The sequence below is a fragment of the Musa acuminata genome, chromosome BXJ1-9 (assembly GCF_036884655.1).
Source record: "Musa acuminata AAA Group cultivar baxijiao chromosome BXJ1-9, Cavendish_Baxijiao_AAA, whole genome shotgun sequence".
NCBI lineage: Eukaryota > Viridiplantae > Streptophyta > Magnoliopsida > Zingiberales > Musaceae > Musa > Musa acuminata.
Genome location: NC_088335.1, coordinates 32,662,461 through 32,734,549, shown reverse-complemented (window position 1 = coordinate 32,734,549; position 72,089 = coordinate 32,662,461). Strand labels below are relative to the sequence as shown.

General features: G+C 37.1%; 1 protein-coding gene across 4 annotated transcripts; it reads left to right on the top strand.

Moving 5' to 3' along the window:
* Window positions 1–41,741: 41,741 nt before the first annotated feature.
* LOC103973521 (uncharacterized) lies at window positions 41,742–58,047 on the top strand. 4 transcript variants are annotated; one of them, XM_065083494.1, is made up of 6 exons: window positions 41,756–42,115; window positions 42,198–42,279; window positions 42,400–42,488; window positions 45,184–45,323; window positions 46,445–47,465; window positions 49,791–50,039. In XM_065083494.1, exons 3-6 carry the CDS (start codon window positions 42,410–42,412, stop codon window positions 49,793–49,795), a joined length of 1,245 nt encoding a protein of 414 aa, XP_064939566.1. In that variant the 5' UTR covers window positions 41,756–42,115; window positions 42,198–42,279; window positions 42,400–42,409; the 3' UTR covers window positions 49,796–50,039. The 4 variants fall into 4 exon arrangements, with proteins under 4 accessions (XP_064939567.1, XP_064939566.1, XP_064939565.1 ...); XM_065083493.1 differs by having other exon boundaries at window positions 41,769–42,115; window positions 42,396–42,488; XM_065083495.1 differs by lacking the exons at window positions 45,184–45,323; window positions 46,445–47,465 and having other exon boundaries at window positions 41,742–42,115; window positions 49,791–58,047.
* The last annotated feature ends 14,042 nt before the right edge of the window (window positions 58,048–72,089 follow it).

Genomic DNA, 72,089 nt, shown 5'->3' with positions numbered 1-72,089 from the left:
AATCAATTGGTGGGTTAATTGATCTAATCCATATTATTGAGTTAAGTGTGCAGGATTAACTACGATAACCAGAAAACATAAAGCAAGGATACCGGAGTCGAGCTCGATGGACGTTTAAGAGACCGAAGAATCATCGGAGATGCTGCCGGAACCATCCAAGAAGAAATCGGGAACGTGTCGGAAGTTCGCCGAAGAAATCGTCGGAGGCTCGCGGAGATCACTAAGAAGGCTCGGCTACTCGTTAAAGTCATCACAAAGATTGGGAGCTTGCAGGGAGTCCGTCGGAAGAAGTTCGTCGGAAAGCTCGCCGGAACAAGACTCGACGTTCGCGGTTAAAAAACTTGCTTAGGATGTTTTTTTTGTGTTATGTAGTTCACCTGTAATTAGGATTAGGATTAAGAGATAATCCTATATCCTGGTTAGGGGCCAACTGGGCCCAAAGTCAGATTTGGTTTGGGCTAAAATTAAGCCAAATCAATGAATCGGAAAGCCAGGCGGTGGCACCGCCTGGCTGGGCGGTGAAACCGCCCAGCACCCGAGTGCTGGGCGGTGACACCTCCTTGGCTGGGCGGTTGCACCGTCCAGCACCCGAGCGTTGGGCGGTGGCACCGCCTGGCTGGGCGGTGGAACCTCCAGCACCGGAAACCCTAAGAGAATTCAAATTTTGAAACCCAAAATTTGAATCCTCTTGAGGCCTATAAATACCCCTCAAATCTTAGCTGAGGTTACAACTTTTGAGAAGCATTTTGATTGAGAGAAAAGTCTTAGAAAGTCTTAGCAAGTCTTATTTTCAATTTGCTAGAGAGTTCTCCTCCTTCTTTCTTATTGAAAATTTGTAAGAGGTTGAGCTGCTTGTAAAAGGTTGTAAGAGGGGTGTTTACCCTTCCATTTCAAGAGACTTGCTAGTGGAAGGTGGGAGCCTCATCGAAGAGGGGCCTCGCAAGTGGAGTAGGTCATTTGACCGAACCACTCTAAAAATCGGTGTAATCTCTGGTTTGCTTTTTATTATTGTCATTTACATTACTGCAAATCTTCTTACTGCTTTAGTTTGTATTACTCTTGCTGCGCAACTTTAAGAATACGCCTTCAAGTTAAATTTCTCAAGTTTCGTTCTTAACGTACGAAAGATTTTGATTAAAATCGAAGTTTTAATCCGCTGCACTAATTCACCCCCCCTCTTAGTGTCGCTCCGATCCTAACAGACTTCTCACGATAGGAAGAAGGAGACTCGGTGGGGTGGATTTCGCACGCCGAATGTTACTTTCGCTACTACCAAATGTCGGATGATGCTATGGTGGAAAATGCTGTCATCAACCTTGAACGAGATGCTATTCAATAGTATAATTGGCTGGAATACAATCATAGGGCTCCGACGTGGAATCAATTTAAGAACGCATTGCTGAATCGTTTCGAACTTACGGAGTATGAAAATATCGATGGCCAACTCGTAAAGATTCAACAAACCTCTATGATTCAAGAGTACCAAACTAAGTTTGAGAAGCTATCCTACCTTGCTTATGATTGGAGTAACCATTAATTGTTAGGAACATTCATCAAAGGACTCCAGCCAGAGATAAAACGGGAGGTTATGGTGGGGCAGCCCCGTACCATGACAATTGTCATTTCTTTCGCCCGAATACAGGAAGAACGGCTCAACCAAGATGCTTGGAGGATGAGAACCTCTCTGATTGAACCTCCTTTTGCTCCCAGCTATCCTTTGCTGCCAAAAAAATTAACAAAAGAAGAACTATGTGACCGGTCAACAAAAGGTCTTTGTTGGCATTACGACGAGCCGTGGAATCGCGATCATTATTGCAAAAGGGGTCGCCTCCTACTGATTGAACCTCTTGAAGACATGGAGGAGGAGGTCTAGGAGTATGAGGAAGAGGTCATGGATGAAGAACAACTGTCGGTCAATATTACGATGCATGCCCTTGTCGGTTACGCGAACCTGCATACGATGAATGTGGGAGGACTTCTGAAGCAACAACCTATCACCGTTCTTATTGACACCGGGAGCACTAATAATTTTATAAATAGTAAGGTTGCAGATGGCCATACCTATCAAGAACTATAGCATGTTTGATGTTAAGATCGCCGATGGATGAATTTTGAAGTGTGGTCATAGGTACTTGCGGGTGAAACTATTACTGCAGGATCAAGAGATAATTGCATATTTCTTCCTCCTCCCTCTTGATGATTATGAAGCCATGCTTAACATCGAATGGCTGACGATATTATTGTTGAATCTCGGATTTTGATGATGAAATCAATTGATGGGTTAATTGATCTAATCCATATTATTGAGTTAAGTGTGCAGGATTAACTACGATAACCAGAAAACACAAAGCAAGAATACCAGAGTCAAGATCGATGGACGTTTAAGAGTCCGAAGAATCGTCGGAGATGCTGCCGGAACCAACCGAGAAGAAATCGGGAACCTATCGGAATTTTCGGAAGTTCGCCGAAGAGATCGTCGGAGGTTCACGGAGATCACCGAGAAGGCTCGGCTACTCGTTAAAGTCATCACAAGATCGGGAGCTTGATGGGAGTCCGTCGGAAGAAGCTCGTCGGAAAGCTCGCAGAAACAAGACTCGACGTTCGCGGTTGAAAGCTTGCTTAGGATGTGTTTTTGTTATGTAGTTCACTTGTAATTAGGATTAGGATTAAGAGATAATCCTATATCCTGGTTAGGGGCCAACTGGGCCCAAAGTCAGATATGGTTTGGGCTAAAATTAAGCCAAACCAGTGAAATCGGAGAGCCAGGCGGTGGCACCGCCTGGCTGGGCGGTAGCACCGCCCAGCACCCGAGAGCTGGGCGGTGACACCTCCTGGGCTGGGCGGTTGCACCTCCCAGCACCCGAACGCTGGGCGGTGGCACCGCCAGTATCGGGAACCCAAAGAGAATTCAAATTTTGGAGCCCAAAATTTGAATCCTCTTGAGGCCTATAAATACCCCTCAAATCTCAGCTGAGGTTACAACTTTTGAGAAGCATTTTGATTGAGAGAAAAGTCTTAGAAAGTCTTAGCAAGTCTTGTTTTCAATTTGCTAGAGAGTTCTCCTCCTTCTTTCTTATTGAAAATTTGTAAGAGGTTGAGCTGTTTGTAAAAGGTTGTAAGAGGGGTATTGACCCTTCCATTTCAAGAGATTTGCTAGTGAAAGGTGGGAGCCTCATCGAAGAGGGGCCTCGCAAGTGGATGTAGGTCATTTGACCGAACAACTCTAAAATCGGCGTAATCTTTGGTTTGCATTTCATTATTGCTGTTTACATTACTGCAAACCTTCTTACATGCTTTAGTTCCTTATTACCTTTGCTGCGCAACTTCAAGAATACGCTTTCAAGTTAAGTCTTTCAAGTTTCGTTCTTATCATACGAAAGATTTTTCTAAAACCGAAGTTTTAATCCGCTGCACTAATTCACCCCCCCCCCCCTCTTAGTGCCGCTCCGATCCTAACAATTATATGATATTTCCTAAAATTTTATAAAACTAATTATGAAATTTTACAATAAGGGAAAACAAGTGATACTGCACGGGAAACATGGGGGTGACATAACAATGATTTGCACGCAATGAATGGAGAAGGTTTTGCACATAGCATGCAGCAGCTTTTTGGTATAACTTGAGTTGCAAACTAAGAGAAAGCCAATAGAATTTGAGATCCAAACCTACTTCCTTTGCTTGCTGAATTTTCAGATATATTTGACGAACCGCGCAACCTACCTCCTACCCGTCGGCATGATCATTGTATACCAATTCTTCCAGGAAAACCTCTAGCAAATATTCGGCCATATCAATATCCATATCTCCAAAAGGTTGAAATAGAAAGGATTGTAAAAGAGATGCTTAAAATAAGAGTTATTTTGCCAAGTTGCAGCCCCTACTCTTCACCGGTGTTCCTCGTACGAAAGGACGAAACATGACAAACATGCGTTGATTACCTAGCTCTCAACTGCATACCGTCAAGGAAAAATATCTTATTCTAGTAGTAGATGAATTGCTTGATAAATTAAAGGGAGCACGAGACTTCACAAAGCTGGACCTTCGATCCAAGTATCATCAAATATGAGTGTGCGAAGAAGACATACCGAAAACCATCTTTCAAACACACAACGGCCACTGTGAATTTTTCTATAACTTTCTTCAATAGAATGTGGAATATCTTGGGCATATCATATCAGAGAAAGGTGTGGCAGTAGACTCCTCCAAAAATTAAAGCAATACAGAATTGGCCGACCCCGACGACAAAGCCACCACCGACCCCAACGACAAACCCTGAAAAAAGATGTTTTCTAATGGTCGGACAAAGCCACCACTGCCTTCGATGAACTTAAAGCCACAATGATGACAACGCCCATACTAGCTCTACCCGACTTTAGCAAGACTTTTGTTATTGAAGTCGATTCCTCCGGAGTTAGAATTAGTATAATACTAATACAAGATGGTTGTCCCCTCACTTATACTAGTAAGGCATTATCTCCTTCCCATCTCAATATGACTATTTACGACAAGAAGATGCTTGCGATTGTGTGTGCGGTGACCAAATGGAGACCATACTTCGATCGGACGATGCTTTCAAATCAAGACTGACCAGAAAAGCCTAAAATATTTCTTGGAGCAAAAGATATCTTCCCCCGAGTACCAAAAACATATAACAAAGCTTCTTAGATATGATTATGAAATAACTTACAAAAAGAGAAAAGAGAATATTATTGTAGATGCACTTTCACAGCTACCAAAGCAAGTTAAATTTTCAGTCGTTTTACTTTCGACTAGCGACTTCTTTGAGGATATTAAAAAGGAATGGCAGGAAGATCTGAAGACCAGTAAGATCATAAAAAAATTAGAGAAAGCACCAAGCTCCGTGGCTTATTACAATTGGGACTCAAAAGAATTATGCTATAAGGGACGCATTATGCTTGCGTCAAATTCTACTTGCATAAGCACCATCCTTCAAGAGATGCATTCTACACCTGCAACCGAGCACTCCGGGTACCTTAGAACCTATAAAAGAATTAAGAAAAAAAAATTTGGGTAGGGATGAAAAATATTATTGCTAAATTTGTGGTACAATGTGATGTATGTTAACGACATAAAGGCAAGACAGTGACAAGCCCCGAAAAGCTGCAACCTCTACCTATTTTGGACTCAATATGGACTGATATATCAATGGACTTTATCGAAGGGCTTCCCTCATCACAAGAAAAAAAGTACAATCTTTGTCGTGGTTGAATAGGTGCTTGGAGACATACCTCAGATGCTTCACTATTGACTAGCCAAAAGAGTGGACAAAGTGGCTTCCCTAGGCCGAGTAGTGGTATAATATAACTTATCATTCATTCACAAAATATACTCCCTATAAGGCTATGTGTGGCCGACCACCTCCTGTGATCCCAAAATATGTGTTGGGCACCTCTAAAGTAGAAGAAGTAGACAGGGACAAAGACAAAATACTAAAGTTACTAAAAGATAATCTCACTACAACCCAAGCAAGGATGAAATAGTAATATTATCAACATCAAGGCAAAAGAGAATTTTCAGTAAGAGATCGAGTCTTCTTACAGCATACAAGCAAACATCAATCCATACCAAAGTATCTATGAAGCTTTCACCCCGGTTCTATGGACCCTACCAAATTTTGGAGCACATCGGAACGGTATCATACAAATTGGACTTACTTGCTAGCTCCCCAATCCATCCAGTTTTCCATATGTCATGTTTAAAGCTTAAGTTAGGATAAAACGAGACAGCCCAAAGCCATCTACCAAATATGACTACCCAAGGAGAACTCCAGACCCAACCGAGTGTCATTATTGATCGACGGATCGTGACTCGACGACGACGACTCACTACTGAAGTGCTAATATTGTGGGCAAACCTACCAACAGAAGATGTCACTTGGGAGAACTATGATGACATAAAAATCAAATTCTCAGAATTCATGGATCGTTAGTCTCGATGATATGGTTGATTTGAAGAAGGTGGGTCTGTTAAGACTGTAGCTATGAGAGTCCTAATTTAATTTTATTGAAAGTGGTATTCATATAAAACCTACCTAGCCGACTCTTATTAAAGAGGTGAAGAGGTCGGCTAGGGTTAGGGTTAGTTGGGATGTTGCTTCTTAGAGTATGAGTCTTATTAGGAGTTGTTTAGAAGTAAGAGTAGGAGTCCTATTAGGAGTTAGGATTTAGAAGTCATTCATTCTCTTTTCAGAGCAGCAACTTGGAGGAAGGAACCCCTATAGAGTTCCAAGGAGGCTGATACCCTAAAGAGATCAACCCTAAGTTTAGAATCCGCTAAGGTTCTAACATAATAGAGCATCAATTTTTGAGTGAGTGTGAAGTTCTCCCCTAAGCCTGTTAAAAGGAGAAAAGCTATAATAAGGGTAATTGATCTTCACTCATTAGAAAGAAGATAGTGAAAATCAATGACATTGAGAGAAGAGAAATCGAGAGTGGACTTAGGTTATAAAGACTAAATCACTATAAATCACTTTGCATTCATTATCTTCCTTTTGATTTGTTGTTACTTACTCATTTACTTTACTTGCAACCCTTATTCATAATTTTGATTAATCATATTTCTTATATAGATTTATCGATCGAACAATTAAACCAGAAAAGAAATTACTATGTCATTAATTCACACCCCCCATTTTGATCATAACAATTATTACCATAATTGTTAATGGGATATCATATGATCGCAAGTGAACCATAGGAAAATAACATTAAGGGGATATCAAGAAAAAATGAGATATGTTATTCTTAATGATTATCTAGTTTATTTACGAAAGTAAGAAATAATCTTCAGTATATATGATGATCCAATTTCATGTTTACATGATATTGAAAGTATAAATTCTAAAAAATAAGATGATACTATAAAAGAAGAATTGAAACCTATAAATGAAAATCAAGTATGGTACTTGTTGAATTGTGTGAAAGATATAAGAAAGATGATTGCAAATGTGCCTTTAAGATCAAACACTACTTAAATGATAATATCAAATGTGTAGGGTCATATATTTCACCAAATATTTTATTTAGAGAGAAAGCATTGACCACGAAGAGAATTTTTAGTAATGTCTAGAAAAGATTATTTTAGAATTATTATTGCTTTGATAGTTCATTATACTCTAAAGTTACACTAAATGTATGTGAAAGAGCTCTCCAACCCGAAGACTTTCCAATTAAAGGTAATGAACATATTATGTGTGAAATTATGAAATCAATATATGACTTAAACAAATTTTCCAACAACAGTATCTCAGGCCTATTGATGCCATAAATTCCTTTGGATATAAGGAAAACATAATTGAATGGGTATTTTTGTTGTTAATCTTCTTCAGTTGGTTGTCATTAATTGGTTGTTAAACCTCTAATCGACACTAAGCCCATTTAAAAATTCTATTCTTGGTTGTAATAATAATTATGAATCATTTAGGCACTCTCTGTTTTTGGCACATGACCGATGTAGATATTGAATGTAAAATAACTGCTGGTTATGTATGCTAAACAAACTTGAGTTAGCGTGCCTTTACCTAAATTTGTACGAGTCCTATGATTGCTACACTACTTAGACAGCTTCAAGTTTATATTTTGTTTGTAGTTATGCTGGCAAAAGTATAAGATCTGAAGTCGGCGGCAAAGAGAAATCAATGAGGTGTGTTTTTGGCATCTTCGAGACCAGGTTAAAAAAGCAAAAATTCAGAAAGAATGACTAAAAGCAGTAGTGGGGTTTGGAAGATGCAAGGCAAAAACTGATTCAGGCGGAACTTAGGTCATGAGGAATGGCTGCAATCTTGCCTTCAAACTGATTCAGCCGAAAGGTAAGTACTTGAAGAAACCTTGATTCTTTAGATGTGGAGATTGCCGTTTTATGTACTAACGCAGAGGAAAAGAGAAAGAAAGAAAGAAAGCGAAAGCACCAGCTTGTTTCTTGCACCATTCCGTGCTCCTCCTATTCGCATGCAAGTGCGAAGTTGCAATCAAGCATGCAAAAGCCATGGACACCAAGACTCCCACATTAAAAGCACATCAAAATTCAAGACAATGCTCACACTCCCCAAAGCCTAAAAGGCATCACTCCCCGCCCCAAGAACTAGCAACAAGAGGCAAAAGGTTACGGTTGACAAGAGTTGTGGTCTAATATTACACTACTATATTTTATGATGATGATGATGACAGTTTTCTGAAAAACTTGTGCATAACCAGTTAAAGTTTCCCTTTTCCCAAAAGCATACACAAGAAGATGGTGGTTTCAAAGAACAAAGGACACGATTAGAGAAAGGTTGCAGGTGATGGGACGTTTGTCATTCTGGTTTCGGCGCCTGCAATGGAAAGTTTTTTGAATTCTTGGTCCCCTTTTTTTCTCTTCAGGAAGAGGTACGAAGACACCCCTAAACTTGAAGTGCTAACCCTAATATGTTTGAAAGCGAGACCTACTCATCTACTGTACGTAGACAACAATTTAAATGACTGTTCCCACGAGCTACAGGCGAATGCAGCAAGCGTGTCTCCATTTCCATGGATGGCTCCTTTTTCTATGGTGCCTTCTTCTGTCTTGGCGCTGGAGATAGTAATAAATGAAGTGACAATGATCCAGACACAAAAAAAAAAAAAAAACATTAGATCATTGATAATTGTTTCAACCAAGCAGCTCAATCCAAAAGAAGGAACGAGTAGGGAACATTGAAATGCTTCTATTACAAGTTCGCGACTTGCAAACAGTCGCTTGGATGCTTTATGATCTCAGTCACATTGATTAAGCATCAAAGAAATTAAGCGCAGAAAAATAGTATAAAATACTATATCATATGGTGTCCCAGTTTGAGGAGTTGCCATGGCTGTCAATAGTGGATCCCATAAAACAACCAATAACAAACTGTGCAGGATATATAGTAATAAATCTTCTGCAAACAAAGTGATAAATGAGAGGTTGGTGTTGTTGAATGTTGCTCATCTCTCAAATACAACTTCAGACATATTTACAGTACGACGATAAGATGCGCCGCCAGCAATATATTGCACCATAAAGGCAGTCTCACAATGTCAATCGTACTGATCAACAGAAAATTTTCAATTCTAAATAGTGTTTTAATAATCAAGTCATGAAGAATAAACACGTTTACACATATTTATGATTATCGTTCAACCTCAGCAAAAGAAGATAACCTTACTCGATTGCTTGTGCCTGAATACGAATTACTCTAGAAACCTAAAAGCTTCAAAAGAATCGAAAGACCAAAATAACAACTTGGAAGAAACTTGGGTCGGTTTTCAACCACAACTTAGAGATAAATGTTATATATTCATACAAGGACATGAAAATTATCAAGATAAAGCTAGCATAGGAAACAAGAAATGTTGAAGAACAAATTATTCCATGTTCAGCAAAGAAAAGAAGCAAATTTCTAGTGCTTCATTCTTTCAAACAAAGAAAAAAAGAGAAGTCAGCCACTCCCACAATGTTGCAATCATAAACAAGCATGCAGCCAGCAGTACATATCGAAAAAAAATCTTATGTGGCGTTCACTACAAGATAAGGCCGACTCCGACATAACGCGTAGCAAAATAAAGAAGAACACGAGCCTGGTTACAGCGACCTACTTCGTGGAACAGCGAGCCAGGAGAAAACCAGATGGATCTCGGTCTCGAGATAAATCACAAGATCCTTGAAATCTATCCCAAAAGAGCTTTAAAAACAAACAAAAAAAAAAAAAAAAAACTGGTTCGTAAAGTAATCATAGGGGAATGATGACAAACTTTTAACCTTGTGTCAGAGGGGGAAAAAAAAGGAAGCCAACGGAAACCAAAAGAAAGCCAGAGCAAGATAGCAGCCGGTCAAAATCGACATCATTACACCAATCTGCAGCACCACATGTTTCCTTCGACATGAATCATGTTAAATCAAAAAACCGTTGGGAAAGGTGACCAAATCGTAAAACTAAGAATAGGGAGAATAGATTATAGGCCATCCAACCTGCAGATTTTAAATATGTATGCCACCTTTAGACAGCGGAGATGGAAGCTATGATTGGGGGGAATGAAGCCTGGTCCGAGATCTCTTCCACAAAATGAAGCAGTCACAGCAACCTCGAGCCAGACGACATTCCCCTCAAAGGAAAAGCTTCCCGTTTCTTAATCTTTCAGGCCCTTTAGGTTCGGCTTCTTTCGAGTGGAAGAAATCAGTCCATGGGTGGTTATAGATAGATGCAGACCTGAGAGAGATAGGATGCGATGCATGATGCCCTTGAAAAGAGAATGAGGAAGGAAGATAAATAACAGTAGGGAAGAGGTGTCGAGGGAGAAAGGAGGACGAGAGACATGATAAACAAAGAAGCAGCGGCCCAAAAAAACCTACAACTGGTGTTTGGGATAAGACCACGACCACTTGAGAGCCTCTCCCACTCTCTTTTTTATAGGTGATTGACATCCCTTGATCCATGGGGCAGTGCAGATTCTATCGACCGTTGGGTTGGATCTGGACGGTGGAGAGATCAACAACAGCTGAAAATGGAGGCCAAACCCTAAGAGATGGATAGGGATGGGAGTGTGGGGAGAAGACGGAGGGCGGGAGTGGTTGAGTTAATGCGCGTCCTGGAAAAGGAAGAACACGTTACCTGTTGTGTTATTATTGCGCTCTGGTGGTTGTCATCATGGGATAATTATTGGGGGATTTTACTGTTTTTGTTTGTTGTTCTTGTTGGCGATTGAAAATAAACATTTAAATACAAAGTTCTATTCACCCTCGAAAATTGTTAATATCATTTTAGAAAGTAAAAAAAAGAAGAAAATATGACGCATGGAGAATACATAAAATAGTACATATTAAAGAGGTATCAAGGTATCAAGTGATAGAAATAATAGAAGATAAGAATAAATATTGAATGAAGTTTTATTAAATAGTTAAAGATGTTCAATACATTAACATGTTCCCTCTCCTATTTATACAAATTAGGAGGAAGTATTTCCCTAACATAATAGAGGATTTTCCTCAACAGAATAGAGAAATTTTCTCATATAGTTAGGAAAATCTTATCTTCTATCATGCCCTCGCAAGATGGTGGTCCTGACAAGGATACCAATCTTGGATCGATGCAAAAAATTGTTTACAAGCGAAAAGCTTCATGAGTAAGATAAGTGTAGATCGCTATTGCTGCTACTGTGATTGTTGTTGCTGTGATGGCACAGGCGTTCCCTTCATTCTCCTTAAGTCTGTCGAATGTTGGCAGATCAGCGAAGACTACCGCGGTGAGAAAGATGAGGATTGACCACGGAGCCTCTTAGGAATGCAACGACGTTGGTCGTTGGCCGAAGGGTGAAGCTTCACTTTTCTCAGCGATCTACAGCAAAGGAGGAAATTGCTGCAACAGAGGAGGAAGCTGTAGCAGAAGAGGAGGAAGAAAAATAACTACAACGAGGAAGAAAGGTGGGGCAGTGCTGATGGCGGAAGAGAATGGACGTTGGCGATAGTTACCGCGAGAAGAGAGCTTGCTAAGCGACTCTGATACCATGATATAAATAATAGAAGATAAGAACAAATATTGAATGAAGCTTTATTGAATATTTGAAGATGCTTCAATACATTAACATGTCCCTCTCCTATTTATACAAATTAGAAGGAAGGATTTCCCTAACATAATAGAGGATTTTCCTCAACAGAATAGAGAAATTTCCTCATATAGTTAGGAAAATCTTATCTTCTATCATCAAGAAAGTATATATATGAAATATAAAAAATAATAAACTATCAAATATGGTGCCATTTTTTAGAAGAGTTGCCCAATTCGAAACTATCACAATAGTAGTAAATCATAGTCTCCTAATTATTTGGGGTCGCTTAAATGATTTTTCTTCCATCTCAAGCTGAATACTATACAATCAATTATCTTTTATTGAAATTAAGAATGTTATATTTCTTTTATCTCTTTTATACCATAATGATAAATAAATTGTGTTGTCTAATTGTACCATTTTTACCTTAATTATATTAATTTTATGTAAAACTTATTTTTTAATTATCAAGTGTCATGATCAATAATGCATCTCTGCCCTTACAATTGTCTTATAGATTTTTTCATTAATTATATCAACTAAAATTTCTTTTATTCTAAACATTCCCAAGCGAAAATAAAATTGATTTCTGAAAACACTGATCTTGCGTATTATCCTTTTCCAAAGTTTTGTAGTATGATATATTTTCTTAATCTCTCTATATCAAAGCAACTTATATTTCCATTATTCTTATATATCAATATAAAACAAGGTCTCCAGTCATCATATATCTTTTTTGTTATCTGAATTGTTTTAAATAAAATACTAAACCAAACTAACATTTTATCTCCCAAACTTCTTGAAACCTCAATGGCAAAACATAATCATGTTTCACATTCTCACACTTATTTCTCCTTTTTAACACTTTATCTACTCAATTGATCTAATGTTATGAATAAACTTATGATAATTAATTTACCAGGATTTCCTATCTCAAAAACTAAGTAATGTATTAACTATGTATATCAAACAAACAAAATAAATTTGTCAATTTTCCTTAATTATCATATCACTGGCAAGTGCCTTTCCATCTTCATTCTTTATAAACTTAATGTTTCATAATATTTTATTATTTTCTTCCATGAATTTGATCATAAGTTAACTTCTTTTCCAATGAGGTTTAGAAGAAGCTACAAAATGAAATCAGGAATATTAGCAAATTAGAAGTGCTTTGAAAGTAGGAAACTTGCTAATCAAAACTCTGCATGTGAGATATATCTAAGAAATTGTATCAAATACAATTCGCCTAGATTATAATACTTATGTATAGCAAGATCATGAGCTTTAAAGTTTAAGTCCCTGTGGATATGCTTAATGGCTACATCTCTAATGTCCATAACTAGTTATTTCAAAAACCAAAGAACACCAACTGTTCCTTCAACACAGTTGATAACGCTCTGCATCCTTTTGCACTAAATTAATATTTCTTTTGAAATTAGCTTTGTTGTTTTGCCTTTGCTTGCCTAAAAAATTTTATGCATTGAGCACCTAGTTTGCTTGTAGTTGTCACACCTCCAAAATAATATTCAAAAGGTGTGAACCTATCTTAAATTAAAAAAATTATTAATCATCTACGATCCAAGCTCAAAATCCAAGACAAAATTTAAGGACGCCCAAAAGCATTAAATTCTTATTCACATCTATATAGTTTATAATCATTCAACACATCGCTCGATAACTTCATAAAACCCAAAAAACCTATGAGGTTTATAATCATTCAACACATTGCTCAACAACTTCATAAAACCCAAGATCAACTAACAAATCATTAACCATCACTTATAAGACTCATATGAACAAGAATTATCATAATTATGAAATCACCCATTTACCACAAGTTCACATCAATATAAAAATTTATACTTAACATCTTAAACTTTCAAAATGTGAGAGGTCCTTTAACTTTTACAAGACATATCAATTCAGATTTTTTTTAATAACATTACAAGCAAAGTATACTTTTATGATAACATCATATCAAATCATAAAAAATTTACCAAATTCTTGTAGAATTCCACTATCTCAACTTGAACTTAATGTTATGGTGAGTGACAATCTAACATAAAAAATTTATGTAGTAATAAGGTGAGCTACAAAGCTTAGCAAATGACTAACATATTTATAACAAAGAGATAATAGATCATATGACCTAAAAATCAAGGTACAAGGCATGGATATAATAGTTATTTATATAATTTTATTATAAGCATACTTTACAAAGAAGCAAAAAATAGCATATAAATTACTCATATTCAAGATGTAAGAGTGTCGATATTTTATTTATTTCATTCATATCTAAATAATATATAGGAACACATAAGCATGTACTTTAAAAAACATATCAAATGAGCATAGAGCATGAAGTAAGATAATAACATAATATGTTCTATTCAATTCTAGATGACTATTAACATTAGTCTCCTACGTTTGGGAGATTGATCTACCTACGTTAAGATGAAGTCATTAGGACCAACAAGAGCATCAAAGGCTCTACAAATAACTTCCTTTTCATTTTTGGTAAGAGTTTATATTATCTCATAAATACCAAAGTACAAAAAGAATATTCTGATTAAGAAAGTTAAAATGTATAGAAAGCAAATTTGAAATAATAAAAGCATACATATGCATAATTCATTCAAACTAATAAAATTCAAAGATAAAAAATATAAGAAATTAAAGTAGTAATGCATGGCTCATTTAAGGGAGGAATTTTACCTGTAATCAAGTTTAAAAAAGTAGAGGCAAGAATTGGTAAATTTGAGAATAAATATATTCTAATAGAACCTATAAGGTATATTATAATAGATATTTGGATAAGAAATTATGCTACAATTTATTAAAGTAAGATATTATTAGAAAGATATACGAGTATACTTCTAGATGAAATATGTTTTGTATAAATTAGTATTATATACAAAAATTTACATATAATTTAGTATAGAAAAGTCAGAACATATTATCTATATTTAGCAAAATTTATCAGATTAAAAGAAATAAATATTTGAATAGTCATTTGTATTTCAAATCAGTCAAATAAGATATTGTAGGATAAGATATATTTAAGAGTTTAGATATTTTGCTTAAATCCAAATTTTGTATAGAACACTATAACTAAAACAATGTAGATTGGTTAGGTTATTTTGTCTCTATTTGATATAATTGAAATGATAAATTGAAATAATTGTTTGGGTAGACATCTGTATTCTAAATTATTCAAGTAAGGTATTGAAAGAAAGATCTAAGAATCTAGTCTTTTAAAAAAATTAGTTTTATCTAAATTAAAATTTTACATAAAATATTATAGGTTAAATAAGGTAGATAAGTTAGAATTCTCAAAAATTCTAGATTAACAAGTTTTTTGTAGCTCAATTGAAGTTGATGTCATTAGAAAGGATAAAACTTCATAAATTATTTATAAACAAGAATGAATTAGAGATAAAAATCATTATAGAATGGGCTAGAATACTTGTCTTCAAAAAAGTTAGTCCCAAGGGTGATGAATTGGCCTAAAATCCTCTAGCCAAAGTAACATGTCTCCTTCTTCTCCTTCAATTCTTTTTCTCTTCTCTAGCCTAAGTTAGGTTGTAGCAAGATTCTAATTTTAGTAATTTTTTTAGCTTTTCTTCTTTAATTATTTAGGTTTAGCCAACACAAAATATGACAATGTGACAAGCATGCAACAAAAAAGATCAAAGATGTAAAAAATATAGCAAATATGAGTGAAACACTCGGTAGGTTAGTTAGTTACATATATACTTCACTTTCTAACTTTTTTTTCCCTTAGTATGAATCTTTCACAAATCACATTCAAATTCTAGGATTCACAATTAGGTCCCCAGCACTAAGCCTCCAATATAACATTATTTAATGTAAAAATTATTAAATAAATCTTGGTATTAAAATAATAAAAAATTATGGATATTATAAATAATTCAAAAATAAAGGATATTACAATAGTGGTTCTTGTTGGTTGTGGAAATCAGATACTAATAGTGTTGTTTCTATCGATTCGGTTTTTAGATTTTTGTAATGATCTTTTTCTTTTTCTATTGGTATCCAGGATTAATAGTGTTGTGGAGGCTCCTAGTGTCTCACAAGATTAAAATTTTTTATTAGAAGCTTTCGCACCATCACTTCTTAACTATAGATAGAATGAAGATAGTATTCCTTGAAAGACCTTGTATCCATTGTGTAATAGCCGTTTGGAATATATCGATCACTTGTTTTATCAGTATTTTTTTTCTTTGAGGTTGTGAGATCTTTCGATGAGCAATTGTTTATTCAATTTACTTGAGAGATGATCGGATAGATGATGCTTGGTTGAAGGCTGATCAAGCTCACCTGGGGGAGTGTTGCCAAAATATATAATATAAGTTTTGAGTGCATTTATACTATGATAGATTTAAAAGTTCAGAAATGATGATTTATTTAACAATGCTAACTGTAGGATAGATATTGTTTTCTTTAAAATTGTGGTTTACATGCAGATATTAGCATTGTTTTCTTCTTCTACAGGGCCTGAAGCGATTACTCAAGTATTGTGAAGTGGAAAAAAGAAACCCACAATGGAATGATGTAGAATCAGTAATTACGACTTGTGTGATCAATAATATAATTGAGCCAAAGGCTTTGTTGCTCGGGATTCTCATTTATTTGCAGCATCGGGGTTTGTGGACGATACTTACAGTTCATTTTGTGAAGCAACGGTGGTTTGGGAGGGGCAATGTAAGGTTTTACCAAAAGACATCTATTTCATTTAGGTGGAGCTTAACTCCAGATAATTTGTGGAGATCATCAATAGGAATTGTACTCCTTGGAGAATTGAGATTGCGACTAATGATATAATACTACTATCAGATTTTTTATTTTTATTTTTTGATGATTTTTGTATTATCATATCTTTAGGGAATGCAACAAAGTCGTCCATTAGACGACAAATTTTGGTAGGATGAATTGTTAGATTTTCTTTTTTAACGATACCTCACCTCTAAATTATAATGAGCTGAGTGATTCTTGTAACTACTATATGTCTAGTTAAATAGACATTTCTATTTAAAAAAAAAAAAACAATTAGCTTTGTTATAGACCAGCCAATAACGCGCAACATTCCAAACATCAAATCTTTTTTGCTTTTAGAGGGAGGAGTGTCCTCACGCTTTAATATTTTGATTCATTTTGACGCGAACGATTGTATTCACTTTCGTTGTTATCTAATTAAATCCTTTTTTTTTCTTGTTTAAAAGAAAAACACCTTATTGGTTACATCTCATTTTCAGTTGCACTGTTGTCGGTCTTGAGAACTTTTAATACACATGCAGATAGTGAGAGAGGACCCATTGCTTTTAGACCTTTCTTCCGCTATAAATTAAGCAAAGATGCTCGCACTTGAGCATGCACATATATAGCACCAACGCCCACGTTGTTTACACATGCCATCTACAGTGAAAGACACATGAACATGCTCGCTCCCCTACGCGTACATACATACACACATGAATGTGCACGTACGATTACATACACGTTGTTTTTTTGGTTCCCTGCGGGGGGGAGAGAGAGAGGGGAACGGCTAAAAGAACATAAAATCAATATTTTCATGGTGAAAAGCACTGCCTAATATGTTATGACACAACTGAATGAGAAGATGGTACCATGCATGAGCCATCTTCATTCAAAAAATCGTTATTACACAATTATAAATCAATAAAATCTCTATTTCTAGCACTCTTCCACTATCTCTGATGAATCATGGCAATTTCTAGCTAAATATTTAATAGATTCAATCTGCCATCTCCAGTGCACAAATCAATTCCTTCTTCACTCTCTACCTCTAACCAAGTCATTCCCTTTTCTAGCTCTTAAGCTCTAGATCGCCTCTAAATTATAAAATTTGTTTTGGGCATTTAGTTCATTAGGATTTTAAAATCAACACTAATAATAAACCAATTGATACAATCTTGCATCTCATGCAATCTTAACTCAACCTAAATAATAAGGATGCGAAAAATATCAATTGGAACATCAGCAAGATCATAACCTAAAAACTTGCATGCTCATCGTATGAAACATATGGATTGGATTTATACAGAACCAGAAGAATAATCCCTCTCATAAACTGAGCGATGATTTGTTGGTGTTGGGTCTAGCCCATATACGGGCTTGGACATATTGGGCAGTTTGAACCCAAATGAAAGAAATTAAAAAAGATGAGAGAAAAGGTGAGGAAAATAGATCAGATTGCAGCGTGTGTCTGTGCGTGTGCAGTGAACGCGTGCAGCGTGCGGCGGCGTACAGAGAAAAGAGGAGAGAGAAATAGAGAGAGAAAATAAGGTTTGTGAGTTTTTTACTTGACGATCGGTGGTCAAACGTTATCAGTTTCGGCCCAAATTTTATATGGAGAATCCTTGCAGTAAACTCTACAATCCTAACAGTGTTGATCTGCAGTTTACCCTCTCTAAGATACTTTCCTGTGATATCCACTTTGTGAGACCTAAAATTCTCTTTTGAGGAGATCCATTCTATACGATGAAGATATGCTATTCTTGAGCTAAGATCTATGATCTTGATGTTATACTGATCCTCTAGTTATTCTAGAGAAGACATACCGTAAACCTGTTATCATTATTATTGATAGTGGAAGTTTGAGGTGGACTACGGTCCCGTGATTTTTTTCACATTGGGTTTTCCACGTTAAAAAGATTTGGTCTCACTGTGTGATTGATTTTTGCTCTATTGTTTATGTTGTGCTGATTGATATTTTCATTTGGATATCAAGTTGGTATTTTGATAAGGAACCCATTTTGATACACAAAGAGGGAAAATAATATTCCGCTTTAACAGGTTTTTCCCAACAAGTGGTATCAGAGCGTCAGGTTGATTGGTGCTAGTTTTTCTTGTGTGATTGAAATGGAGCAGTCAGATGGTATGTTTAAATTGAACTCATCAAATTATTCCACTTGGAGGCGTTTGATGGAAGATTTGCTCTATTGCAAAGATTTGTATAAGCCTATCAAGGTTAAAGATAAACCTTCTACTATGGACGATGAAGAATTGGAAGTTCAACATAGAAAAGCTATTGCCTATATTAGAAGATAGATGGATATAAACTTGCATGAGCATATTTCAGATGAAATCAAAGCTGATGTTGTTTGGCAAAGGTTAGAAAATCTCTTTGCGAAAAAGACAGTGGGAAATAGAATTTCTCTCTTCAAAAGGCTTGTAAATTTGAAGTATAAAGATGGTGATAACATTGTTGAGCACATAAGCCTATTTCAGAGTCTTGCAAACAAGTTGGTTGCTATGAAAATGAATATAGATGATGAGATGCAAGGATTGTTACTTCTCAGCTCTTTACCAAAAAGTTGGGAAACATATGTGGTGACTATTTGTAACTCCACGCTAGAGGGAACTCTAACTATTGATATGGTTAAAGACAGTTTGCTAAATTAAGATGCTAGAAGGAAAGAATAGGGTGAATCTTCTTCTGGTGCATTTGTTACTGAAAAACAAGAAAGACGTGGAAGAAGTCATAGCAGAAATTCACATGGATATAGAGGAAGATCTAAGTCTAGAAGAGATATCAAATGTTTTCACTATAACAGGCTAGGTCACATGAAGAAAGAGTGTAGGTTTTGGAAGCGAGAACAGAATGAAATGAAGAAAAATGAGAAAGAGACCAATACAATTGCTGCTGAAGGTAATATCACTATTGTCTGTGATGAAGGTTGTGTTAGTCTTGTAGCTCAGGACAGTAATTGGGTAATTGACTCTAGTGCTTCATTTCATGTTACTTCTCATGGTGATTTTTTTAGATCTTACACTGCTGGTGATTTTGGTAATGTCAGAATGGGAAACAATGGTACATCTAAGATTGTGGGTATTGGAGATATTTGCTTGGAGACCAGTATTGAGAGCAAATTGATACTCAAAGATGTAAGACATGTTCCAGATATTCGTCTTAACTTGATATCTACAGGTAGACTTGATGATGAGGGCTTTGCATACTATTTTGGTGAAAGTAAATGGAAACTCACTAAAGGTTCTCTAATTGTGGAAAAAGGAAAGAAGATTAATTCTTTTTATGTCATGAAAGCTAAGCTACAGAAATGAGAGATTAATGCAATTCAAAAAGGTGAAAGTATAGATCTTTGGCATAAGAGGCTTGGACAACATATCAGCGAGAAGGGACTTCAAACTCTTGCTAGAAAGCAGTTCTTACCAGAGTTACAAGGTACATCTCTTAAATCTTGTGATCATTGCTTAGTTGGAAAAACACATAGTGTTGCATTTCAGACATATCCATCATATAGAAGATCAGATGTTATTGATTCAGTTCATACTGATGTTTGTACTATGCAAACTAGAACTCTTGGAGGTGCTCTTTATTTTGTTACTTTTATTGATGACCATTCTAGAAAAGTGTGGGCTTTTGCTTTGAAATCTAAAGACCAGGTACTCGATGTTTTCAAGGAGTTTCATGTTAGTGTTGAAAGAGAAACTAGCAGAAAACTAAAGTGTATTTGATCAGATAATGGTGGCGAGTACAGGGGTCCTTTTAAGAATTATTGTAGGTTCTATAGTATCAGGCTTGAGAAAACAGTTCCTAAAACTCCTCAGCAGAACGGTGTGGCAGAAAGGATGAACAGAACCATTGAAGAAAGGATTAGGTGTATGCTTTCCCACGCCAAGTTACCAAAGTCATTTTGGGGGGAGGCTATGAGAACTATAGTTGATCTGATAAATCTTTCTCCATCAGTTCCTCTGCAAGGTGATGTTCCAGAGAGAGTATAGAGAGGAAAAGATATATCTTATAATCATTTGAGAGTCTTTAGGTGTAAAGCATTTGTTTATATTCCCAAAGATGAGAGGTCCAAGCTTGATAATAAGGCAAAAGCATGTATCTTCTTGGGATATGGTCATGAAGAGTTTGGGCACAGATTATGGGATCCAGTGAACAAGAAGATTATTAGAAGCAGAGATGTTGTGTTTCTTGAAGACCAATTGTTTGATGATGGTGATAATATTGAGAAGCCAGAAACCTCTGTTTATATTCCTTGGAGTTTGGGTCCAGTTCCTTCACCTATAGTTCATGATCATCATGGGGGAGATGAACAAGAAGATTGTGATGAGAATACCAGTGATGATACACCTACAATTGATGATGTTGAACCAACTGAACAGCTACCTCCACCACCAATTGAGATTCTATTGAGAAGATCTACTAGAGAGCGACAACCATCTACCAGATATCCTCCACATGAGTATGTTATGCTTACTAATGGGGGAGAGCCAGAAACTTACCAAGAAGCTATTCTACATGAGAATAAGAATGAGTGGGTTAAAGCCATGCAAGAAGAGATGGGATCCTTGCTTGAGAACCACACCTATGACTTGGTAAAGTTGCCTAAAGAGAAGAAAGCTCTCAAGAATAAGTGGGTTTATAAATTGAAGACTGAAAATAATAGCTCACAACAGAGATACAAGGCACGACTAGTTGTAAAAGGATTCAATCAGAAGAAAGGTATTGAATTTGAAGAAATATTTTCTCCAATTGTAAAAATGTCCTCTATCCGAGTTGTTCTTGGTTTGGCTGCCCGCTTGAAGCAACCAGAAGGTTTCAAAGTCAAAGGAAAAGAAAATATAGTGTGTAAGCTTAGGAAAAGCTTATATGGACTCAAACAGGCACCTAGATAGTGGTACAAGAAGTTTGATTCCTTTATGATGAGCCAAGGGTATGATAGAACCACATCTGATCATTGTGTGTTTATGAAGAAATTTTCAGATGATGATTTTATTATTTTACTGCTATATGTTGATGATATGCTGATTGTTAACCATGATGTTAGAAAAATTGTAAAGCTTAAAAGAGAGCTAAGTAAGTCTTTTGCCATGAAAGACTTGGGATCGGTGAAACAAATACTTGGCATGAAGATTCTTCGTGATAGGAAGAAAAGGAAGATTTGGCTATCTCAGGAGACCTACATTGAAAAGGTTCTTGAAAGATTCAACATGAGTAAAGCCAAAGCAGTTTGTTCCCCACTTGCAGGTTATTTCAAGCTTAATTCGAAACAATGTCCTACAAGTGAGAAAGAAAAAGAAGAAATGTCTAGAGTGCCTTACTCATCTGCAGTAGGCTGTTTGATGTATGCTATTGTTTGTACTAGGCCAGATATAGCTCATGCAGTTGGAGTTGTCAGCCGATTTCTTTCAAATCCTGGAAAGAAATATTGGGCAGCACTGAAATGGATATTAAGATATCTAAGAGGTACTTCCAGGTTGTGTTTATGTTTTGACAGTGATGAACCTATGTTAGAAGGCTACACAGATGCAAACATGGCAGGTGATACTGATTCCAAGAAGTCCACTTCGGGATTCTTGATGACATTTGTAAGAGGAGCAGTCTCTTGGCAGTCTAAGTTACAGAAGTGTGTTGCTCTATCAACCACAGAAGCATAATACATAGTAGTTACTGAAGCCTGCAAGGAAGCTTTATGGATGAAAAAGTTTTTACATGAATTGGGCTTAAAACAGGAAGGATATACTGTTTACTGTGATAGTCAGAGCGTCATTCACCTCTCCAAGAATTCAACATACCATTCTAGATCTAAGCATATTGATGTGAGATATCACTGGATTCGTGATGTGCTCGAGTGAAAGAATTACAGTTGGAAAAAGTACATACCAATGATAATGGTTCAGATATGTTGACAAAGTCTTTGCCTAAGGAGAAGCTTGAAGTATGTAGGCGAAGAGTGGGCTTGGTATAGTCCACCATATGAGGTGGAGGGGGAGAATTGTAGGGCCCAACCCATATGTGGGCTTGGACATATTGGGCAGTTTGAGCCCAAATGAAAGAAATTAAAAAAGAGGAGAGAGAAGGTGAGGAAAATAGATCAGATTGCAGCGTGTGTGTGTGCGTGCACAGTGAACACGTGCAGCGTGCGGCGACGTACAGAGAAAAGAGGAGAGAGAAATAAAAAGAGAAAGTAAGGTTTCTGAGTTTTCTACTTGACGATCGGTGGCCAAAAGTTATCAGTTTCGGCCCAAATTTTATGTGGAGAATCCTTGCAGAAACTCTACAATCCTAACGGTGTTGATCTGCAGTTTACCCTCTCTAAGGTACTTTCCTGTGATATCCACTTTGTAAGACCTAGAATTCTCTTTTGAGGAGATTCATTCTATATGATGAAGATATGTTATTCTTGAGCCAAGATCTATGATCTTGATGTTATACCGATTCTCTAGTTATTCTAGAGAAGACATACCATAAACCTGTTATCATTATTATTGATAGTGGAAATTTGAGGTGGACTACGGTCCCGTGGTTTTTCCCACATTGGGTTTTCCACGTTAAAAAGATTTGGTCTTACTGTGTGATAGATTTTTGCTCTATTATTTATGCTGTGCTGATTGATATTTTCATTTGGATATCAAGTTGGTATTTTGATGAGAAACCCATTTTGATACACAAAGAGGGAAAAGAATATTCCGCTTTAATAGGTTTTTCCCAACAATTGGAGGTAATGATCACAAAAAAAAATAACTAAAATTTCCTAGTGAAATTTATTTATACATAATGAGGAAATTACTTTCCCGTACCATTTCAAGCAAAATATAAATATGAGAAGTGTCAGGTCCAGTCCATATGGGTTTGGACAAATGGGCCTATTGAGCAATTAAAAGAGAAAGATGTGAGATAAGGCAAAACACGAGAAAGAGGAAAGTTTTTTCGTACGTGGTGTGAACAGTCGCAGCACACGACAAGAGAGAGAAAAGAAGAGAGAGAAAAAGATTAGGTTTTTGAGTTTTTTGCTTGACGATCGGTGGTCAAACATTATCAGTTTTGACCCAAATTTTATGTGGAGAATCCTTGTAGCAAACTCTATAATCCTAACGGTGTTGATCTACAATTTATCCTCTTTAAGGTACTTTCCTATTATATCCACTTTGTGAGACCTAAAATTCTCTTATGAGGAGCTCCACCCTATGTGATGATGATTTACTATTCTTGAGCCAAGATCTATGATCTTGATGTTATTATGATCCTCTAGTTATTCTAGAGAAGATTTATTGTAAACCTATTATCATTACTATTGATAGTAGAAGTTTGAGGTGGACCACGGTCCCGTAGTTTTTCCCACATTGGGTTTTCCATGTTAAAAGATTTTATCTCACTATGTGATTGATTTTTTGCTCTATTGTTTATACTATGCTAATTGATATTTTTATTTGGATATCAAGTTGGTATTTTGATGAGGAACCCATTTTGATACATAAAGAGGGAAAAGAATATTCCGCTTTAATAGGTTTTTCCCAACAAGTGGTATCAGAGCAACAAGTTGTTTGGTGTTAGTTTTTCTTGTGTGATTGAAATTGAGCAGTCAGATGGTATGATTAAATTGAACTCATCAAATTATTTCACTTAGAGACATCTGATGGAAGATTTGTTATATTACAAATATTTGTATAAGCCTATCAAGGTTAAAGATAAACCTTCTACTATGGACGATGAAGAATGGAAAGTTCAACATAGAAAAGCTATTGCCTATATTAGAAGATGGATGGATATAAACTTACATGAGTATATTTCTAATGAAACCAGAGCTGATGTTGTTTGGCAAAGGTTAGAAAACCTCTTTGCGAAAAAGATAGTGGGAAATAGAATTTCTCTCCTTAGAAGGCTTGTAAATTTGAAGTATAAAGATGGTGGTAACATTGTTGAGTATATAAGCCTATTTCAGAGTCTTTCAAACAAGCTAGTTGCTTTGAAAATGAATATAGATGATGAGATGCAAGGATTATTATTTCTCAGCTCTTTACCAGAAAGTTGGGAAATATATGTGGTGACAATTTGTAACTCCACGCTAGAGGGGACTCTAACTATAGATATAGTTAAAGATAGTTTGCTAAATTAAGATGCTAGAAGGAAAGAACAGGGTGAATCTTCTTCTAGTACATTTGTTACTGAAAAACAAGAAAGACGTGGAAGAAGTCATAGTAGAAATCCACATGGTTATAGAGGAAGATCCAAGTCTAAAAGAGATATCAAATGTTTTCACTGTAACAAGTCAAGTCACATAAAGAAAGAGTATAGGTTTTGGAAGCGAGAACAGAATGAAATGAAGAAAAATAAGAAAGAGACCAATATAGTTGCTACTGAAAGTAATATCACTATTGTTTGTGGTAAGGGTTGTGTTAATCTTGTAGCTCAGGACAGTAATTGGGTAATTGACTCTGGTGCTTCATTTCATGCTACTTCTCATGGTGATTTCTTTAGATCTTACACTGCTAGTGATTTTGGTAATGTCAGAATGGGAAACTGTGGTACATCTAAGATTGTGGGTATTGGAGATATTTGCTTGGAGACCAATATTGGGAGCAAATTGATACTCAAATATGTAAGGCATATTCCAGATATTCGTCTTAACTTGATATCTACAAGTAGACTTGATGATGAGGGCTTTGCACACTATTTTGGTGAAGGCAAATGGAAACTCACTAAAGGTTCTCTGATTGTGGCAAGAGTAAATAAGCTAACTCTTTTTATGTCATGGAAGCTAAGCTACACAAAGGAGAGATTAATGCAATTCAAAAATGTGAAAGTATAGATCTTTGGCACAAGAGGCTTGGATATATTAGCGAGAAGGGACTTTAAACTCTTGCTAAAAAGTAGTTTTTACCAGAGTTGCAATGTGCATCTCTTAAATCTTGTGATCATTGCTTAGCTAAAAAAACCCATAGAGTTACATTTCATACATATTCATCATCTAGAAGATTAGATATTATTGATTTAGTTCATACTGATGTTTATACTATGTAAACTAGAACTCTTGGAGGTGCCCTTTATTTTGTTACTTTTATTGATGACCATTCTAGAAAAGTGTGGGCTTTTGCTTTGAAATTTAAAGATCAGGTACTCGATATTTTCAAGGAGTTTCATGTCAGTGTTGAAAGAGAAACTAGCAGAAAACTAAAGTGTATTTGATCAGATAATGGTGGTGAGTACAGGGGTCCTTTTGAGAATTATTGTAGGCTCCATGGTATCAGGCTTGAGAAAACAATTCCTAAAACTCCTCAGCAGAACGGTGTGGCAGAAAGGATGAACAGAACCATTGAAGAAAGGATTAGGTGTATGCTTTCCCACGCCAAGTTACCAAAGTCATTTTGGGGGGAGGCTATGAGAACTATAGTTGATCTGATAAATCTTTCTCCATCAGTTCCTCTGCAAGGTGATGTTCCAGAGAGAGTGTGGAGAGGAAAAGATATATCTTATAATCATTTGAGAGTCTTTAGGTGTAAAGCATTTGTTCATATTCCCAAAGATGAGAGGTCCAAGCTTGATAATAAGGCAAAAGTATGTATCTTCTTGGGATATGGTCATGAAGAGTTTGGGTATAGATTATGGGATCCAGTGAACAAGAAGATTATTAGAAGTAGAGATGTTATCTTTGTTGAAGACTAATTGTTTGATGATGGTGATAATATTGAGAAGCCAGAAACCTCTATTTATATTCCTTGGAGTTTGGGTCCAGTTCCTTCACTTGTAGTTCATGATGCTCATGGGGGAGATGAACAAGAAGATTATGGTGAGAATACCAGTGATGATATATATACAGTTGATGATGCTGAACCAACTGAATAAGCACCTCCACCACTAGTTGAGATTCCATTGAGAAGATCCACTAGAGAGCGACAACCATCCACCAGATATCATCCATATGAGTATGTTATGCTTACTAATGGAGGAGAGCCAGAAACTTACCAAGAAGCTATTCTACATGAGAATAAGAATGAGCGGGTTAAAGCTATGCAAAAAGAGATAAGATCCTTGCTTGAGAACCACACCTATGACTTGGTAAAATTACCTAAAGAGAAGAAAGCTCTCAAGAATAAATGGGTTTACAAATTGAAGACCGAAAACAATAGCTCACAACAAAGATACAAAGCACGACTAGTTGTGAAAAGATTCAGTCAAAAGAAATGTATTGACTTTGAAGAAATATTTTCTCTAATTGTGAAAATGTCCTCTATCCGAGTTGTTCTTGGTTTAGTTGCCGGCTTGAATTTAGAAGTTGAGCAACTTGATGTAAAAATAGTATTTTTTCATGGTGACTTAGAAGAAGAAATTTACATGGAGCAACCAGAATGTTTCAAAGTCAAAGGAAAAGAAAAAATGGTGTGTAAGCTTAGGAAAAGCTTATATGGACTCAAACAGGCACCTAGACAGTGGTATAAGAAGTTTGATTCCTTTATGATGAGCCAAGGGTATGATAGAATCACATCTGATCATTGTGTGAATATGAAAAAATTTTCAGATGATGATTTTATTATTTTACTGCTATATGTTGATGATATGCTGATTGTTGACCATGATGTTGGAAAAATTGGAAAGCTTAAATGAAAGCTAAGTATGTCTTTTGCCATGAAAGACTTGGGATCGGTGAAACAAATACTTGGCATGAAGATTCTTCGTGATAGGAAGAAAATGAAGATTTGGCTATCTCAGGAGACTTACATTGAAAAGGTTCTTGAAAGATTCAACATGAGTAAAGCCAAAGCAGTTTGTTCTCCACTTGTAGGTCATTTCAAGCTTAGTTCAAAATAATGTCCTATAAGTGAGAGAGAAAAAGAAAAAATGTCTAGAGTGTCTTACTCATCTGCAGTAGGCAGTTTGATGTATGCCATAGTTTGTACTAGGCCAGATATAGCTTATGCAGTTGGAGTTGTTAGCCGATTTTTCTCTAATCCTGTAAAGGAACATTGGGTAATAGTGAAATGGATATTAAGATATCTAAGAGGTACTTCCAGGTTATGTTTATGTTTTGGTACTGACGAACCTGTGTTAGAAGGGTACATAGATGCAGACATGGTAGGTGATACTGATTCCAAGAAGTCTACTTCGGGGTTTTTGATGACATTTGCAGGGGGAGCAGTCTCTTGGCAATCAAAGTTACAGAATTGTGTTGCTCTATCAACTATAGAAGCAGAATACATAGCAATTACTGAAGCCTGCAAGGAAGCTTTATGGATGAAAAAGTTTTCATAGAAATTGGGCTTGAAATAGGAAGGATATACTATTTACTGTGATAGTCAGAGTGCTATTCACCTCTCCAAGAATTTAACATACAATTCTAGATCCAAGCATATTGATGTGAGATATCATTGGATTCGTGATGTGCTTGAGATGAAAAATTTACAGTTGGAAAAAGTGCATACTAATGATAATGGATCAGATATGTTGACAAAATCTTTGCCTAAGGAGAAGCTTGAAGCATGTAGGCGAAGAGCGGGCTTAGTATAGCCCACCATATAAGCTGGAGGGAGAGAATTGTTAGATCCAACCCATATGTAGGCTTGGACAATTGGGTCTATTGAGCCCAAATCAGCAATTAAAAGAGAAAGATGTAAGATAGGGCAAAACACAAGAGAGAGGAAAGTTTTTTCGTATGTGGTGTGAACTATGGTGGCACACGATAAGAGAGAGAAAAGAAGAGAGAGAAAAAGATTAGATTTCTGAGTTTTCTGCTTGACGATCGGTGGCCAAACTGTCACGGACTTAGCTGGTTTTGCCTAAGTCGTGCGGCACCCTTGCGTGTCCCTCCGCAAAGGCTAGTCTCCCCAAAGCCTCCTATTGTCCCTTAGGACCAACAAAAGAGAGAACGGGTTAGAGAGAACGCCTTAATCGGGATCCACAAGCAAACATCTCCGAAAAATACTTCATAGACAATGCAAATTACAAACATACTTTACAAGCTCTGAACAGTTGCACAACAAAGGGTAAAATGATCCATTATAGACTGAAAATCTCTCACACGTGTCCACATGACACAACCTTTATTTACAAGCCTAAAGAGGGCACCAACCTAACTAAAATAGGATTATTAAGCCTTCTGTCGTCCCTCTGCATGCTGTACAAGGCATGAACATACCAAAAGACACGGACATACATAAGCATTACTTCAAATATCATGTTTAGAAGTTTGTCCGCAACATTCTCCCCCACTTATTCCTTCGACGTCCTCGTTGAAGCCTTTGTGAACATTACAACTCCTCGCCTTTGCTGAGTCTTCAATCTTTCGCTCCAGCTGCAATTCGCCTCTTGGCTCCCAACTACTCTTCGCTGCTGTTTTTGAGTAGTCGAACCTTTGATCCGCCATGCTGCTTCAACTCACTAATGACTCTGACTCTGGTGTGGGGTTGGTTGAGTTGTGTTGATCCTTGTTGATTCCTGCGGATCCTCCAAATGAAGGAAAAGACCATCCTTACTGCGCCAATCTCTCAAATGCCTCATGCTGCTTGAACTGGGTGGATGCTTGTTGGAGCTTTAACAAGCATCGTCTCACAAACTTCTGAAGTTTTGGGTCCTTCCTCCACAAAATTTGCTCATTGACTCTTCTTTCACTTAGTTGTCACATCCAAGTAGGTTCGTATCACTTCCGCTTTCGATTGGTATTTTATTGGAAAATGAAGCGGACAATCTACTCTCAATAGCACTGATCACCGTTGGTGAGGATTTGACAACTATTATCTTCCATTATCTTTGAAGAGTCTTTGAACTTGTGCAGAGCTCCACTACTGGATAGATAAGAGAATTGGGGTACTCGGTTTCGCCGATTCTGTTAAGGGTTGAGAAGGCAAAGGTTACTTGACTTCGCCCGCCTCCTCCAGGTTGTACTCCATGCATCGAGCTGGTTACTAGCCTTCGCCTGCTCTTTGCTCACACTTCTGAAGCACTTGAAGTGTTTGCACTCCTTGCGTTGAGTTAATTACTGTGATTCACCTTCTCAATGCCATCGAACTTCTGGAATGCAGGAAGTTTTCACCCCAACTTAGAGTAATTCTCTCATAGGTTTGGTTGCCTCTAGGATTGTATCGTCTTCTCCATCAACCCTACCGCCTACTCCACTGAGTAGCAAAGGTACAGCACCGCGTACTGCCTGCTTCGTTCCTTGGTTATGCACTCTTGCATGACCCGAAGTCCTTCACTTTCGGCTATCTTGATGAGAAGCTCATTGACACCGGTCTTACGAAGTTCCTCGGCCTCTGCCCTTCAGCCTTGTCTCGGTACTTGGAGATTGCCTCTGCATGCTCCACCTCCTCGGCCCCTTTCACGACCAAGTGCTCTCCCTCCATGAGAGCAAGGGATCAATGACTTTCACGGAAGTCCCGCCTCTGCGGTACCATGGCGCTGCCATGCCCATGGCACTACTATCCGTCGCCTCCATCTGCATCCCTTTTCTTCACAATCAGTAGATATGCCTCTGTGGCACTCCTCCGAGTCCACCTCCATTCTAACTGATGCTTGATTTTGAGTAGCTAAGTCCCTCTGGACTCGTTGTCGCTTCCTCGCCTCTTTCGACCCCCTGCTTCAACACCTCTGCGTTCTACAAGTAGTCTATTTGGTCGATGGAAAGACAGACTACAACTCCCATGCATGGCCTCTGCCATCACGTTGTAGGGTTTGCACCGATTCTGTTCTCCTTAGCTTCTTTGGTAGCAACGTTCGCTTACTCGACCTTATCCTCTGACTTGCCGGGCTCCCTTAAGCGAATATAAGCTCTAGAGTAGTCTAACTCTCCAACTGCTTCGATCATGCTAGTCATAAGTGCCCAGCAAGCCAATCACGTGAGTGATGGCACGTGTGACTTGATACAGAATCTTTTTGCTTATTATATTTTGGCGTATATCACTTTATAACTATTGCATAAATGCATATATATTGTGATGTCCTTGGATTTGTGCAATGGGAATCGGATCGTGATGAGATCACGATAATGAGATCGATTCACCTTTAAACACATATCCTAAATAATCCCGGTCATAGGTTACTCGAGAGGGACATCGTGATAACCGGATAGACTGGTGTGCTGTATACCCGTCCATATGATGGATGCAGCTGGTCTCATAGCTGCTCGTGTAGGGACACTAGGGATACAGTACAGGTGCTCATTGGAGAATGAGTTCACTAATTGATCCGCTTACGGAATGCTGGATGGTTGATGATGCCTTATTGTCAGACAACAATTCCGTAGTCCTAGTGGTGTATCTGGTTCTTAGACTTGAGACACCAAGGATGTCCTGTATGAGTGCTCCACTCTTTGATACCGGACTTATAGGTTTGGCTGTTCCCAGATCTAGTACAGCTGGTCATTGGGAGTGGTAGTCGACCTTACGAGGGCTATTGAGTGTCGATAGAGGATCATCCACTCTCGGTATCATGAGAGGAATATCCCATGTGTTCTTGCTCAGACAAATCCCTGGCCAGGGTCATTCGGGTTGAGAGAGAAAGAGTTCTCCGGGAGAATCCGATTAGAGCGAGACTCGAGAAGAAACCGTATGGGTCTGACAGCACCATGCTCGATATACGGTCTCTGGGATATTAGATGGATGAGGGACTATAGGTACATGGTAACTGAGGACAGACAGGTCCAATGGATTGGATTCCCCTGTATCGTCTGGGGACTACGGCGTAGTGGCCTAGTACTTCCGTAGTCGATGAGTCGAGTGAATTATTACAGAGATAATAATTCACTTAGTTAGAAGGAGTTCTGATAGGTATGACTCACGACCAGCTCGATATTGGGTCTAGAGGGTCACACACATATGGTAGGCATTGCGATGAGTAGAGGTTCGGATATGAGATATCCGACGGAGCCCTTGTCTTATTGGATGCAGATCCAATACCCACTAGGGAAAGGACCCATTAGGGTTTTTGACACGGGATCTCTATAAATAGGAGGGATTCACAGCCTCATAGGCTAGAGTCTTTGCTTGCCCTTCCTATTCTCCTCTCCCTCTCCACCTCAGAGTAGGCCTGGAGTTTTGAGGAGCGTCGTCGCAACCCTGCTGTGTGGATCACCGCTAGAGAGGAGGACGCTTGACCTCCTTCACCCTCTCCTAAGGATCTGCAAGGAAACAGGGATATACGATCTCCCTAGGTAACACAATCTCTATACGCAGTTTTTGTGTTTTTACGGATTTTGCGCACCAATCTTCGCACGACGATGAACATCTTTTTGGGAATCGGGGATTTTTGTTTTCTTGTTCTTCCGCTGCGCATATGATGTCGCCCCCCCCCTATGATTTCCCAACAGATCATACCTTTGCATGATCAAGTCTCTCCCATGGGACTCACTGGTACTTGCATTCGAACTTTTCCCTTGGTGGAACCCAGCCCCCATATGCTGATGACCAAGGTTTTCATCCGATGCAACCTTCGATGCACGCACGGAAGACCTGCCTCTGTGGTATCATGGCCTTCACTCCTTGAATCCATAGCCCTTCTTGCCGTTGTGTTGTTCACCGAAGTGGAGCTTCCAAGAGCTCCTGATCATACCTCCGTATTATCTAGTCCCTCTCAGGACTAGGTTGTATGTATCGCATTGCCATGAACTGTTCCACCATGATTCGCTGCACCATGTCGCCTCCTGGTGACATCTCTATTGCATTCTGATCCTGTGTGTTGAACTCGAATTGTGAACCCTTCATGTGTGGCCTCTGCCAATACATCGCAGGGTCTCTTCCACCTTCGATTTTGTTTGCTCCTTTGGCAATCGACCTTCATCCACCTACTCTTGGGTCACACCTAGATGAAGCACCGCTTTAGGACAGTTCATCGCCTAGTAGCTCCCGAAGTCCCCTTACTTCGCTGTAATTAGTTCCCCATTGTCTGGATCCTGGGCCTTTGCCCCTACCAGTACAATCTCCGCTGCGTACCGCTTCCTGCCTAGCAACTTGATTTGCAACACTACGACATATTCTTCAAGAGTACCTGCCTCTGCGTCCTCTTGCCCCGTGCTAAGGTCTTCTGAACCCAACTTCGCCTCCGCAAATTGAGTCGCCTTAGTTCCTCCATCAAATGCTTTTCTGAGATAAGGTGCATGTGCCCAGAAGCTCCCTTCGTCTTTGGCACCATGCAAGATAAGTCCACTCCATTAGAATGAAGGACCCATGGAACAACATGATCCTACTCTTGCCTCTGCAAGAGTTCATGTCCTCTACCTCTGTCTATGGAAAGCACAGTGCCTCTGCTCCATGTTCCAACTTCTATGCTAGCTCCCTTCATGCGGCTTGGGTACTTCGCCAAGTTACACCCAAGTTGCTCCGCTCCTCATTTTTGCATTGAGTCAATAGTGGCCCTCGCGCCCACCATTCCACGGGTCAGCCCTCCCTTGAGTCCGATCTCCACATCGACTCCAAGTGTGCCTTCATTTAAGTTGTTTTGGGTCACTCCCCCACTTGATCTCGCAATGTATCCACCAATGCATTCTCTCAAGCGAGATCATGCGACGACTCCTCGCCGCTTGCTCAGTCCATTGAGCTTTATGGAGTTGTTGTTTGTTGAGGTACTCCTCCTCAACTTGTGAGGTCCGTCCCACATGATTCTCCCTCTGGAGAGCCGGGACTTATCCCTCCTGGATAACTGTCCTATTGGAGCAACATCTCTATTCATTTTGGAGACCACCATCCCCTTGGACTACTCCAATCTGCTGAACAAACTGTGCATTGTTCTGCCTCCTGCAAACGCACTTGCTAGATTGCGACTCCACGTCAATACAGCCCCCGCTGCACCACTCAAGGCCTAGCAACATGCTGAACTCGTTGCACACTTCAGCCTCCTATGGACGTATCCTTCACATGCCAAAGAGAAAGTTTTAATGCTCTATGACGCCGAGTTTCGGTCGCCTTGGGATGGCCATGAACATTCCATCGTCCGCATACAAGCCCATGCATGAGTACCAAATTCTTCGAGTGAACATTCCATCATCCGCATACAAGCCCATACAAGCCCATGCATGAACATTCCATCGTCCGCATACAAGCCCATGAACATTCCATCGTCCGCATACCAAATTCCCCTCACCTCTGTGAGCTTTGCATAACTCTTTTGGTCTTTGAGCAACTCATTCCACCTTGCATGGTCTCATCTTTTACCAAGCGTCTCGCCTGTCTTGAGCACCATCAAGTATAGTTGTCAACGTTGAGTCGTAGCTCAAACTCAGCCATCCCAACCTTTGTGCGCTCTGCATTCTTCCAAGCTTGCCTGTTCTCGTGGTGCCTCTTGCGTGAAGGGTTGGCCATTCCTCTGAATGCCAATGTCAGATGCCCGCTCCTCCGAGCGACTATTTTTCCCTACATCTCCATGCCCGTTTTCCCCCAAACGATCGCGCGTGTGCTGACTGCCCTCAACGCAGCCCCGCTAGGTCCCCCATGTTTGATTGCTAAGTGTTTCTATGAGTGCTTGTCCTGCTCTGATACTATCTGTCACGAACTTAGTTGGTTTTGCCTAAATCGTGCGGCACCCTTGCGTGTCCGTCCGCAAAGGTCAGCCTCCCCGAAGCCTCCCATTGTCTCTTAGGACCAACAAAAGAGAGAACGGGTTAGAGAGAACACCTCAATCGGGATCCACAAGCAAACATCTCCGAAAAACACTTCATAGATAATGCAAATTATAAACAGACTTTACAAGCTCTGAACAGTTGCACAATAAAGGGTAAAATGGTCCATTATAGATCGAAAATCTCTCACACGTGTCCAGATGACACAACCTTTATTTACAAGCCTAAAGAGGCCACCAACCTAACTAAAATGGGACTATTAAGCCTTCGGTCATCCCTCTACATGTTGTACAAGACATGAACATACCAAAAGACACGGACATACATAAGCATTACATCAAACATCATGTTTAGAAGTTTGTCCGTGACAAAACGTTGTCAGTTTTCACCTAAATTTTATGTGAAGAATCCTTGCAGCAAACTCTACAATCCTAACAGTGTTAATCTATAATTTACCCTCTTTAAGGTACTTTCTTGTTATATCTATTTTTGAGACCTAAAATTCTCTTATGAGGAGATCCACCATATGTAATGATGATTTACTATTTTTGAGCCAAGATCTATGATCTTAATGTTATTGTGATCCTCTAGTTATTCTAGAGAAGATCTATTGTAAAACTGTTATCATTATTATTGATAGTGGAAGTTTGAGGTGGACTACGGTCCCGTGGTTTTTCCCACATTGGGTTTTCCACGTTAAAAGATTTGGTCTCGCTGTGTGATTGATTTTTTATTCTATTGTTTATACTGTGCTAGTTGATATTTTTATTTGGATATCAAGTTGGTATTTCGACGAGGAATCCATTTTGATACATAAAGAGGAAAAAAAATATTCCGTTTTTAACATGTTTTTTCCTAACAAAAAAATATTTCAACCATTTGTGACACTTTTTTCAATTGCTTTTTATTTACATTTCTTCTTCAATCGTTAGTTACTCCATCGACATGGCCATCAGGCCTCCTTATCTGGGATTTGATAGACGTTTCCACTGTGATGTGTCCACCGAGAGATGACTACTCATTTTTTTATTTTACTAAAAAAATTTCTTTCTCCATTCTATTTTTGATTCCATTCCAATTACTTTGTTACTTGTATAATGAATGAAAGAGTAGTTGTATCTCTGGATGAGGATATCATCACACCAAAGTCGAGATTCAAACTAGTTTTTTACATATGATTATTCAACAACATCTTGCTCTTCTCCAAAAGGTTATTATTATTTTTCAGTTTTTTGCTTAATATATGGGTAATCCGAATTAATAGGAGACGCATGCAGAAAGTTATCAAACCTCACTGTTATGTGGACATATATAGGTTATCACAAACTTCATAAGGGTAAAAACTACTTCCAGTTTGATGATGTTTGGCACATAAGTCGATAACCATCACATGGAAACGTTTAAAATCTTAGGTCCCTTAGAACTATATCAAGTCAAAATATAACTTCTCAAAGAAAAATCAACAATATTTTTGTTTCTTCATTTTCATTTTAGTTTCCTACTAGCAACACAAACTTTAATGGACATTATTTCTCAAAGTCTCCATTGGCTATGTCTAAAAATATTAGTTGGTTTTCACCTATCGTAGGCATCATAAACTGATGTTGCCTTCGACTAAAGAACTCTTAACCCATTATTTTTGGTAAAATTAATTTTTCCTACTATCATTTGGATTTACTATTTTCTAACATCTTGGACATAATTTTTCTTGATTATCCAAGATTTTACCTGCTAAAATCTACTTAGTTGACTAACTAAGAACCTCAAATGCATGTAAAAAAAATTTATTTATTTTTGCATCTAGTAGGTGAAGAGTGACATATAGATACAACACCATGACGTGATGACACGTGATCGATTGACCAATAAACCTATAGGCTAATGAGAAAAGGGACAAATAGGTTGATCACTAAAGAACATGGGGATCATACTTGGTTAACAAGTGATAGTTGGATCGTGAGATATGTACTCATTGTAGGGTGATACTTGACTGAATGATCGATCGTCTAAACTCATGATTGGCACGACCAGTCTACATGGGTACCAAGTTCATCGAATATTAAGCCAAGTCTCCACTTGAAAACATCGCACGTTACCCTCTTGTCATTGATTATTTCAGGGATAACCATCAGATCACTTAAAAAAGGGGAATCTAGGTATGCTTTTATGAACTATATTACTTATGTATTGGACAATCGATTTGACCAATTTGATCAGATCGATCCCAAAAACTGACTTGACCATCAAATGGACATTTGTCATGCTTGCCCTAACCTAGTTTTACAGCTTTAGTATTTTGTGAATAGTAATATGGAGTGAAATAAACTTGGAACGAACCTCAATTAGACCTGAATCACTATCTTGGACAATCAAAATCTACACTAACAGTATCTAGTATATGTTTGAAGAACGATTATATAAAAGTTACATTAAATTACGATTAAAAATTACAATCAACAACTTGGATCCCTATTTATTCAAATATGTTTTAATTATCTACGCGAGAAAGTATTCTAATAAAGATATCACCTAATCTTTGAAAAGTTCAAACAAGTTTGTCATGGTCCAGATTAAATATATTCTATCAAACCTTTATAACTCAATTTAAGTTTTTAAATACTCCAAATATGGGATGAAACTGGAACGGTACAGATAAGTGACTAAAATGTTGGAATTGTTTCTCTTGTGCGTGTTTCATCAATTCTTCATGGATCATTTTCACCATTTTTATTTATTCGGAGACATTTTTCTGTAGTAAATTACAATATCATTCTCTTCATTATCATCATTTTTTTTTGGTGTTGTATGTTTAACTGTTGTTAACAACCATCTTTCGTTCACATCCATTTATCTGAATGATTCGATCTTTCGTGCACGGAGATTAAAGAAGAGGGAGTTATTTCCATGACTAGGATCCTATTTTACGTTTATTATTTGGGAGGAACATGCATGGAACTTCATAATCTTAAGAAATTGGTTATCCAAGCCTCAAATTGATGAGTGCAAACTTCTAAATTGCTTCAACTTGTGCAGAGATTTATGTCACGCATAATTGCTACTGTTTATTCTATGTTCATTGTGAATGCGCAGTCAAATCACATAACTATAACCGTGCGCGTTGATTTCGAAGCTGAATGAAGAACCATTCAGCAGACAGGTTGACTCAGACATTGAAGGTTGACTGAACAGTCAACAAATAAAATATGCTCGTTAAAGTTAGTTAATTTTTCTACCCCGACATTTTCTACAAGATTTTTAAGCAGTTCTTGATATCTTTATTTCTCTATATCGAAGTTGACCTGAATTTCAGGAGGTGATTTAATTTGTAGAGTAACTTGTTATTATTAATTGCTTCTGCTTTTTTTAGTGTAGTGATCATTTGTTGGTGAGAGTTTAGATTCATGGACCACTGATGTCCCTCTCCAAAATTTACTCCTTTTTAGATGGCCAGTTATATGAGTCATTTGGTTTCTGTATTCCTTCACAGAACTTACAAGTAATCTTAAGGCGATTAAGATCACCACCGTTTTTTAGATACTATAACACCCCTATACATGTATCGGCACAAGGAGATTATCATTTTACAACTCATGAGAAAGATGAATACAGGCACGAAAGATTGAAGATAGATGGATGATTAAGAGTATGCATAAGCATACTTATTGTTCAAAAAAATTGTGAAATAAAATATGTTATATATTAAAATATATTTATTTTTGAGAATATTATACGACAAGATGGCCAACCAAAAGCAATCAAGTGTACAACATGCAATATGTTTGCAAATATAATCAAATGGCTTAATATGTATGTAATCCACTTTTGCCGACAAGCAATGAATCTATCAGTTCTTCGAAACCCTTTTGTCTCTTGGATTATGATGATAGCCCGTTCGGAACGATGGTCATCCGAATCACATAATGATAATATGAGATAATCACAACAACATTGAAGGTAAGTGAAGATTCAAACCCCAAAATGTTCATACCTGAAAACCACCCATAGTTCCCTCGATCTTTTCTGCATTGATGATTTGCTGAACAGATTAAGAGTCCTTAACAAGTTTAGATGGATTTATGATGGATCGAGATAAGGAATGTCAAGTAGGACTATTTTTTACTCCAATCTAAATCTATGTAAAAGTTGGTCCAACTCCGACACAAGCGAAAATAGGCAATTAACGAAGGCGTCTAGGTATGTTGGAGTCACTTATGTGGCATCCAAGGCTTTCACCTGAGCTTACCTTCCAAGTAGTCTTGGAAGGTCAATCAGCCAACTGCCCTTTTGGATAAACCCAGGCTTACTCGAACCTGGGAATATGATTAGTTGGATCCAAAAGTTAGTCGATATAAAATAGCTGCCTTATATCTTTATTAGAAATCTTCCAAATAGCTATGGATTCAGTTCCGATCATATCTGAATTACTAAAAATATCTATGCCCATGCTAGTCAAAGAAAAGTTATTAATTAGTTGATCATTTTCTATATCTTTAGTATCTTGCAGTAGAATTTTTTGTCCAAAAATATAATTAATATATTGTTTCAGGTTATCATATTACCTAAAATGTTAGATAAATTAGTTGCAAAATGTAGTATCCATATATGATCCCAGCTGAATTTGTATATGCTAACATAATAGTGGATACGGATATGTTTCTTCTACTATCAAATCCACATCCTATCACAGTCAACGACTCGAATGGATTGGATACAGGGCGAGTCGTTTTATGAGTAGGAAATTTTGTGTGAACTCATGCAGGTAAGTCGCACTAATTTTTATCCCGTTGCATCCGTGGTTGTGAACAATAAAAATAAATTAATCTGATTAGCAATTTGGAAAAAAAAAAAAAACATAGGGTGGCAATTTACTTCAAACCAAGTTTCAGAAAGTAACACGGTCAAACAGTCAATGACCAGGGACAGTCGGCAGTCCTTGACGATGGGGTTGACAAGTGGTAGTCAGTAGTATATCATTGTCACCTTCAAAAAAACGTATGAGCAGGCAAATGGCACGCTCTTCATTGATTAATTTTGACCGAGAGAAGCATGCGGAAGACGATACCACTATCTGGACCAGCGCGGCTAATTCCAGTCAATCGGGCATCTCCATCATCGTGCTAGTGCCCGATATAAGTGCAAATCAACGTCTATTGTTCCATCAAATCCATCAGCACTTCTCTCCGGCAAAGAAGAAGACACTTCTCTTCTTCTTCTTCCCTCTCCGTGTACGTGTAGTGTATTCCATCGCAGCGACGAACGGCACGCGGAAACAACATCATCTCCACAGTGATCGCTCCTCGGGAACGCAGCCCGTCATCCATCCATCACCCGTCCACAGCACAACCCAACAACACGTAAACGTCGATTCCTCCTCGATCCCCTGCCTGTCTTTACTACGCCTGGGGGCAGTACCCACCGACTAGATATTATCATGTCATTCCATCTGTGGGGGCGACGTGACAGTGTTCAAGAAGGGACGACCTTTTCGCTCTTGGTGTCTTTCCTGCAGCCCGGAATCCGAAACCTCCCATTGTTCTTAGGAATCCGTTCTCCTCCTCCATAAATGACCATTGTCCGCTCTCTGAGGAAAAGCTGTGCAGGAGTGGTTGAAGAGAGGGCCGAACAGCAGGCAGAGCACGTACGTACACCGCCCTGTCTTAATGGCTTTTTGGACTCCCACCTGTGGCAGACCCCAGTGATGGCTGTACGTGGGGATTAAATGGAAGATTTTAGTGTTATCGAGTTGGCATGAACTCGGTCTAACGAGGCTTCCACGGCAAGCCTCGAAAGAAGTACCTGAGAGAGCGAGAGAGAGAGGTATCAGTGTCAGTTTGACTCATGGCTGTTGCCTCGCTTTCCGGTGGGTGGAGGGACGGTACCTCATGTGCCACATCAAAAGGAGTGTTACTTTTGATGCATGCTGCGCTTTAATTAGTTCTACGGGACGCGTGTGGGATCGGATTTGAGTTTCCTAGCATTTGGACGTATGCTGAATCTGCTTGTAAAGAGAGTTAACAACACATTTGTTTAAACTAAATCAGAAATAACGCAACTTTCACAAATAATACTTGCAAAAGAAAAACTAGTCCTACATGAGGCCTGTTGATCTGAAAAATGGGCAACAACATTCTTATAATCTCTGGGAACATTTCTCATTTCGAACATGAAAATTACCCATCCTATTATATCATCGACAATTGTTTACCGACATCAGTAAGATAAATTTTGCATAGCTCTAAACGCAATGGTTTCAGCCTCTTGCCGCATGACATTCTCCCATCAGTTTGTGATCCCAGCATATTTGATCCAAGCCCACAACCCTTCCTGGGCGACAAAGCTCCTTCGCATCTCCTTCAGCTGTAAATACGCCTACTTCCCTCTGATTTGTGTCATGTTTGATTGTCTGGAATTAGCTGGTATCTGATTAATGAATAAATCTTCTTTTTTTTTCGTTTAATCAATTAATATATTTGTTCCTTAACGGACGCCAAAAACCCTGCTCTTCTTCGTCCAAAAGAGCTCCACAAAATGAGCCAACCACTTTTGAAGCAGCAGAAACATCCTACATCATACCTAAGCGCATCGGAGTGCCGCACAGGAGGCTTCTTCTGGCCCACCTTTTCCTCGAGCATGTGCAACTCAGACTCCATTTCCTGACCACATTTATGGCGCCTATTTTCAGTGGCAACACGACAACAACTTTTAAAATGAATGAATGAATGAATGAATGCTTACAGGGATGTTCTTGATTAGCAAGCTAACAGTTGGCAACAAATGCCCAATTAGCTCTGCTTTCCAGGTTCTGAATTCATGACTAAATAATTCTGCAACACTGGCATTCTCATTCAAAATCTTGTAAGCTATGGCTTCAGACTCTTCTGAAACCTACCTTCTCAGTCAAGCAGAAGTCTTTTCAGATCCTTATTTTCTTACCAATCCACCTTGCTCCCTTTTTTTATTTTGCAAGAGGCCTTTGCTTCCCAGATACTCCAAACATGACCAGCTTTCTGAGACGAAGTTACAGAGTTCAGAAATCACCCTTCACGTTGTCAACAGTGCATTCCAAGATAGTGTAAGTGCTACATCGTGTTTAAGGACGATTCTAAACCAATTCAACAATTAAATTCTCAGATCATAGTTGAATCCGAACCGAACTTGGACTGAGGCTTCTCTACACCGCGATCTAAGTTTCAGATTGTCGAATTGAGCCACACAATCGATCTAAGTTTCAGGCTTCTCTAAGTTGGACCGAATTGAGCCACACAATTGAATATTTCAGATTGTCGAATTGGGTTGAGTCGGATGAATTTTAGATGGAACTTGCATTAATACCAGGTGCTTAGTTTAGTTTCCTAACCCAAATTTCGGGAAACACAATCTAATCGTATCACGGATTCAATGGGCTCTAGTTTTTTTATTAAAACCTAATAGCCACATCACAATCTACGAATTTTAATTTACCTATTCTTTGGACATGACTAAGTATCGATTAACAGTTATCTCCATTCAGTTCACCAATTTGGTATGCACAAATCCTTTAATCACGAGTGATAACACTTCCAGAACAAGTGTATTGTGGTTCCATAGATAATGACTACGCAAATATCGAACTTACCCACTGGTATCAGTGGGCTCTGAATCTGCCAGGCCCATCCATGTAACTTCTTGTCCAGCTAACCCCTGCTACTAACTGGATAGGCGGTGGACTGGCCTGGCCCCAACGTAGGCAGGCCGCCTTTCTGACACGTGCACTGTATTTCCACACACAATCGGAAGATAAGGAAGGAATGTGGGCCTTGGTTTGCCAACCCCTTCTTCACACTCAAAGCGGTCGTCGGTAGCCGCCACGTTTATTATTTTCATTTGTTATTTTAATCCCTCTCATAGTCTCATCCCCAAAAGAAAGGCACGAATATTTTCAGTTGTTTTTTTAATCTCTTATATTCTCATCCACAAATCGGCGCTCGTTTTCTCTATGTTATTCCCCTTCCCGCCGCTCTCTGTGAGCGAAGGACAACGCCGCGGGCGCCAACGGCGGCGAGGGACTTGCCGACGAGGCTGCGCGGCTGGCTGACCGGGCCCGCGAGCTACACGACGCCGCTGCCACCTTCATCTCCAGGTCCTCCGCCGACGAGCAATCCCTCCGCCACCGCGCGCAAGCTAAGATACTCCGTCGAAACTTCCCTCAAGAACTCCGCCGTCGATGCGATGGTAGTTACGAAGGTGATCGGAATTCCTTCTTAGTGCTTCTGGAATATGTGCACGGTAAATGTTTCACGAGCAATTTGGTTTGTTTATAACACAGGTAGAGGAAGAATTGAACAGGGCAAGAAGGTATGCCCTTAATGATGATGATGCCGCGTCCCTTCTTCCTAGCAAGGCTCAGGGTACTGTTCTAGATCTTTGCCCTAGCTGGTTCTAATTTTGGTTTTATCTTTTTTCTTTTATTGTCTCAATGAGGTCATGCGTGTGCGTGTATGATTTCGTATGATTACTGTAATAGGTAGGTTCCTGAAGATGTTTCTTGGCGCTGTGAATGTACGCGCGACGAGGAAGGAGGTTCAACTCAAAGTGAAGGAGTACAACAACTATAAGAGTATTCTTCTTGCTCGTTTTATTGCTACATCAATAATTCATTTACATTTTTTCCTAGGTTTTGATTGGCTATGTGGATTATATATATTAATCTTTCATTCATGGTCATGTTATATGTTACTAATCATAGTGCGACGACCTAGATATGGTTGCACATTAAGTGTTTCTGAGCTATTCGTAGTTGTTTTGAACAATTTGTGTCCACCATAAAATGTGGACCATTAGACAGGCTGCTCAACCATCCTTTTTCATAATGGTATCACTTATAGGGGCTAATCATTAGATGCTAGGTCTGTGTACATATGCAGTATAAACATGGTTGATTAGATGCAAAGTTTTGTTGATCTATGAAAATGATCGCCTCCTCCTCTTCTTCTCATCGTCTCATCTACGACATTCGACGAAGAAGGCGGCGAAGACATTGAAGGTCGCAAACGTCTTCGGCCTTCAATGAAGAAGGCCATAGAGTCGTAGACAAGGCGATGAAGGAGCCCGCTTCTTCTGCTACTCTAGCTGCCGCCTCCCTTGATTCCCGCGCCTTCGGACCCTCCTCTTTACGACTCTCCTCGCCTCCTGGATCGAGATTGTCAAGGGAGGGCGGTACCGGATCAAGAGCGAGAAAGGTCATGGAAACAAGTTTGCATCGAGATTTTGTCGATTCTCCCTATTCTTTGAATGCCCTTTCCTTCTTCTTCCTTCTTCGATACTTTTCCCTTAGCCTCGCCCTAGCCAGGCCACTATATCGAGCGGACCGCCTGTTACTGTACAATTCAAAATCGTAAACCTTGCTCACAACTATGTGAACCAACCAAAAAAAATAAAAGAATGAAAAGAATGATGGAATGTCATGGTTACTTTTTCAAAAACTTGAACAAATTAATCAATTAGTTCCTTTCTTTCCGTCAACACATACAACTCATGAAGAAAAAATATATAAGCAACATAATAAACAAATTACTTGGTGATAAAATGCAAACTTTTAGATATTAGAAACTTATGTAGCCAGCTCATTCAGAAAAACATATAAAATATAAACATGGAAAAATGATGAATAAAAAAATAGATATAATGGTGGACTAAGTATATGATCAATATGCAAAAAAATTAATAAAGATAAGAGGCAATTCAACAATGAGAAGCAACTTAACTTGAATCAGCTAGATTTAGGAACTTGACAGTTTCAGGTAAACTTTCATCTGCAATACAATATCTACAGAAGTATATAAGTTATGTAACATCCCCCATTTAAAAAAAAAAAATTAGTAAATGCTTGTTTGTAAATATGAGGATTATTTAATAATTTTTTTTATTAAATAATATTATATTAAAGTTTATGGCTAAGGACCTAAGAGTAAATATTAAATGTTTGAGATGATTTATAAAATATTCAGAATTGAGTAAATAAAAATAAAATAAAATAAAATAAAATAAAATGTAGGACATGTGTCATTAACAAGGATGAGCCACTTAGCATTTATTCTAAAGATGACACCTAAACCCCCATGCATGCTTGCCACCTCACTATTTTGGTATGAGCCAAACCTAAGTAATTTAAGGCACCATTAAAAAGAAAGTTTTCAGCCAACGTTAGTTTGAGGAGAAGAAGAAGGAGAAGAAAAAGAAGGAGAAGAAGAAGAGGAAACTTTGTTTGAGGTTTTGCATCAACTCCCTATATTTGGGAATTAAACTCATCTAAGACAAGTGTTCTAACCTCTTCCTACAGAATTCCTAATCTCTGTTTTCCTTTTAATATTTCATAATTCAAAAGATTTCAGCTTAGTACCAAACCGTTCTTTCCTTTTGATACAAAGCCATGAATCTGAAATTTTTTTGGTAATCTGAATTCTATACATTGTTTTGAATCTAACTTTTAGCACTAAACTCTGATTTAGGCAAAACCTAATCCATTTGAAAGTAGCCTCAAATATCTTTATTTTGACACTGAGATTGAATGATTTGGAGTTTAAATGCCTACTAAGACTTCTGTTTCAATTAACCCTATAGATTCTGCAAAATAGGGACTGAAATTTCTGACATTCTGTTACTAAATTGCTCATAACTCTCTAGAGAAAATTCTGAATTATACAAAGCTTAGTTCTTTGGAAACTAGATTCGCATATCTTTCTTTTGACACCTAGTTGGAAATTTTGAAGTATGTTTGCTTTCTGAAACATCTGTTTAAATTAATTCTATCAAGTCTGCAAAACAGGGATGATCAATTCTGACCTTCCTTTACTCTATTTGTTGTAACTTCCTGTCAAGAACTCAAAAAATTATAAATATAAGTTCATCGGAAAATAGATTGATACAGCTTTCCAATGACACCTATTTTTAGTGATTTGGAGCATATTTGGTCACTCAAACAATTCAGAAAATATACCATTCAAATTCTGTCATAATTGAAAACTTTGTTGGGTTTTGCCTATTCAATTTTCATCCTATTGGAAATATGATTTCTGCTAAATTCTTTTTTAATTGAGCTTTATATTAGTCCTTTGAAGTTCTTGTATTGTTCATCCTGAAATTATTGTATAACTGAAATTTATTATGTAATGCTTTGTTTGCATTTCCTTGTTTGATAAAGGCACATGCATATCTTCGTTGTTCCGCATGTGCTTCTAATATGTGTCAATGTTATTGTTCATACTACCCTTTTGTACTCTGGTGTCTTGTGGGATATTGTGAACCTTTGCCAGAAATGGTAAAGGGAGTTATGCTTAGAGCCCGCGATTGCTTTGCCGGCCCCATTGACTTCACTCAGACGTGGGTGGATGGAGCTCCCAAACGTGGGAGACTTATGCTTGGTGGTCATCTAGAAATGGATGAATCACATTATGTATGTGGTCCCACAGCGCCCTTTATGTTTATTGATATGATATCCAAAGCTTTGTTTATGAGTTCATATTATGCTTTGGATAAAAATGGAATGCATGCTACGTCAAAAATGACATACAGCTTGTGTTTATTATTCGGTTCACTTGTTATACTTTGAAGTGTTTCGTTTGTCATTATTATGCCCCCAAACACTCTTACGCCTTTGATATGCGCCTAAATGCTTCATGTGCCATTTGATACATGCCTAAATGCTTCTTTTGCCAATGAAATGCTCCAATTTTCTTTCTCCTATTGTTATGTCTAATGCTTGTTTTTGAACGAGGTAAACCTTTGTGATTTTATATCAAATGAGATGACTTCAAATGAACACTTGTATTTCTACTTTTGTAACTTGATACTAAGCCTGCTTGAACTTCTCCTATCGCCATGGATGTGTTAGACGCTTGCTGAGCTCTTTATGCTCACCCTATTGCTATATAAATTTTTCAGGGTAGCTTGTCACGCACTGAAAAGCTAGAATTGGGTTAAAGCAGTGAAAGGCTAGAAGATTTTTGAGCTAATTTTGTTGGATGATGGTTTTTGTTGTATAGTAAACTTTACTTCTGATGTAATGTTAAGGATCTGTTGATACTTATGTATTGTAAAAGTTTAAAGGACCGCTCATGTGTATGGAATGATAAGTTTAAGTTGTATAAGGATAAGAACTCATTGTAAATAATTATCTTTTTTGTGATTGTATATATTTCTATGATTATGGATTTGTGTTGTGGTTGATGTTTAGTTGAGTTGCTTTTAGATTTCTCGAATCTTTGATTGAAGTGGATTATGATTTATGTAACGTATAGGTTTATGAATTGTGAATATTGATTTTGAATGATTCTTAGTATCCTCAAATTTTTAGATTGAATCCTGGATTGAATTGATAATGAATTATAATATTATTGATTTTAGACAGGGTCACACTTCCTGAATGTGATAATTCGGTGGGGGCGTGACAGAGTTGGTATCAGAGCATGATTTGAGAATTTCTAAGAATTTTGATATGCTAGATGTGTAATAAATTTTGAGGTTTAGTGATTTCTATTTAGAGACTGATCAAAAGTTTTCTTTTGTTGTTTTTAGGAAGCACGGATGACGAGGTCATCTGGTTCTCCTGTTGCATCTACTTCTGATCAATTGAGTGGAATTATGAAAACTCTAGAGTCAATGACACAAGTAATGCAACAACAAGTCCGACAAGGAAGAAATGATGAAGTTGGGAATTCAAACCAGACTGGGTTGGGAATTGAACAGTTTAAAAATCTTAGTCCTCCAAGTTTTAGTGGTGAGCCCGATCCAATGGTAGCAGAACAATGGATGATGCGGATGGAGAAAATAGTTGATGTTTTAAATTTCCCAGATGATAAGAAGGTTTCTCTTGCTACCTTCATGCTAGAAGGAGAGGCTGAGCACTGGTGGCGAACTATGAAGAGGATTTCTGAAGCTCGACAGGAGCCAATCACTTGGAAGTTATTTACAGAAAAGTTCAATGATAAATATTTTCTGGATTGTATCAGAGAGCAGAAAGAATTGGAGTTCCTGAATCTCATCCAGGGAAATTTGACAGTAGCCAAATATGAGTCTAAATTCACCGAGCTCTCTAAATTTGCCACACATATGATTGATGATGAATATAGGAAAGCAAGAAGATTTGAAAGAGGATTAAGGCCGGCAATAAGAAGCCGGATATCAGCTTTAAAACTCCAAGTATACACTGAAGTAGTAGAAAGAGCTTTTATACTTGAAAAAGACTTAGAGGAGATCCAAGAAATCAGGGACAAGAATAGAAAGGATAAGTTTGTTGGTAAAAGTAAGAGAGGAAATGAAGCAGAAAGAAGTAACGAGAAGGTAAAGGTACCTAGATTTGAGGAAGGAACTCCATCGCAAAGAATTCTATCGTGTACAAAATGTGGACGTAATCATGAAACTAGTGAGTGTTTTCGGGTGACTGGAGCCTGTTTTGCCTGTGGAAAGTTAGATCATAAAGTCAGAGGCTGCCCACTAAACAAGAAGAAAGAGCCGCTACTCCCTAAGCTGACAGCCCATGCTAAAGTATATGCTATCACAGAACAAGATTCCAGAGCCTCTAAATCAGTGGTTGAAGGTATTCTATATGTTTCTAATAGAAATGCAAAAGTTTTGTTTGATCCTGGCTCCAACTTGTCTTTTGTTTCACAATATTTTGCTTGTCACTTGGGCATTCAACCTAAACCACTGGATTATTTGCTACACGTAACTACTGCTGTTGGGGATTCCTTGACTACAAATCTGGTTTATCCTTATCTTTTCGCCGAAAGAGATATGACAAATTTAGAGGTCTAAATTTTCTTTTAAGGAGGGGAGAGTGTAACATCCCCCATTTAAAAAAAAAAAATTAGTAAATGCTTGTTTGTAAATATGAGGATTATTTAATAATTTTTTTTATTAAATAATATTATATTAAAGTTTATGGCTAAGGACCTAAGAGTAAATAATAAATGTTTGAGATGATTTATAGAATATTCAGAATTGAGTAAATAAAAATAAAATAAAATAAAATGGAGGACATGTGTCATTAACAAAGATGAGCCACTTAGCATTTATTCTAAAGTTGACACCTAAACCCCCATGTATGCTTGCCACCTCATTATTTTAGCATGAGCCAAACCTAAGTAATTTAAGGCACCATTAAAAAGAAAGTTTTCAGCCAACGTTAGTTTGAGGAGAAGAAGAAGGAGAAGAAGAAGAAGGAGAAGAAGAAGAGGAAACTTTGTTTGAGGTTTCGCATCAACTCCCTATATTTGGGAATCAAACTCATCTAAGACAAGTGTTTTAACCTCTTCCTACAGAATTCCTAATCTCTGTTTTCCTTTTAATACTTAATAATTCAAAAGATTTCAGCTTAGTACCAAACCGTTCTTTTCTTTTGATACAAAGCCATGAATCTGAAATTTTTTCGGTAATCTGACTTCTATACATTGTTTTGGATCTAACTTTTAGCACTAAACTCTGATTTAGGTAAAACCTAATCCATTTGAAAGTAGACTCAAATATCTTTATTTTGACACTGAGATTGAATGATTTGGAGTTTAAATGCCTACTAAGACTTCTGTTTCAATTAACCCTACAGATTCTGCAAAATAGGGATTGAAATTTCTGACCTTCTGTTACTAAATTGCTCATAACTCTCTAGAGAAAATTCTGAATTATACAAAGCATAGTTCTTTGGAAACTAGATTCGCATATCTTTCTTTTGACACCTAGTTGGAAATTTTGAAGTATGTTTGCCTTCTGAAACATCTGTTTAAATTGATTCTATCAAGTCTGCAAAACAGGGATGATCAATTCTGACCTTCCTTTACTCTATTTGTTGTAACTTCCTGTCAAGAACTCAAAAAATTATAAATCTGAGTTCATCGGAAAATAGATTGATACAGCTTTCCAATGACACCTATTTTTAGTGATTTGGAGCATATTTGGTCACTCAAACAATTCAGAAAATATACCATTCAAATTCTGTCATAATTGAAAACTTTGTTGGGTTTTGCCTATTCAATTTTCATCATATTGGAAATATGATTTCTGCTAAATTCTTCTTCAACTGAGCTTTATATTAGTCCTTTGAAGTTCTTGTATTGTTCATCCTGAAATTATTGTATAACTGAAATTTATTATGTAATGCTTTGTTTGCATTTCCTTGTTTGATAACGGCACATGCATATTTTCGTTGTTCCGCATGTGCTTCTGATATGTATCAATGTTTTTGTTCATATTACCCTTTTGTACTCTGGTGTCATGTGGGATATTGTGAACCTTTGCCAGAAATGGTAAAGGGAGTTATGCTTAGAGCCCGCGATTGCTCTGCCGGCCCCATTGACTTCACTCAGACGTGGGTGGATAGAGCTCCCAGACGTGGGAGACTTATGCTTGGTGGTCATCCAGAAATGGATGAATCACATTATGTATGTGGTCCCACAGCGCCCTCTATGTTTATTGATATGATATCCAAAGCTTTGTTTATGAGTTCATATTATGCTTTGGATAAAAATGGAATGCATGCTACATAAAAAATGACATACAGCTTGTGTTTATTATTCGGTTCACTTGTTATACTTTGAAGTGTTTCGTTTGTCATTATTATGCCCCCAAACACTTTTACGCCTTTGATATGCGCCTAAATGCTTCATGTGCCATTTGATACATGCCTAAATGCTTCTTTTGCCAATGAAATGCTCCAATTTCCTTTCTCCTATTGTTATGTCTAATGCCTGTTTTTGAACGAGGTAAACCTTTGTGATTTTATATCAAATGAGATGACTTCAAATGAACACTTGTATTTCTACTTTTGTAACTTGATACTAAGCCTGCTTGAACTTCTCCTATCGCCATGGATATGTTAGACGCTTGCTGAGCTCTTTATGCTAACCCCGTTGCTATATAAATTTTTCAGGGTAGCTTGTCACGCACTGAAAAGCTAGAATTGGATTAAAGCAGTGAAAGGCTAGAAGAGTTTTGAGCTAATTTTGTTGGATGATGGTTTTTGTTGTATAGTAAACTTTACTTCTGATGTAATGTTAAGGATCTGTTGATACTTATGTGTTGTAAAAGTTTAAAGGACCGCTCATGTGTATGGAATGATAAGTTTAAGTTGTATAAGGATAAGAACTCATGGTAAATAATTATCTTTTTTGTGATTGTATATATTTCTATGATTATGGATTTGTGTTGTGGTTGATGTTTAGTTGAGTTGCCTTTAGATTTCTCGAATCTTTGAGTGAAGTGGATTATGATTTATGTAACGTATAGGTTTATGAATTGTGAATATTGATTTTGAATGATTCTTAGTATCCTCAAATTGTTAGATTGGATCCTGGATTGAATTGATGATAAATTATAATATTATTGATTTTAGACAGGGTCACACTTCCTGTGATAATTAGGTGGGGGCGTGATAGAGTTGGTATCAGAGCATGATTTGAGAATTTCTAAGAATTTTGATATGCTAGATGTGTAATAAATTTTGAGGTTTAGTGATTGCTATTTAGAGACTGATCAAAAGTTTTCTTTTGTTATTTTTAGGAAGCACGGATGACGAGGTCATCTGGTTCTCCTATTGCATCTACTTCTGATCAATTGAGTGGAATTATGAAAACTCTAGAGTCGATGAAACAAGTAATGCAACAACAAGTCCGACAAGGAAGAAATGATGAAGTTGGGAATTCAAACCAGACTAGGTTGGGAATTGAACAGTTTAAGAAGCTTAGTCCTCCCAGTTTTAGTGGTGAGCCTAATCCAATGGTAGCAGAACAATGGATGATGCAGATGGAGAAAATATTTGATGTTTTAAATTTCCCAGATGATAAGAAGGTTTCTCTTGCTACCTTCATGCTAGAAGGAGAGGCTGAGCACTGGTGGCGAACTATGAAGAGGATTTTTGAAGCTCGACAAGAGCCAATCACTTGGAAGTTATTTACAGAAAAGTTCAATGATAAATATTTTCCGGATTGTATCAGAGAGCAGAAAGAATTGGAGTTCCTGAATCTCATCCAGGGAAATTTGATAGTAGCCAAATATGAGTCTAAATTCACCGAGCTCTCTAAATTTGCCACACATATGATTGATGATGAATATAGGAAAGCAAGAAGATTTGAAAGAGGATTAAGGACGGCAATAAGAAGCCGGATATCAGCTTTAAAACTCCAAGTATACACTGAAGTAGTAGAAAGAGCTTTCATACTTGAAAAAGACTTGGAGGAGATCCAAGAAATCAGGGACAAGAAAAGAAAGGATAAGTTTGTTGGTAAAAGTAAGAGAGGAAATGAAGCAGAAAGAAGTAACGAGAAGGTAAAGGTACCTAGATTTGAGGAAGGAACTCCATCGCAAAGAACTCTATCGTGTACAAAATGTGGACGTAATCATGAAACTAGTGAGTGTTTTCGGGTGATTGGAGCCTGTTTTGCCTGTGGAAAGTTAGATCATAAAGTCAGAGACTGCCCACTAAACAAGAAGAAAGAGCCGCTACTCCCTAAGCTGACAGCCCATGCTAGAGTATATGCTATCACAGAACAAGATTCCAGAGCCTCTAAATCAGTGGTTGAAGGTATTCTATATGTTTCTAATAGAAATGCAAAAGTTTTGTTTGATCCTGGCTCCAACTTATCTTTTGTTTCACAATATTTTGCTTGTCACTTGGGCATTCAACCTAACCCACTGGATTATTTGCTACACGTAACTACTGTTGTTGGGGATTCCTTGACTACAAATCTGGTTTATCCTTATCTTTTCGCCGAAAAAGATATGACAAATTTAGATGACTAAATTTTCTTTTAAGGCGGGGAGAGTGTAACATCCCCCATTTAAAAAAAAAAAAATAGTAAATGCTTGTTTGTAAATATGAGGATTATTTAATAATTTTTTTATTAAATAATATTATATTAAAGTTTATGGCTAAGGACCTAAGAGTAAATATTAAATATTTGAGACGATTTATAGAATATTCAGAATTGAGTAAATAAAAATAAAATAAAATAAAATGGAGGACATGTGTCATTAACAAGGATGAGCCACTTAGCATTTATTCTAAAGTTGACACCTAAACCCCCATGTATACTTGCCACCTCACTATTTTAGCATGAGCCAAACCTAAGTAATTTAAGGCACCATTAAAAAGAAAGTTTTCAGCCAACGTTAGTTTGAGGAGAAGAAGAAGAAGAGAAGAAGAAGGAGAAGAAGAAGAAGGAGAAGAAGAGGAAACTTTGTTTGAGGTTTTGCATCAACTCCCTATATTTGGGAATCAAACTCATCTAAGGCAAGTGTTCTAACCTCTTCCTACAGAATTCCTAATCTCTGTTTTCCTTTTAATACTTCATAATTCAAAAGATTTTAGCTTAGTACCAAACCGTTCTTTCCTTTTGATACAAAGCCATGAATCTGAAATTTTTTCGATAATCTAACTTCTATACATTGTTTTGGATCTAACTTTTAGCACTAAACTCTGATTTAGGCAAAACCTAATCCATTTGAAAGTAGACTCAAATATCTTTATTTTGACACTAAGATTGAATGATTTGGAGTTTAAATGCCTACTAAAACTTCTGTTTCAATTAACCCTACAGATTCTGCAAAATAGGGACTGAAATTTCTGACATTCTGTTACTAAATTGCTCATAACTCTCTAGAGAAAATTCTAAATTATACAAAGCTTAGTTCTTTGGAAACTAGATTCGCATATCTTTCTTTTGACACCTAGTTGGAAATTTTGAAGTATGTTTGCCTTCTGTAACATCTGTTTAAATTGATTCTATCAAGTCTGCAAAACAGGGATGATCAATTCTGACCTTCCTTTACTTTATTTGTTGTAACTTCCTGTCAAGAACTCAAAAAATTATAAATCTGAGTTCATCGGAAAATAGATTGATACAGCTTTCCAATGACACCTATTTTTAGTGATTTAGAGCATATTTGGTCACTCAAACAATTCAGAAAATATACCATTCAAATTCTGTCATAATTGAAAACTTTGTCGGGTTTTGCCTATTCAATTTTCATCATATTGGAAATATGATTTCTGCTAAATTCTTCTTCAACTGAGCTTTATATTAGTCCTTTGAAGTTCTTGTATTGTTCATCCTGAAATTATTGTATAACTGAAATTTATTATGTAATGTTTTGTTTGCATTTCCTTGTTTGATAAAGGCACATGCATATCTTCGTTGTTCCGCATGTGCTTCTGATATGTGTCAATGTTATTGTTCATATTACCCTTTTGTACTCTGGTGTCTTGTGGGATATTGTGAACCTTTGCCAGAAATGGTAAAGGGAGTTATGCTTAGAGCCCACGATTGCTCTGTCGGCCCCATTGACTTCACTCAGACGTGGGTGGATGGAGCTCCCAGACGTGGGAGACTTATGTTTGGTGGTCATCCAGAAATGGATGAATCACATTATGTATGTGGTCCCACGGCGCCCTCTATGTTTATTTATATGATATCCAAAGCTTTGTTTATGAGTTTATATTATGCTTTGGATAAAAATGGAATGCATGCTACATCAAAAATGACATACAGCTTGTGTTTATTATTCGGTTCACTTGTTATACTTTGAAGTGTTTCGTTTGTCATTATTATGCCCCCTAACACTCTTACGCCTTTGATATGCACCTAAATGCTTCATGTGCCATTTGATACATGCCTAAATGCTTCTTTTGCCAATGAAATGCTCCAATTTCCTTTCTCCTATTGTTATGTCTAATGCCTGTTTTTGAACGAGGTAAACCTTTGTGATTTTATATCAAATGAGATGACTTCAAATAAACACTTGTATTTCTACTTTTGTAACTTGATACTAAGCCTGCTTGAACTTCTCTTATCGCCATGGATATGTTAGACGCTTGCTGAGCTCTTTATGCTCACCCCGTTGCTATATAAATTTTTCAGGGTAGCTTGTTACGCACTGAAAAGCTAGAATTGGGTTAAAGCAGTGAAAGGCTAGAAGATTTTTGAGATAATTTTGTTGGATGATGATTTTTGTTGTATAGTAAACTTTACTTCTGATGTAATGTTAAGGATCTGTTGATACTTATGTGTTGTAAAAGTTTAAAAGACCGCTCATGTGTATGAAATGATAAGTTTAAGTTTTATAAGGATAAGAACTCATGGTAAATAATTATCTTTTTTGTGATTGTATATATTTATATGATTATGGATTTGTGTTGTGGTTGATGTTTAGTTGAGTTGCCTTTAGATTTCTCGAATCTTTGAGTGAAGTGGATTATGATTTATGTAACGTATAGGTTTATGAATTGTGAATATTGATTTTGAAAGATTCTTAGTATCCTCAAATTGCTAGATTGGATCCTGGATTGAATTGATAATGAATTATAATATTATTGATTTTAGACAGGGTCACACTTCCTGAATGTGATAATTCGGTGGGGGCGTGACAGAGTTGGTATCAGAGCATGATTTGAGAATTTCTAAGAATTTTGATATGCTAGATGTGTAATAAATTTTGAGGTTTAGTGATTTCTATTTAGAGACTGATCAAAAGTTTTCTTTTGTTATTTTTAGGAAGCACGGATGACGAGGTCATCTGGTTCTCCTGTTGCATCTACTTCTGATCAATTGAGTGTAATTATGAAAACTCTAGAGTCGATGAGACAAGTAATGCAACAACAAGTCCGACAAGGAAGAAATGATGAAGTTGGGAATTCAAACCAGACTGGGTTGGGAATTGAACAGTTTAAGAAGCTTAGTCCTCCCAGTTTTAGTGGTGTGCCTGATCCAATGGTAGCAGAACAATGGATGATGCGGATGGAGAAAATATTTGATGTTTTAAATTTCCCAGATGATAAGAAGGTTTCTCTTGCTACCTTCATGCTAGAAGGAGAGGCTGAGCACTGGTGGCGAACTATGAAGAGGATTTCTGAAGCTCGACAGGAGCCAATCACTTGGAAGTTATTTACAGAAAAGTTCAATGATAAATATTTTCCGGATTGTATCAGAGAGCAGAAAGAATTGGAGTTCCTGAATCTCATCCAGGGAAATTTGACAGTAGCCAAATATGAGTCAAAATTCACCGAGCTCTCTAAATTTGCCACACATATGATTGATGATGAATATAGGAAAGCAAGAAGATTTGAAAGAGGATTAAGGCCGACAATAAGAAGCCGGATATCAGCTTTAAAACTCCAAGTATACACTGAAGTAGTAGAAAGAGCTTTCATACTTGAAAAAGACTTGGAGGAGATCCAAGAAATCAGGGACAAGAATAGAAAGGATAAGTTTGTTGGTAAAAGTAAGAGAGGAAATGAAGCAGAAAGAAGTAACGAGAAGGTAAAGGTACCTAGATTTGAGGAAGGAACTCCATCGCAAAGAACTCTATCGTGTACAAAATGTGGACGTAATCATGAAACTAGGGAGTGTTTTCGGGTGACTGGAGCCTGTTTTGCTTGTGGAAAGTTAGATCATAAAGTCAGAGACTGTGGTTGAAGGTATTCTATATGTTTCTAATAGAAATGCAAAAGTTTTGTTTGATACTGGCTCCAACTTATCTTTTGTTTCACAATATTTTGCTTGTCACTTGGGCATTCAACCTAAACCACTGGATTATTTGCTACACGTAACTACTGTTGTTGGGGATTCCTTGACTACAAATCTGGTTTATCCTTATCTTTTCGCCGAAAGAGATATGACAAATTTATAGGACTAAATTTTCTTTTAAGGAGGGGAGAGTGTAACATCCCCCATTTAAAAAAAAAAATTAGTAAATGCTTGTTTGTAAATATGAGGATTATTTAATAAATTTTTTTATTAAATAATATTATATTAAAGTTTATGGCTAAGGACCTAAGAGTAAATATTAAATATTTGAGATGATTTATAGAATATTCAGAATTGAGTAAATAAAAATAAAATAAAATAAAATGGAGGACATGTGTCATTAACAAGGATGAGTCACTTAGTATTTATTCTAAAGTTGACACCTAAACCCCCATGTATGCTTGCCACCTCACTATTTTAGCATGAGCCAAACCTAAGTAATTTAAGGCACCGTTAAAAAGAAAGTTTTCAGCCAACGTTAGTTTGAGGAGAAGAAGAAGGAGAAGAAGAAGAAGGAGAAGAAGAAGAGGAAACTTTGTTTGAGGTTTTGCATCAACTCCCTATATTTGGGAATCAAACTCATCTAAGGCAAGTGTTCTAACCTCTTCCTACAGAATTCCTAATCTCTGTTTTCCTTTTAATACTTCATAATTCAAAATATTTCAGCTTAGTACCAAACCGTTCTTTCCTTTTGATACAAAGCCATAAATCTGAAATTTTTTCGGTAATCTGACTTCTATACATTGTTTTTGATCTAACTTTTAGCACTAAACTCTGATTTAGGCAAAACCTAATCCATTTGAAAGTAGACTCAAATATCTTTATTTTGACACTGAGATTGAATGATTTGGAGTTTAAATGCCTACTAAGACTTCTGTTTCAATTAACCCTATAGATTCTGCAAAATAGGGACTAAAATTTCTGACCTTCTGTTACTAAATTGCTCATAACTCTCTAGAGAAAATTCTGAATTATACAAAGCTTAGTTCTTTGGAAACTAGATTCGCATATCTTTCTTTTGACACCTAGTTGGAAATTTTGAAGTATGTTTGCCTTCTGTAACATCTGTTTAAATTGATTCTATCAAGTCTGCAAAACAGGGATGATCAATTCTGACCTTCCTTTACTCTATTTGTTGTAACTTCCTGTCAAGAACTCAAAAAATTATAAATATGAGTTCATCGGAAAATAGATTGATACAGCTTTCCAATGACACCTATTTTTAGTGATTTGGAGCATATTTGGTCACTCAAACAATTCAGAAAATATACCATTCAAATTCTGTCATAATTGAAAACTTTGTTGGGTTTTGCCTATTCAATTTTCATCCTATTGGAAATATGATTTCTGATAAATTCTTCTTCAACTGAGCTTTATATTAGTCCTTTGAAGTTCTTGTATTGTTCATCTTGAAATTATTGTATAACTGAAATTTATTATGTAATGCTTTGTTTGCATTTCCTTGTTTGATAAAGGCACATGCATATCTTCGTTGTTCCGCATGTGCTTCTGATATGTGTCAATGTTATTGTTCATATTACCCTTTTGTACTATGGTGTCTTGTGGGATATTGTGAACCTTTGCCAGAAATGATAAAGGGAGTTATGCTTAGAGCCCGCGATTGCTCTGCCGGCCCCATTGACTTCACTCAGACGTGGGTGGATGGAGCTCCCAGATGTGGGAGACTTATGCTTGGTGGTCATCCAGAAATGGATGAATCACATTATGTATGTGGTCCCACAGCGCCCTCTATGTTTATTGATATGATATCCAAAGCTTTGTTTATGAGTTCATATTATGCTTTGGATAAAAATGGAATGCATGCTACATAAAAAATGACATACAGCTTGTGTTTATTATTCGGTTCATTTGTTATACTTTGAAGTGTTTCGTTTGTCATTATTATGCCCCCAAACACTCTTACGCCTTTGATATGCGCCTAAATGCTTCATGTGCCATTTGATATATGCCTAAATGCTTCTTTTGCCAATGAAATGCTCCAATTTCCTTTCTCCTATTGTTATGTCTAATGCCTGTTTTTGAACGAGGTAAACTTTTGTGATTTTATATCAAATGAGATGACTTTAAATGAACACTTGTATTTCTACTTTTGTAACTTGATACTAGGCCTGTTTGAACTTCTCCTATCGCCATGGATATGTTAGACGCTTGCTGAGCTCTTTATGCTCACCCCGTTGTTATATAAATTTTTCAGGGTAGCTTGTCACGCACTGAAAAGCTAGAATTGGGTTAAAGCAGTGAAAGGCTAGAAGATTTTTGAGCTAATTTTGTTGGATGATGATTTTTGTTGTATAGTAAACTTTACTTCTGATGTAATGTTAAGGATCTGTTGATACTTATGTGTTGTAAAAGTTTAAAGGATCGCTCATGTGTATGGAATGATAAGTTTAAGTTGTATAAGGATAAGAACTCATGGTAAATAATTATCTTTTTTGTGATTGTATATATTTCTATGATTATGGATTTGTGTTGTGGTTGATGTTTAGTTGAGTTGCCTTTAGATTTCTCGAATCTTTGAGTGAAGTGGATTATGATTTATGTAACGTATAGGTTTATGAATTGTGAATATTGATTTTGAATGATTCTTAGTATCCTCAAATTATTAGATTGGATCCTGGATTGAATTGATTATGAATTATAATATTATTGATTTTAGACAGGGTCACACTTCCTGAATGTGATAATTCGGGGGAGGGGCGTGACAAGTTAACCCTCCCTTATCATGTCATAAACAACAATAACATGGGTATATTATTTAAAATAGATCCTACTAGAACTTAATCACAACCATCAAATGAATCAGGAATCTACCTAAAACTAAATATCATTTAATACATTGTTATATTTAGCAAAAAATCGTGATTCTATTTACGTGCTGATAGTCCACGGACCATTGCTTAGCGAAGAATAGTCATTTATATTATTGTATTCTCTTCAAAGTTCCCAGTTCCCGATTCCCAATTTTCATATTTGGTCACATGGATCCTTTATTGGCCAATGACAGCATCACTAGTCACGGACAATTAAATCCCTTTTTATTAATTTAATAGGGTCTTCTAAGTTGTTCCTCTCTCTCTCTCTCTCTCTCTCTCTCTCTCTCTCTCTCTCTCCTGTAATCATTAACATAATTTTATTCACCTCTCTTGGTGAACTAAGTTACCTTAAAACATGTCCAAAATATCTTAACATATTTATGGATACTAGTTCCATCTTTACTTATAATCAGATAGGAAAACCCAACTTATGTCACAAATACCCCAGGCATGATTCTATTGTTTCCTTCTATTTTGTTTCTTTTATCTAGTTTACCCAAGTGTCATATATTTAACATTTATGAATCCCTATATACTTCATTTTCTAGTGAAATTGTTTCTTCCTTGACTCTAACACTCTCAAAAGTTCCTCCAAACATATAGTGCTCTAACCAATTTGTAATGACTTGTCATCGCAGTGAAAGACAACTTATTCAAATTTTGAGTTGTAAGTTTGTGTCAGACAATAGAATTACAAAGAATTAAATTACATGGAGAAATCCATATAGCCCACAAATAACTAGACCTAAAATGATTCAACATAGTTCAAACAAAAGCAAACATACAAAACCTAAAGTTGGATTATCATTAAACATAGTTATGATTAGGAAGCAACTAAATTCTTTACTATTGTTCACCCAAATACCATAGGAAGTCAATCATTAATTTCTCTTAGAAGACCAAAGAAAAACATTAGCTCATTATATCAGAACAATATATGAAGAAATAAGATTTGCAGAAACTATATCAAGACCAATTTATTACTCTCTTGTAACATGGAGATTCAGCTAGAATGTATTTCCAAAAAGCCTATGTAGGGTGCATTCTATAATAATAAATATCAGCTTACTTGCAAGGGGAAATGCTCTATGCAATATCTATCACACAAAATGAAAGAAAACATCAAGTATGCAAAAATAAGCCTTGCTCCATATCCGTTTATGTGAGAACTATTATTTTAGGAGTGACTTGTTCCATATACACAATTTCTTCAACAGATTATAGACAGAAACACAAATGTCATTCACTATTCCATAAGCTTGTTCCCCACAGAAGTGAAAGTCCCGGCTGTAAAGCCCATCACTATAGTAGTTCTTCTAACACTGCACTGAGAGCTGCTCCTATAGATGAAAACCTATCAAATCTTTTGTCAATAAAATATATTACGAATTATATTAATTACTTTATTTATAAGAGAGTCTAATGCACCCCGAACAAATAGAACAAAGGAACTAAAGAGGGATAATGTAGAGCAGCCTCCCGGCATTCAAGGCTAGTTATAATTATTTAGGGTTTCAAATTTTAGCTGGTACAAAAATTTATCAGAAAATGTTAGTATGCATTTCCAAGATTAGCCAAGATCAAACCAGGCTTTTTCACTGTGATAATATAGTCTGCCTAGGAGTTGAGCTTCTTCTTTCAGAGTCCAAGCCCTTGTCTGACTAGGCTTGTTGGCTTCAAGTTCGAATTTTTCATTTTCAGTCCTCCTAAGGTTCAATATCTTATCTTGATCTAGTATACAGAAGTCTTTTCTTCTTCATGATCTCAGGAACAAAGAAATCAGCCATATCAAAGGGTAATTAGCACATTGGCAGATATCATGTCTGCTTCAATGCCACCAACTTGTTGTCCAGGATGTACCTCAATAAACATTATACTAGCTCATAAGAACAAAAAGAACTGTGAACTAAAATTTTGTTATGATATACAGGATACATACAAAGTCTATTTTGACAGGCCAAATAGAAGACCCAATATGTTACAATGTCGCAAACCAAGTTCAGGTCGATCAATTGTATACCTTGTTCAATACATTATGATTCAGTTATATTTGGGATAGATAAGTAGCTAATGCAAACTTCTCAATGAAAAAGGTCACTGTTCTATCCATATATAAGACTGTACCCAAGATATGCAGATCTACCAGTTAGCAATACACTCAATCTTTAACAAAGGCACGAGGTAGTGAAACAAGTAATAGGATAAACACATTCAGGAAGAAACAAAAGAGTAAATGAAATGACATTTGGTGAAGTTCAAGTAATATTAAAGAGGGAAAATTAGGTAAAGTGGGATGAAGAAACGAACGAGTTCCATAGTATCCATAGCCGATGGCAGCCTGCATGTCACAAACGTGTATACCAACTTTAATATATTCATAAGAAAGCCATTGACAGTATCATTAGGTAAGATCTGCAATTTAAGATGTAGGAATCTTCTTTGCTTCCTAAAACTGAGTCACACATGTCACACATTTTGCTCATGTAATTAAGTGATCCATTTCAATTTGCATTAGTACAATTGATCAATTTATTAGATTATGCTTCCAGAAAACTTTTGACTTGTAAAAGCTCAAGTCAGATTTAAAGAAAAACCAACATAATTAATCTGTGACTCAGATAAAGTTAAAATTTGCCATAGTAGCAATTTTGCTACTTCTTCATGTTCATGCTAAACAAGAAGACGATAGTTCTATCATGATGGGAAATACTTAATTTGAAGCTAACAAGGGAGTGTAAATAATAAGACAGCGAAATCACTCACATACAGAACAATGAAGTAGTAAATTCCAAATAAAATAAAAAAGAGTGGTCGAATCAATGGTCCTTTGACTCATTCCTGTAAAGCCTGAAATGTGGTGCGAGATTACATTATTATCAGTAAACAAAAAGCAAATGCAACTAAAAACCAGCAAAGCATTAATCTTCACTCGGCCCTCTCCAACAGCTAAATTTGTGAGACATATTAGCATTAGAAAACCTCCTGTTAGAAGTGATGAGTAGTTGATAAATTTGGGCACACCAGTCATATTAAACCAAGCCAGAAAAGACAAAGAACATATAAGTTGGAGGCCTCATAATTGATTAAAACATATTCCTTGGTTCACGGGAAAGGGAAAAGGATCCTGAAACCTATATACCATGTTAAAAAGCCTTAACAACCCTGACTATAGAACTGATACAAGAAATGTATTATCTGAATCCTAGTTTCAAGCCGACCCCTATCAAGAGAATATACATCTAAAAGATCTGTTAGAGTTCAAAATCCAAGATTCAAGTTGAACCCTATCTAAAGATTCTCCATGAAAATACATGATTAAAGTCCAAGATTCAAGGAAGAGTCGTTCCAGAACAATATGCATCTAAGATTCTCCAAGAAAGTACATGATCAGAATCCAAGATTGAAACCCAATGCTATCAGACAAATATATATATATATAAACGTTCGCTGAGATATCAGAATCCAAGATTCAAGCCAAATCCTATCAGAACAATATGCACCTAAGATTCTTAGAGAAAACACGTTATTAGAATCCAAAATTCAAGCTATCAGAACAATTATGCATCTGAACATTCGCCAACAAAATGTACATGATCAGAATCCAAGAACCTCTCAGAAGATGGTGCATCTAAAAATTCTCTAGAACATGAATGGTCAGGATCCAAGATTCAAGCGTAACCACGTTAGAAGAACATGCAACTCAAGAAACTTCATAAATCACATGATTAGTATCCACGATTCAAGTCGAACCCTAGCAAGAGTATAGATCCGACGATTCTTCAGAAACCACGAAATGATTCAAGAAATGGATGCTAAAACCAACAAGAGAGAGAGAGAGAGAGAGAGAGGGTCTGTTGATATTCATGAATTCGTAGCTCCCAACGTAACTTCAGTCCTCGAAAACATCCGGCTCGGTGATCCGACGGCTCTGGTGGAGGGGGGCCTCGGCCTCCCATTGTTGTACATCCACCCCAGAGAACGTCTTCTTGAAACCCCCCTCCGTCCCTCCCTCCTCAGTGATCATGGAAGGGTCTTGTATTCTTGGGACTCTCTCTCTCTCTTTCCACGGACGAAGGAAGGGGGGGGGGGGGGGGGGCGGAGGAGAGCGCATTCATGTTCAACTTGATTTTCATTGCACTTTTTAATTATGACGGTATTATATATGACAGATGAAAGTAACGTTTGTGATTAATCATCATACATAATATATAACAAATATATAAGCTTATCTTTCAATAGAAAGCTAAGGTTAAAAATAATATATAACAAATAAAGGGTAAAAAAATAAGAAACAAATAATTCAACGAAGGTTGAACCACAGCACGTGGAGCAAACATAGCAATCATTTTTGAGATAACCATACTCCCCTGGACTAAGGTGAGCATCCCAAAGGTTGCATAGCTTGACGGTGGCAGAGACTTCCCACCTGTGGTCAATGCCTTCTCTAGCCTCAAAAATCACAAGAAAGCATGATCGATGATTCGAGAGATAGATTGGGTGCCAGAATAGGTATTGTATATTCATTGTAGCATCGCGGGGTGACAACAACCTTTAGGTTTGTGGGATAAAAAAGATCGCAGAGCGGTGAGAAGCCGAAATAGGAAAGAGAAAATGACTAAACAGACACTACAAGAAAAGTCTTCGTCAGTCAGGAACTTTTTCCACTGACATTAGGATTTATCATTAAAAATTAGTTTAATTATGAAGCTATCATTAAAAAATATTAATGATAACATTTTATCACTGAAATAATATCACTAAATATTTTAAATTTATAATTTAGTTATAATTTTATCACTAGTATTATCATGAATATTTTAAATTTTATGATAATAAAAATATGATTGTGATATATTATTAGTAAGGTTCGTTGTACCGTATCGTACCGACATTTCGATTCGGGCTCGGTACGGTACGGTATCGGTGTATCGGGCGGTACATTAGGGTGTACCGAGTGGTACACCTGGTGTACTGAATATTTTTTTATTTTTTTTTCATACTGTAGCAGTGCTATAGTATAGTACTGTAGCACTGTAGTGGTACTAGGGCGGTCCGCGTACCGGTGACTTGTCGGACCGGTACGTACCGCCCGGTACGCTTCGGTACGACAGACTTTGATTATTAATATTATCATTAAAATTATTATTAGTGAAAAATCTAGTCACTAATGTAATATTTGAGTTTTAGATTTAAATATCTATTAAATTTAAAGAGATATAAAAATAAAAATTTTAAAGAAATAAATGATTTGGACCATTAACTCGTGTATATGGACGATAGGCCTAGTTGATCCTATGATTGAGATGAGTATTATCCCTGCGAGACTTGCATCTTATGTGAACCCTAAACCTAATTCGAATGAACGATCGACGTGAGGAGCGGTGTGGTTCATGCCAAGGCGATCTCCAATGATCGGTGAACAACTTCCCTACGCAGGCAAACCTCTGGCATTGCCTTCTTCTCGCGATAGCTCTCTTTATCTCTTCTTCCTCTTCTTGACAACTGCTCTCTCCCTCCTCCCCATTGTTCTCACCATCTCCTCCTCCATTGTTGCCCCTTGTGTTCTCCTCGGTCGTCACATTCTGGCCCTCCTCCAACCCTCAAAACGAGCTCAAACATTACTTGACACAACATTAAGTTACTTCAATGGAATCCATGTGGGTTGATCTGTCTCATGCTTATGGACCGACGAAGGGAACATTGAATTCTAACTTATGCGATCTCGTTCAAGATAATTCTCTCTTTAAAATGAATGGTTCCATGGATGAACATAATTATAATCTATGTAAGTTTAATCGAGGTCATGTTTCTCTAGCAAAAAGGATGAATGCTCAGAACATGATGATGTCAATGACATACCAATCTCTGAGTGTCACATCTTGGAATTTTTTTTTGATCACATCTTTCCACACATTCAGAGCCAAGTAAATAAATATCACTTTATTCATCATTTATAAATATTTATTATAATTTATTTATTCATCAAATAAATTATCACTTATTTATTTATTTTTTTGATCACATCTTTCCACACATTCATCAAGTAAATAAATATCACTTTATTCATCATTTATAAGTAGAAAAGTAAACATAGTGATGTTAACTCTAAGAATCATCCAAGTAGCTTTACCTAGCGGTAGAAGAAGGTCCGCTTTTCATTGAAATCCGATTTAGTACTAGAGGGAGGCTGCTCTAAAAATTTTTACAAAAATAAATAATCAAGATATAGACTTCTATCTTAATATGCTCCGACTATTTTGCTGGCAAGTCATGCAACACCCTCAGCACGTGAAATGGAAGTCTCCGGTAGACTTCTAGTGTGGATCAGGATTCAATCAATGTCTTAGTGTAACCTCGAAGGACTCGACCAAACACACTAAGCCCGAAAGGTAGGCAACTCTTGCTGATCACAACTCCTTGTGATTTTTATCCTGTTCAGCTTCCAAATAATCATGGTCTCGAGGGATTCGACCAACCATAATATTTGATTAAGTCAACACCATCGTTATAAGATAAGTTTGATTCGATGATATACCCTCAAGGGACTCAACCAAGCATACCATGTCCTTAGGTCATCGGTGATATCTCTATATCGTAGGCAAGATACTGAATCACGATATAGAAGAGCCTCGAGGGACTTGACCAACTCAACTTACATTGAGAATCGATCTCTATTTATAATGATGGAAGGCCACGTGGGTCAATTTAATTACCTCACGTTTCCGACTTAATATTGTCGAGAGAGGGGTTTCTTTGATTTGGTCTCCTAATATGATATGTCACACACATACATATTTAATATATATCTACATCGTATGTATATATATATATATATATATACTAGGTGTATAAACAATCACACATAACATGAGCAATTACACCAGATGATCATGCACCACAATCTAATATAATCAGACCTGAGCTAGTGGACCTAATCACTCACATCAAGATCTATGTGTACAGCGGTGCATCTCCATGCCCTGTGATCATTCATCTCGTCCTCGTCTTTTGACATTTGGCATACACTCGAATTGACACACGAAGGCACTAGTAGAGTTAAGGACTCTAAAATAAATATTTTGATGCATGATTTCGAATTATTTTATATGAAACCAAGCGAGACTATTAGATACATGTACACTTGTTTTATGGATGTCATCAATAGTCTAAAAGCTCTTGATAAAATTTTTTCGAACCTTGAACTCATTAACAAAATATTGAGATTCCTTACAAAGAGTTGGGACCCTAAAGTAATGACCGTTCAAAAGGCCAAGGATTTGAACTATTTTTTTATTGAAGAACTTATTAGGTCATTGATGACCTATGAAATGACTTATGTGGCATATAATAAACTTGAAAATAACCTTCCAAAGAACAGGAAGGATTTTACACTTAAAACAAAAGAAGACCACTCAAGCGAAAGCTCAAGTGATGATGAACTTGAATTTCTTATAATAAAGCTTAAAAAGTTCTTAAAACAAGAATCAAAGAATAAAAATAAATTTTAAAAGAACACAATTACTTGTTATGAACGCAAGAAGCTGGGTCACTCTAAATATGAGTACATAAAACTGAAGAAGTTGCCAAAGGACAAATCAAGCACATACGAAGACAAGAAGCAAACCGATGAAGACGAAGTGGCGAACTTCGCTTTGGTGACTCTCGACAATGAGGTAAACAACTCAAACGAAACTCCTTTACTTTATTTTGAAATTACATGATGCATTTTCATGAGTTGTTTTTAAATTAGTTAGTAAATAAAAATTGGGATCATGCTTGTAATTTTGAAAACTATAATGACAATTGCATGTTTTATGAAAATACAACAAAATATTAAATATAAATCTAATGCTTGTACACCTAATAAGATTAATCTTATATATGGTTTTAAGAAGTAATAGTGTGTATCATGTTGATTTCCGTATTGCTTTTCGATTTTGATTAAAGATACCTTATGTTCAATAAAACCATACTTGATATTTTAATGAAAATGTTAAGGGGTTTGATATCATGCTTAATGAGTTTATAGTTTGAAATTATGCATGTTATACCTTGAAAACTTGAAACCATGTTTTAGTATCATTACCAAAGTAATGATGCATAATGATCATGCTTAATGAGTTTATATTTTGAAATTATGCATGATGATTCTTGTAATTTATGGCTTATTGATCTTTGTCATAATAAAAGTTGCTTTTTCGGTTTTAAACATGATGTATGTTTTGATTTGACATAAATGACAAAGGCATGCTTATCTGAAATAAAAAAGAAATATATTTTTCTTGAAAACTTCTCAATCCCTATCTTATTGAGTTTTAAAAAAGAGATTAATGAATCCATTTATATTTTTTTATGAATCTCTTGAAAATAATTTTAATAATTTGATGATTTGAATTTGAATGAATTTTATCCAAATCATGATCTTGATTTCTTGGAATTACTTGAGATTTTTTTAATCAAGATCTCTTCTTTTTACTCCTATGATTTTTCTTGATATTTTATTTAAAGAGGAGATTTACTATATGAATCATGAGAATTATTATACATGAATCGAGATCCTCTATGTGTTCTCCCATGACTTTTTTTGCTATAGAAAAATCTTTATCTATATCATCGATCTTGAATTCTCAGATTTGATACTTGTAATCTTTCTATGAATTGAGATCATTTTCTACTTGTTTCTTTTTGCTATTCACTAAAGAGAATATTTATAAAAAAGAATTATGTCTTTTGATAGTCACATGATCTTATCTTTTATGATATGATTTTTATAATCCCTTGTATTCATGAAGTATATCTCATCATCAAATTTTTCTTGAAATCTTCTATGTGATGACTTGAATATTTACACTTTTGTGCTATTCCCCTCTTTTTGCCTATGACAAAAAGGGAGAAAATAAATGATGAATATTTGGTACCAACAATCATGAAGTGATAAATACTTAAAAAATATTGATTTAATGTTTGGTATCATGAATGCTTTAGTATCATATATGATATACTCATAGTGATGATTGATTTATTTTTGGTATCATGCATGAAGTAAGGATGAAATATAAGGTTTTAAAATTATGCATATTTTAATTTGAAACTATAATGATGCACAAACATATTGAAATAAGATTGATACTTTACCTTTGTCATGATTTGAAAATTATTGTAAAGGGAAAAAGAATTACAAAATTGTATTCTTCCCTTCTTTTTGACAATGACAAAGGGGGAGATAATTTCGTTAGCTTGTGCATTTCCAAGATAGAAAAACTTGTTTGCTTGCTTGAAGCAAAAATTTCCAACGGACACATCACAAAGAGAGGCAAAACTATCTTGCAATCTCAAGAGAAGTAAAAGTGCTAGCTTGCCTACCTTAAGAAGCAAAAATGCAAACTTGCAAAATTTACAATCATGTACATCTTTAAAATTAAATAATGATTTAGTGATTATGCATGTTGTAAAGTGATGAAAAAATTTGCTAGCTTATATGTTGTAAAACTTGCATATCTCAAACACTTGATAGTTGCACTTCTCCTTTTTATTGATGACAAAGGGGGAGAAGTTATGATGACAATCATGCATGGAATGATGTATTAAAATTTTGATTATGCATGATTTTATAATGACATGATTAAATTACTTTAACTTGAATTCAACTTGTGTTCAAGGTTCTATCAATATGGCATATTGATAGGGGGAGTTAAGGTTAACTCCGTCATCAATTGATTGTCATCATAAAAAAGGGGGAGATTATTGAATATTAGATTTTGATGATGAAACCAATTGATATGTTTGTCATCTAATATGTGAAGTGACGTAGGACTAGCTTCGATCAGAAAAGACAAATCGATTAAAACAGGAGGAAATCTATATAGATTGATCTTTGAGGGAGATCACTCCTTAGAACGCTATAGGGGTTCCACCCTCTTGGAAGCCGACCAAATGACTACAATTATAGATAGATCTTATTCCCAAATAGATAGAAGCTACATGGTTATATAAGGCTCCAAACCTAGCCCTAGGGGTTGCTTCCTAAGTGAGTTACCCATTTTGCCCTTACCAACTCAGTAAAAGGGGGTGGCGGTTAGGAAGCCCAAAGGCCCAAATATAAACTATAGCCACTCTTCTTTATAGGATAGAGGCGGCTAGGTAGGGTTTACTACAATCTCATAGGGTTCTATTAGCTGCTTCTTGGTTGAGTAGGACCCAACCCTGCTAGAGTCCTATCAAATCGGACGTTGGGCCGGAGAAAACATGTTAGAAGATTGGACGTCGAGTTGGAGGATCAGTCGATGTGTCAGTAGAAGGCTTCGGTCCATAAATTCGGGCATCGGGCTAATAAGATTGGACATTAAGCTAAAGAGATCGGATGTTACGAGAAGACAACATGCTGATTGGGCAATATGCCAAAGGAGAGAACGATGCATCGAAAGATCAAATGAAGCGCCGGAAGAACCAATGACATTTCGGACAACATAGAATTCGTTTGTAATCAATTATGTCTAGATCGAGTTACTTTAGAGTCTAATTGAGTCGGTTTAGAATGTAATTAGACCAACTCAATTAGGGGCCAACTGGGCCTAAGTTTGGGCTGTGTTAGGCTAAGTGGAAAGCCCAAATAGTGACCCAATCGGTGGAACTGTCGTAGCATAGTCTATGAGACTATGTCAGGTGGTGGTACCGTCGGTCTAGGCGGTGGTACCACCCAAACACAGTCTTTGAGAGACTGTCAAGTGGTAGTACCACCTGAAAACTGCCCAAACACAATTTTCGAGAGACTGTCAGGCAGTGGTGTCGCCTAGTGTCATGCTGTAGGTGGTGGTACCGCCCATACCCCAAAATCTAAGGGATTTGAATTTTAGCTCCAAGTTTTGAAGCCATTTGAGGTCTATAAATAACCCTGCTATTCCTGCATGGAGTAGTAAGAAAGTTGAGCAAAACCCTATAATTCTAGAGTTGTAAACCCTATTAGAAAGTTGAGTTCCCTCCTAAAGCTTAGAGAGAGTTCTAAGGGAGGTGTGTGAAGGATACCTTGTAAAAGAGGGTTGTAAAAGGTTGTCTCCTAAACCTATGAAAAGGAGAAGAGGGGTGTAAAAGGGTAGTTGATCTTTGCCCATTAAAAGAAGATCATTAGTGAATGCCTTTGGCCTCGACGGAAGAGGAATCGGGAGTACATGTAGGTCACGATGACCGAACCACTATAAAATCTGGTTTGTATTTCTGCTTTGCTATTTACATTTATTACAAACTGCTATATTTCCTCATTACTTTAGCTGCACACTCTTAAGAATGTGTTTTAAGTTAACATCTTTCCAAAATTGATTTTTTAACGTATGAAGATTTTTAAACCGATGTTTTTATCTATTACACTAATTTACACCCCCCCCCCCTCTTAGTACCGACTCGATCCTAACAACTCTTGCTGATCATAACTCCTTGTGATTTTTGTCTTGCCGATCATAACTCATGATTTCCATCATGTTTGGCCTCCGAATCATCATGGTCTCAAGGGACTCGACCAACCATGATGTTCAGTTAAGTCAACACCATCGTTACAAGATGAGTCTGATTCGATGATATACCCTCGAGGGACTCGACCAAGCATACTATGTCCTCAGATCACCGGTGACATCTCTATGTCATAGGCAAAATAGCGAATCGCGATATAGGTAACCCTCGAGGGACTCAACCAATTCAAACTATATTGAGAATCGATCCCTACCTATAACGATGGAAGGCCATGTGGGTCATTCTAATTGTCTCACATTTACAGACTTAACATTATCGAGAGAGGGGTTTCTTTGAATTGGTCTCCTAATATGACATGTCACACATATACATATTTAATATATATCTATATCGCATGCAAATATATATATACATATCTAGTAGGTGTATAAACAATCACACATCACATGAGCAATTACACAAGATGATCATGGACCATAGTCTAATATGATCAGGCCCGAGCCAGTGGGTCTAATCACTCACATCGAGATCTATATGTCTAGCGGTACATCTTCATGCCTTGTGATCATCCATATCGTCCTCGTCGGTTTTGTCGGCATCTCGACGCATCTCTATGCATCACGATCATCCGTCTTATGGGTCCTGTTATCGCTTCCATGCTCCCATTGTGCCTCCTCGTATGATTATATCTTAATTATAAGCATGTAGGCATGACAATAAGCGAGAAATAAAATAGAGGCTCGTAGGCCCCAATAATAATAATCACAAGTACACACATTACATGGTCTATGATCATTCGTCCACATATCATAAATCACATATATAAATCATCATCATGTAGGACTACTAGTTAATAATAAAAAATAATAATTAATTAAATATTTTAATTAATTAATATTTTTTTTGAAATCAGGGATATGTATGAAATTTTTTGAATTCTAAGGGGCATTTTCATAATTTATGTAAAAGACAGAATCTAGAATTTCTAAAATTCTAAGGGGCAAAACTATCTTTTGCCTAGAAAGCCCTAAGCCCCTTTCTCCCTCTTCCCTTCTGCGGTCGCCACCACCTTACCGGCGATGGCCTGTGCGGTAGGGCGACGGGCAGCGCCATCGCCGTGGGCGGTTCTGCCTGCGGGGCACCGCCCGTATGCGGTGCTATCCCGTCGGGTGATTCTGTCCATGGGCGTAGCGCCTGTAGGCGCCACAGCCTTACGTCGCCTAACCCCGCGGGTGTAACAACCGCAGGCGCCGCTACCCCGCAACGCCGATACACGTGAGCGTAGCGGCCACAAGTGTCGTTGCCCCATGGTGCCTCTACACGTAGGCTGCCAGTGGTAACACCAGCGGCTGCAGGCTACGCCAATGGGCTGCCGATAGTTGGCAACAAGTCTGCTGAATGCAAATGGCAGCGAGGGCAGCAACAGTTGCTACCCTTTCTTGCTTTTGTGTCAACGATTTTGATATCAAAAGTTTATCTAAAACATAACACACGCAGTTCAAAACCAATTTTCGCACGAACAACCTGGTTCTGATACCATTGTTAGAAAATCTTGGGAGCAACATCACATATGCATCGGAAGAACAAAAAACAAAATCCCCAATTCATAAAGATATGTTCATCATCATGCGATGATTGGCGCATAAAAATCCATGAAATAGAAAACCTTGTGTGAAATAGATTGTGTCACCTAGGGAGATCGTATATCCCTGCAGATCTCTAGGAGAGGGTGAAAGAGGTCAAGCACCTCCTTTCTAGTGGTGATCCACACAGCATGGCTGCGATGACACTCCTCAAAACTCTAGGCCTGCTTTGAGGTGCAGAGGGGGAGGAGAATAGAAGAGGAAGCAAAAAGCTCGAGCCTATAAAACTATTAAAACCCGGCTTATTGGATATCTAATAATTCTAGAGATCGTATACCGGACATGGTGCTATCAGACCCATATGGTTTTTATTCGATATGAGACATCCAAACCTAAGTCCATATCAAAGAGTGGAGTACTAATACATATACACCAACGACTACGTGTCACGACCCGAGTCTGATGAGCCAATTGGCCAATAACTCTATTTTGGTCCTTCAACCACGGACCAAAATGCTTAAGTGGGAATTAACATAATACACTTATCATATAAGGCCCATATAAGCTAATCATACACATTGCCCACTTCCGATGTGGGACTAATGGGATGTTACAATATCCCCAACTCAATTAGCAGGCCTGACATAACCTAGATCGAACCCTAGCATAGTGCATGTGAGGTTTAACTCAGTGGTGGCTCCACGCCGTGATGAGTTCTTGACTCTATCCACGAGTAGCCCTTTCCTACTCAAGCCCTCTCACCCTACCCAAA

Excerpts from the sequence above, each read along its gene's own strand:
- LOC103973521 (XM_065083493.1), top strand. Across the intron at positions 42,280-42,395 it reads TCTTCCTAGCAAGGCTCAGG|GTAGGTTCCTGAAGATGTTT; the intron begins GTACTGTTCTAG and ends TTACTGTAATAG. Across the intron at positions 45,324-46,444 it reads AAATGGATGAATCACATTAT|GAAGCACGGATGACGAGGTC; the intron begins GTATGTGGTCCC and ends TGTTGTTTTTAG.